Below are 72,089 nucleotides of genomic sequence, written 5' to 3'. Positions count from 1 at the left end.
AGAAGAATAGAAGACAGAGATTTCCTGTCCTCTAGGTCGGAGCTGCAGCGGCCACCTTGCGTGACCCCATTGATCACGCAGCCGGTCGATGGAGTCACAGGAGATCTGATGCTGCGACCTAGTAGGATGCAGCACTGGATCACAAATGTATGCAAGAGGTATCTACTTATATCAGATGCATCCTGCTTCATTACCATAGTACTGCATCTCTATTGCTGCTTCCAAATAAGTATCAGTGATGCAACATCTGTCAACATCTGAATTAGGCTCCATGTGCTCCAGCATTGCACCCAGAACTTAAGTCAGGAAATGCAGTTTACCACAACTAAGCCCCGGACATTTGTCATGTTGCTGAATGAATTCCCCTCTGTGAGGCTAGGTAGCCATTGGTTTAGTGTTTAATGGACTGGAAAATAATGAATTACAATTTTCTACTCTAATTTACTATATAGTAGTTATTGTGAAGTCTTTGCTGCTTTCATTAATTATTCAACGTAACAATGCCCTTGTGCGCTTCCCCACTGAACCACCTCATCATTGTTCCTATTTCCCCAAAACATAGTGACCCCTTTTTAAAAGAGCCCAGATCACTTGCGTCTGTTGGTTTGGGACTCCCCTTTCCCAGCAGCATTCACTTTTTAAAAAAAACAAAAAATATTTTTCTTTATTGAAGCATGACAAATACCGAAACGAACTAAAAAAAGGTGAGTACAGTGCAACACACATCAAGAACAGTTATCCAGCATTCAACAAACTTCAATGAGCAGTATGTTCCAACATGGGGCCGGATGTAATGGCTTACGAGATGGCCGGAGCTCCAAGACGCCGGCTGAACTCGTACGTTTTTTTAAAGCAGCAAACATTTACAAGGCAAAACCTTGTTGGTTTTGGTTTGTAAATGTTTGCTGCTTTAAAAAAAACTCTCGCAAGCCATTACATCCGGACCATGGTGTCAATGAAAATAAATATAACTGAGAAATTGGTGTGTACCCAGATCCATGCATCTACTTTCCCTCCATTTATGTTTAAGAAGAAAGAGTTCACCAAGGTATAGATCACCCATGATGTAATCATTAGTGAGGGAAATCAGGGGAACTTCTTTAAAGCTAAAGTCAGAGTAGACCTCTGACCAGCATCTGACCAACTAACTTGGTGTCATGACAAACATATAGAGCAAAGGACATGTAGAACCCAACATATTATAGTCATCTAAAGGAAGAAACTCTTCTAAAAGGGATTCATGATGCTGAATACCTGGAAGACTTAAGCAAGGAGAAAGGCAATACGGTTTCAACAGTTTTTGCTTCCATGTTGGCAGGGGTTATAGGCATATCCATTAAATACACCAGTGTTATAACAGTAATATCTACAAATTAAATAATTTCTTCCTCTTCTTACAAATGAATTCATCAGTAATTGCTGTGCCCTGTAAGAAGTTCTTATGCCCACATGCTTCTGTAGAGGTTGGATGGAAAACAAATGGAAAGACCAATGTAGGCCAATAAGAATAAATGCAGACTGGCACAGAGACACATATACACCTGTGAAAGCAGTATCATTTCCATGTGGTCAGGTGAATATACACAATGAGGACCATGACAATGTCCAGCACTAGTGTCTCATAGGCTGATGCTGGTAGGTGATTTTTTTTAATTGTTCCTCCATATATTGTTCTTGTGTGCGTGATTTACCAATGTTTTGATATTTTTTATTATGCATGCTGTATTAGAGAGGTTTTATAGTGTTATCAAAGACTACTAGCACATTCTGCTATCAAAACTTACTGTATGGCTATTACAAGGGTGTAAGTTTATGTGACGTATGGCTGACTAAACTGAGCATATATACAATTGATGGCAAATTGCATGTCTTGTAATAGGTGCACCTTTGCACATGCTCACCATTGCAGCTTTTTGATGAAAGCTTTTTAATGATATGGAATGCGATTCTGACCAACGCTGCATCAGCTCCATAGTTTTTAATTCTTGTGAAATACATCTTGCAAACATTTACCCTATATTTTGGAATCTTTCACATGGCTATATGTCACCATTTATCTTTCTCTGATTAGAGTGTAATATTATCTGGAGGGCTCCCTGTGAGAATCTTCCTGCCAGAAAGACGTCAGTGGAGAAAATGTGCCAAATTGTACAATACTTTATTTTTTAGTATGGGTAATTCTACTATTGTATGTTTTGGCTAGCAAGCCTGATTAGTGATCACAGTAAACCAATAAGCCTGGTATTATTTGAGTTTATTGTATTTGAGAACTAATTGCTCCATTGTAGAGAAAGACAAAGAGATTGAAGTAAAGCTATTTAATATTTCGGATTGTTGCTGATCTGGACTTAAAATTGGCCTACGCTCAATGCTGTACAAATAGAAAAATGGAGTAAACAGAAGAGAAACAGTTGATCCCTAATAAATTAAGATGGCTCTGCCAAAAATAAATAAAAAGCATATTGATGTATTTAGAGTAAAACATCAAGCCAGCATTTGCCCAGTTAATAAAGTTGTAGAAATCAAATGTAACATTGATATTGCAGCTTGTGTGGCACCAAAAGAATTATGATATGCAGTCATGATTGAATCAAAATAGATTAATGTCAGACATATCGGTAAAGGCAGTTGGAAAAGAACCATCACTGGCCTATGTGTGCAGTCATCTTCTGGCCTGCTTGTCCAAGCACAGAATGACCAGACTTGACTGTAGATTCAGGGAGTGAACAGTCGAACGTACCGTAGATATTAAGAATAGTCCAAAAACTCTATTTTCACGGTAAAGTATTAAATATTTTATTGAATCCTATGATAACTATTATTACGTGTTCAAATCTACCCCACATTAAACTCACATTTCTTAAGTATTACATGGTGTATTTTCCATTGTGTTGAGATGTAATGCCCTCTTCTACTGTGACCTTCTCATTCCACATGAGCTATATCACCCAACAGGGAGTTTTCTTTCCCCATAGGCAAAGCAGTGTCCATAGATTTGGGCCATAACTAGGCCAAATAGGGGCATTACTGGAAGGATTGTAGTATGGCTTGAGACTCGCACTAGATGACAGGCATGAGACCAGCATGTTATCCCCTGACTCCAGAGCGCACCTGTATATAATGTATACAGACCATTACTCTTTGCCTTCTTTGGTGTTGGAATACGGCCTCCTAATGTTCTACCTATTTTCTGCACCTCTGCAACATGGAATCTGATCATTCACTCAACAAGTAAAAAGAACATCTAGAGCAGGGCTGGCCAAACCGGTCCTCGAGATCTACCAACAGTTCATGTTTTCCAGGCCTCCTGGAGACCTGTAGAATTGTCAGTTAGGAATGAATGCAGCACATCTTAATTAGTAATGACTACACCTGTGCACCAGCTAGGTGATCTGGAAAATGTGTACTGTTGGTAGATCTCGAGGACTGGTTTGGCCAGCCCTGATCTAGAGGCACGGTCCAGTAAAATATTTTATTTTATCATAAAGTATTAAATATCTGGATGCTTATAAAGAGATCACTCTAATATAACATTCAATTCAAGAGGGTCCGCACGTAGATTGGGCCTTATGGCTTGCGTAGAACTCCGTGGTGAGTGATCTGCACATGCGCGGATGACGCACTGCACAAGTGCAGATCCAGGGTGCAGGATCGTGTGCAGCGCCCCCAAGCTGCAGCATAATTGACAATGGGGCATTTCGGGGTGGGATGGGGGCAGCAACGGGGATCATGCCCTCATTATTTAGGTGAGCTGAGGCCGGGGACTGGTTGTAAATTTCCTGTCCCTGGCCGAGGAGTTACGGATGTCATTCTCAGTAAGTTTAGGCTTACTGTCCTCTGTGCTTTTTTGTACACGCTTGGTGGCACTAAGAATGTTGGTGGGGAGGGGGTGGGGACTGGAGTGTTTACTAATTACACTGGCACAGACTTGATGGAGAGACCCAGAGGGGGCCCAAATCCACCAGGGATGTATCTGACCCTACCCTTGTCTGAGCTCCCTTATCCTTCCGCTAGTGTGTTTCTATTGCTGTATCGCTACGACTCTACCTTCCATCAGCACAACTCAGCTGTTTCATATCTTTTATTTCTGCATCCACTAAGGAGGAAAAGGAGGCTGCCATGCTGGAGGGGCCATCATACCAGCTGGGCATGTGCTGCGTGTAGCAGTACACTGCACAGCATCCGCAATAGAAGGGATCAGGTTGGTTACTATAAGTGGGCAGCTGCAGGCTGAGAACAACCTGCTTTTCAGCAGCATGCACCAAAGCCAAACCTCTGCTCCTCCACTGAAAATGTTGTTAAAAATAAAAACAGATTAGTTATAATTAAAAATAACAGATGACCCACGGGCAGTCCCCATATGGCTGCGGCCTAATAGAAAACTTCCCATTAACACATTTGGCAAATCCTCCCTTTTGCGTAGAAGCAATTTGTATGACTTTTTCAGCAGCGGAAGCAGTCGCTCCTCCTGCACCCCATCTGGGCATGCCACTGGGCTAATGCTTATTGCTGTAGTATGTGTGTGGGTGGTAATTATTGGTGTAATGGGGTGCTAATAATGTAATGTTGGTGGTCATTAAAGAAAATAGTCCTAAATGGTAACGGGAATGCTATTGATTTAATGTTGGAGCTGGTTGGTGACCCGAGGGTGCTATTATATACGCAGCATTTTTTAAAGTGAATAATATTGATGCCTTTTCAAACCAGGGCTCAACATTCCAAAATCTTGCCCATCATCAGCAAAGCCTTATACTCCAGCAGGTAGTGAATGCTGCAAGGACAGTTAGGAGAGGTTCAGTCTGTTATGGTGATCTCCTCATGTTGGTCTGGAGCCACATGCCTTGCAGTGTACTGGCTGCCCCGCCACAGTCAATGACATTGATATAAAATGGAATGCAATATTTGGGAGGAGACATCCGCTGAACAAGGATTCTGCTCCTTGTTCCCTAATACACATATTTTCTACCTAACAACTCCATCATTTGTATATAGGCATTGGAAAAAGCACAATGCTGATTGACAAAATCAACTTTTTTTAATAACATTGCCAGTATATCATTTTGACAATTTTATGGTAAGGGCCCCCACAAGATTTGCCAGGGCCCCAATACCTTAGTCTGGCCCTGGCCTCTTCATTATATTTGTTCATCATGGGGTAACATGAACATATTAGATTGTACAGGTCTTCTTGCAGCATTACTAAATACATTCCATAGTATTCTATTTTTCTGACATCATTTTGGGCCTGATTTAAGGAGGGACACAAAAGGCACAGCAGCTGCATCCACAGGAAGCATGTTGTGTTCAAGGACGCCCACTGCATCATGTCAGATCTAGTGCCTGCGTCTGAAGACACAGCATCACCATTGCAACCAGCGGTCACAGCATCGGTTGTCTGAGTAACCATAGTGTTACTCAGAATGGCCGCCACATCTCCACTGCCAAGACCAGTAAATCTACATTAGAAAACACAGTCACTGGCCTCGGCACACCGACAAAACAGAGGCAACACACCTTCGTTTTGTGAAACAGACACTATCTCCTCCCCCATATTGCTGCTGCCTATCAATCAGGATATGGCGCCCAGGATCCTGCGACCGGGCACATAGTGACATCACAGCACGTGCACACTGTGGCCCCAGCGCATGCGCAGTCCCCAAACATCGGCCAATTGGGACTGACTGGGGACTGCATGCAGGGCTGAACTCTTTGTGCCTTTCCGCAAGCTCCAAACATCATCCACACAATGTTTATTCCATGACATAACAATACTTTTAATTTTGTATAGGATAAAATTGGATCCAGAGAGGATCTTTGTAGCGGGAAGCAGTTTGCTTCCAGATGAACGGGATCCCAGCGTCGGTATATCGACCGCCGGAATCCCGAGAGAGGACACAATCCCGGTGTCAATATAAACGGGATGCCGGCATCAAAATATCGACAGCTGCCATTCCGATTGTAGGTTTAGGCAGCGGATGGGGGGTTAAACTTAGGAGCCATGCACGGGCACGTTAGGGTTAGGGACCGGGGAGGGAGGGTTAGGATTAGGCACATGAAAAAATGGAAGGTTAGGGTTAGGCACGTAACAGGGGAGGTTAGGGTTAAGCACATAAAAGGGGAGGTTAGGGTTAGGCACATAAAAGGGGAGGTTAGGGTTAGGCACATAAAAGGGGAGGTTAGGGTTAGGCACATAAAAGGGGAGGTTAGGGTTAAGCACATAAAAGGGGAGGTTAGGGTTAGGCACATAAAAGGGGAGGTTAGGGCTAGGCACATAAAAGGGGAGGTTAGGGTTAGGCACATAAAAGGGGAGGTTAGGGTTAGGCACATAAAAGGGGAGGTTAGGGTTAAGCACATAAAAGGGGAGGTTAGGGTTAGGCACATAAAAGGGGAGGTTAGGGTTAGGCACATAAAAGGGGAGGTTAGGGTTAGGCACATAAAAGGGGAGGTTAGGGTTAGGCAGCTGGGAAGGGAGGGTTTGGCACCTAGTGGGGAGGGTTAGGGTAGGAAAAAGATGGGGGGGGGGGCTACATGTGGGCCTGTTGGGATTCTGATGGACGGGATGCCACTCTCGGTATACTGACAGCTGGCATCTCATTCTTCGGTTTATCATACTGACCCCTTTGTAGCTTATCCAAATGGAATGTATGCAGAAATGTACAGGTACTGCATTCCATGTCTGGTACAGCTTCCCTTTATCATTGCAACAATAGTTTGTAAGTCAAAAACATTTCGCAATAGTGAAATTTCACATTTCAGCATTGGAGAAAGAACCATCAGTGTATTATCTGTTCCTTCATCTATTTTTCACCTTCCTCTATTTTGTTTGAGTTACCGTTAAGACATCTAATTTTAGATGACATAAGATACCGGAACACGTATTCATTTGTTTGTGAGGCGGTGCTTTTCCGGCAGGACAGTTGTTTTCCAACAGGACAGTTGTTTGGAGGTAAGACAGCTACAAAGCAGAAGGATGTGGTTTGGAAATGATGGGAATCCTGTTGTTAAACAAGAGTTTGATATTGTGTAATTTCGGATCCGATCTTCACACTGGTAACAGGAGGAGTCACAGTTCTGAGCCAGATACTGTAAGAGGGGAAAGCAGTTTTACATATTTTATCAGTGATTTCACACATTAAAGAATAAATGATGTGACGAGTAGAACGTATTAAGAGTACAGTATGTACTTTAAGAGAAAGACATGAGGCACACATGCTGTTGTCATTTATTATGTTTGAACACATGTATTGCTTTGTGATTATTTTGTTACATGGTTGTAACTGTAATGTACAAAGGGACTGATTCAGATTTGTATGCAGCTACTGTGTGATATGCATATGTCACAGACTCCCAGGTTTTGTATCGAGACGCCCAGGGGCAACGTCGCGAATCCCAGCAGCTGCATACAGAGTCACCGCATTGGTCACATGTGCTTTAGTAGTTGACCATCTGAGTAGATTATGGTGGTGCAGCTATTGGGTAGCGTGTATATGAGACTATGGGGCAGAATGTATGTGCAAGGCTATGGGGGTAGTGTGTGTGTGAGGCTATGGGGCAGCGCGTGTGTGTGTGTGTGTGTGTGTGTGTGTGTGTGTGTGTGTGTGTGTGTGTAAGGCTACAGTGGCAGCATGTGTGTGTGAGGCTATTGGGAAGTGTGTGTGTGTGTGTGTGTGTGTGTGTGTGTGTGTGTGTGTGTGTTTGTGAGGCTATAGGGGCAGCGTGTGTGTGAGGGTATGGGACAGTGTATTTGTGAGGCTATGAGACAGCAAGTGTCTGTGGCTGTAGGACAGTGTGTGTGTGTGTGTGTGTGTGTGTGTGTGTGTGTGTGTGTGTGTGTGTGTGTGTGTGGCTATGGTGGCAGCATGTGTGTGTGAGGCTATTGGGAAGTGTGTGTGTGTGTGTGTGTGTGTGTGTGTGTGTGTGTGTGTGTGTGTGTGTATGGGACAGGGTGTCCGTGACTATAGGGACAGCATGTGGGTACAGCTATGGGGTAGCATGTGTGTGAGGCTGCGGTGAAGGTTATTGTGTGAGGAGGGGGCAAAGGAAATCGGTCTAGAACCAGACCTGTATATTGGAGCCACCCAGAGCAGCAGAGATGGGGGCAGAACAGTGGAGGCTGGGGAAAGAGCAGGATGAGGGAGGGGGGTCGTGCATGTAATTACACATACACACCAGAGATGTTCGGTGAGGTAAATGGCTCAGTAGGCACTGGATAGTACCAGAGCCAGACTTACCAAAATATATAAGCCCATGGATACATGTGGGCATTATACACAGAAAAGATAACAAGATGAGGCACTGCCTCACCTGCCAAAGACTTTTTACTCCATAGTTTTGACTATGGAGTAAAAAAGCAGTAAGGCACATCTCCATTAGAATGCTATCAGGGAAGGAACTCTACTTTTGAAAACCTATGCCGATTTCCATATTGTAGAACATGTACCTCAAATGCAGAGCATAGTGATAATTGCTGTCACTGATTAGTAGCCTCTCCAGTTCTGTTAAACTCAGCAACAGTGGCGGAACAAGAGGCTTGGAGGCCCCTGGCAATAGTGGGCCTCCTCCACAAATGCTCCAGCTGTGTAGGTACCAAAGAAACCAAACAGAAATCCAGCAGATGAGGAGGAAGCTGTACAGAATGCTGTTCAGAGACACTCCGAGGAGACAGACACACCAATAGGCAACCGCAGGACTACCCGCAGAAACACCAACAGGGGTTCCATAATGTCAGTGGAGCCTGATCAGGTAGGCAGCAGACAGTGGGGGATCAGGTGGGCCCTGCAAGCAGCACTGTCAGCGTGGTCACAGCAGACAATAATCCGGGAGTCCAGAAATCCAGGCTGTGGCATTGGTCTTATCCAGACTTTGGAACTCAGGAGACTCCGCTACAACCACCGGGAGTATTTAGTGACTGCTTTTGGGGTAGGCCCCTGGACATTTGCCAGTTTAGCCACCCTATAGTTACCCCACTGCCCAGCAATATGTATTGTATCAATTTCTGCAGAAGCAGAGAGTATCATATGTAAGTGGCCAGTTTACAGTGTATGTTTCTCTGACGTCCTAGTGGATGCTGGGTACTCCGTAAGGACCATGGGGAATAGACGGGCTCCGCAGGAGACTGGGCACTCTTTAAAGAAAGATTAGGTACTATATCTGGTGTGTACTGGCTCCTCCCTCTATGCCCCTCCTCCAGACCACAGTTAGAATCTGTGCCCGGCCAGAGCTGGATGCACTCTAGGGGCTCTCCTGAGCTTCCTAGAAAGAAAGTATTTGTTAGGTTTTTTATTTTCAGTGAGATCTGCTGGCAACAGACTCGCTGCTACGTGGGACTGAGGGGAGAGAAGCGAACCTACCTGCTTGCAGCTAGCTTGGGCTTCTTAGGCTACTGGACACCATTAGCTCCAGAGGGATCGAACACAGGCCCAGTCCTCGGTCGTCCGGTCCCGGAGCCGCGCCGCCATCCCCCTTGCAGAGCCAGAAGAACCGAAGAGAAGTTGAAAATCGGCGGCTGAAGACTCCGGTCTTCATGAAGGTAGCGCACAGCACTGCAGCTGTGCGCCATTGCTCCCTCTGCACACCACACACTCCGGTCACTGATGGGTGCAGGGCGCTGGGGGGGCGCCCTGGGCAGCAATTAGAGTACCTTCCATGGCTAAATAGCACATAATACAGCTAATAAACTGTATATGTGCATAATCACCCGCCATAAAGCATATAAAAAAGCGGGAGAAGTCCGCCGAGAAAGGGGCGGGGCTATCTTCCTCAGCACACGGGCGCCATTTTCTCTTCACAGCTCCGCTGGAAGGACGCTCCCCAGGCTCTCCCCTGCAGTTTCCAGTCTTCAAGGGTAAAAAAGAGAGGGGGGGCACTAAATTTAGGCGCAAACTGTGTATAATAAGCTGCTATAGGGAAAAATCACTCACTTTAGTGTAAATCCCTGGTTATATAGCGCTGTGGTGTGTGCTGGCATACTCTCTCTCTGTCTCCCATACTCTCTCTCAAAGTCTCAAAGGACTTTGTGGGGTCCTGTCCTCAGTCAGAGCATTCCCTGTGTGTGTGTGCGGTGTGTCGGTACGGCTGTGTCGACATGTTTGATGAGGATGCCTACGTGGAGGCGGAGTAGGAGCCGATAAGTGTGATGTCGCCCCCTGCGGGGCCGACACCAGAGTGGATGGATATGTGGAATGTATTAACCGACAGTGTCAACTCCTTGCATAAAAGGTTTGATGACGTAACAGCTTTGGGACAGCCGGCATCTCAGCCCGCGCCTGCCCAAGCGTCTCAGAGGCCATCAGGGGCTCAAAAACGCCCGCTACCTCAGATGGCAGACACAGATGTCGACACGGAGTCTGACTCCAGTGTCGACGAGGATGAGACAAATGTACAATCCACAAGGGCCATCCGATGCATGATTACATCCCCTAAGGTGGACAAGGCGCTCACACACTTATCAAAAAAGGTGGCACTGCCTTCTCAGGATACGGCCGCCTTAAAGGAGCCTGCAGATAGAAAGCAGGAGGCTATCCTGAAGTCTGTGTATACACACTCAGGTACTATACTGAGACCTGCTATTGCTTCAGCATGGATGTGTAGTGCTGCAGCAGCGTGGTCTGATTCCCTGTCTGATAACATTGATTCCCTGGACAGGGACACTATATTGCTAACCATAGAGCATATTAAAGACGTAGTCTTATATATGAGAGATGCACAGAGGGACATTTGCCGGCTGGCATCTAGAATTAATGCGATGTCCATTTCTGCCCGGAGAGTATTATGGACTCGGCAGTGGACAGGTGATGCTGACTCTAAAAGGCACATGGAAATTTTGCCTTATAAGGGTGAGGAATTGTTTGGGGACGGTCTTTCGGACCTCGTATCCACAGCAACAGCTGGGAAGTCAACTTTTTTACCTCAGGTTCCCTCACAGCCTAAGAAAGCACCGTATTATCAAGTACAGTCCTTTCGGCCTCAGAAAGGCAAGCGGGTTAGAGGCGCGTCCTTTCTGCCCAGAGGCAGGGGTAGAGGGAAAAAGCTGCACCATACAGCCAGTTCCCAAGAACAAAAATCCTCCCCTGCTTCCACTAAGTCCACTGCATGACGCTGGGGCTCCACATGTGGAGCCTGGTGCGGTGGGGGCCCGTCTCCGGAACTTCAGCGACCAGTGGGTTCGCTCACAGGTGGATCTCTGGGTTCTACAAGTGGTATCTCAGGGATACAAGCTGGAGTTCGAGACGTCTCCCCCTCGCCGTTACCTCAAATCAGCCTTGCCAGCTACTCCCCAGGACAGGGAGGTAGTACTGGCGGCAATTCACAAGCTGTACCTCCAGCAGGTGATAATCAAAGTTCCCCTCCTTCAACAGGGACGGGGTTACTATTCCACAATGTTTGTGGTACCGAAACCAGACGGTTCGGTGAGACCCATTCTAAATTTGAAATCCTTGAACACTTATATAAGGAAGTTCAAGTTCAAAATGGAATCGCTCAGGGCGGTTATTGCAAGCCTGGAAGAGGGGGATTACATGGTATCACTGGACATCAAGGATGCTTACCTACATGTCCCCATTTACCCACCTCACCAGGTGTACCTCAGTTTTGTGGTACAGGACTGCCATTACCAATTCCAGACGTTGCCATTTGGTCTGTCCACGGCACCGAGGGTATTTACCAAAGTAATGGCCGAAATGATGATACTCCTTCGAAAGAAGGGAGTTATAATTATCCCATACTTGGACGATCTCCTTATAAAGGCGAGGTCCAGGGAGCAGTTGTTAGTGCTACTCCGACCATCTCAGGAAGTGCTACAACAGCACGGCTGGATTCTGAATATCCCAAAGTCGCAGCTGGTTCCTACGACGCGTCTGCTGTTCCTGGGTATGATTCTGGACACAGAATAGAAGAAGGTTTTTCTCCCGGAGGAGAAGGCCAAGGAGTTGTCATCTCTGGTCAGAGACCTCCTGAAACCAAACCAGGTGTCGGTGCATCACTGCACGCGAATCCTGGGAAAGATGGTAGCTTCTTACGAGGCAATTCCATTCGGCAGGTTCCATGCAAGGATTTTTCAGTGGGATCTGTTAGACAAGAGGTCCGGATCGCATCTTCAGATGCATCGGCTGATCACCCTGTCCCCGAGGACCAGGGTGTCTCTGCTGTGGTGGCTGCAGAGTGCTCATCTTCTCGAGGGCCGCAGATTCGGCATACAGGACTGGGTCCTGGTGACCACGGATGCAAGCCTCCGAGGTTGGGGGGGCAGTCACTCAGGGAAGAAACTTCCAAGGACAATGGTCGAGTCAGGAGGCGTCCCTACACATAAATATTCTGGAACTAAGGGCCATTTACAATGCCCTAAGTCAGGCAAAACCCCTGCTTCAAAACCAGCCGGTGCTGATTCAGTCAGACAACATCACGGCGGTCGCCCATGTAAACCGACAGGGCGGCACAAGAAGCAGGATGGCGATGGCAGAAGCCACAAGGATTCTCCGATGGGCGGAAAATCACGTGATAGCACTGTCAGCAGTGTTCATTCCGGGAGTGGACAACTGGGAAGCAGACTTCCTCAGCGGGCACGACCTCCACCTGGGAGAGTGGAGACTTCATCCAGAAGTCTTCCAGCTGATTGTAAATCGTTGGGAAAGGCCACAGGTGGACATGATGGCGTCCCGCCTCAACAAAAAGCTAAAAAGATATTGCGCCAGGTCAAGGGACCCTCAGGCGATAGCTGTGGACGCTCTAGTGACACCGTGGGTGTACCAGTCGGTTTATGTGTTCCCTCCTCTTCCTCTCATACCAAAGGTACTGAGGATAATAAGAAAGAGAGGAGTAAGAACCATACTCATCGTTCCGGATTGGCCAAGAAGGACTTGGTACCCGGAACTACAAGAAATGATCTCAGCGGACCCTTGGCCTCTGCCTCTCAGAGAGGACCTGCTACAGCAGGGGCCCTGTCTGTTCCAAGACTTACCGCGGCTGCGTTTGACGGCATGGCGGTTGAACGCCGGATCCTGATGGAAAAGGGCATTCCGGTTGAAGTCATTCCTACGCTGATAAAAGCTAGGAAGGATGTGACAGCAAAACATTATCACTGCATATGGCGAAAATATGTTGCTTGGTGTGAGGCTATGAAGGCCCCAACAGAAGAATTTCAGCTGGGTCGATTTCTGCGCTTCCTACAGTCAGGAGTGACTATGGGCCTAAAATTGGGATCCATTAAAGTTCAGATTTCGGCCCTGTCTATTTTCTTTCAAAAAGAACTGGCTTCACTGCCTGAAGTTCAGACGTTTGTTAAGGGAGTGCTGCATATTCAGCCCCCTTTTGTGCCTCCAGTGGCACCTTGGGATCTCAACGTTGTGTTGGATTTCCTAAAATCACATTGGTTTGAGCCACTTCAGACCGTGGAGTTGAAATATCTCACGTGGAAAGTGGTCATGCTTTTGGCCTTGGCTTCGGCTAGGCATGTGTCAGAATTGGCGGCTTTGTCCTGTAAAAGCCCCTATCTGATCTTCCTTATGGACAGGGCAGAATTGAGGACTCGTCCCCAATTTCTCCCTAAGGTGGTATCAGCGTTTCATTTGAACCAAGTATTGTGGTGCCTGCGGCTACGCGGGACTTGGAGGCTTCCAAGTTGCTGGATGTAGTCAGGGCCCTGAAAATCTATGTTTCCAGGACGGCTAGAGTCAGAAAAACTGACTCGCTGTTTATCCTGCATGCACTCAACAAGCTGGGTGCTCCTGCTTCTAAGCAGACTATTGCTCGCTGGATCTGTAGCACGATTCAACTTGCACATTCTGCGGCTGGACTGCCGCATCCTAAATCAGTCAAAGCCCATTCCACGAGGAAGGTGGGCTCTTCTTGGGCGGCTGCCCGAGGGGTCTCGGCTTTACAACTTTGCCGAGCTGCTACCTGGTCGGGATCAAACACGTTTGCAAAATTCTACAAGTTTGATACCCTGGCTGAGGAGGACCTTGAGTTTGCTCATTCGGTGCTGCAGAGTCATCCGCACTCTCCCGCCTGTTTGGGAGCTTTGGTATAATCCCCATGGTCCTTACAGAGTACCCAGCATCCACTAGGACGTCAGAGAAAATAAGATTTTACTCACCGGTAAATCTATTTCTCGTAGTCCGTAGTGGATGCTGGGAGCCCGTCCCAAGTGCGGACTTCTGCAATACTTGTATATAGTTATTGCTTAACTATAGGGTTATTGTTCTGAGCCATCTGTTAATGAGGCTCAGCTGTTGTTCATACTGTTAACTGGGTATAATTATCACAAGTTGTACGGTGTGATTGGTGTGGCTGGTATGAGTCTTACCCTGGATTCCAAATCCTTTCCTAGTAATGTCAGCTCTTCCGGGCACAGTTTCCCTAACTGAGGTCTGGAGGAGGGGCATAGAGGGAGGAGCCAGTACACACCAGATATAGTTCCTAATCTTTCTTTAAAGAGTGCCCAGTCTCCTGCGGAGCCCGTCTATTCCCCATGGTCCTTACGGAGTACCCAGCATCCACTACGGACTACGAGAAATAGATTTACCGGTGAGTAAAATCTTATTTTCCCATATCTCTGATCAGATTAACAGTGACATTCGGTCAGTCAGTGTAGTAAGCACTCTGTCAACAGTGGTCCGTTTGTATCCTACTGCAGCAGTTATTCCCAGGGAGTCTGGGGGAGAATCATTTAGCTGCCACATTCTGTCGGAAACTCTTAATACAACACAGGTTATCCAGGAAGGAAAACCTTGTTCCAATTTTCTTATTCACCAAAGAGGTGCGAGTAAAGAATGAACAAGGTTATTCTACCGTACTAGACCATGTGCACTCCCACATATTGGCAAGCATCTGACAGAACCTGGTACTTGATTGAATCTCACCCTGTGTGTAATGCACTCGAGTGGCAATAGGAAGCTGGTTAGTCTGAACGTACACAGCAAGATTCAATTTTCCACTTAATTGTACCTACAGTTGTGTTACACAATTTCTCCATAGTGATACACAGAATGGCAGTTGCTCAATCAATTTATTGGCCCATCACAGGTGCATGTAAAGGGGGGCTTAATCTTCACAATAAAAAAAAACATTCCCCCAGCACACTGCAACGGACCTGCAAAAGAACCTACATAACAGTAAATTGATTGAGCAACTGCCATTCTGTTTATCACTGTTCTGGAAGGCATGTATGGGATCAGTAGCTGGAGGCTATGCTTATTCTTGTAGTTCTATATTTGGGAATCCTGGGGGACTCCAGGTGATCTACAATATTTCTCAATTTAGAAATACATAAAAGTATGAACCAAGGTGGTACCATTATCATTTAGTGTATGACCACCAAAGCAAAGATGCCTGGCTGTGGCTGATGACTTAGGCTGGGTACACACTAGCCGATGTCAGTAACATTGTGCAAGATCCCCCACAAACAATATCGTTCATACACACTGAACAATATTGTTTGCGTTTTGTCAGTGACTGGATGTGGGTGCATGCCGTCTCACGTACAATATCTTTAGATTTCAAGTTGAAAACTAAAGAGATATTGTACCTCATTAATGACCCGCGGGAGTGTGCATCATTAACAATATAGGGTATACACACTTGCTGATGTATATAATATATCGTCCGATCCGCTGGCTCGGATGATATCTCTGGTGCACATCAGCAAGTGTGTACCCAGCCTTATATACTGTATGTTTGCAAATGTATGTAACTGAGATCTCTGCATTTCTATTATCATGTAGGACATAAGTCTTGTTTGCTTTTCCACTGCAGTGTGTTGTGGGAATTTGTTTTTTTCTCTACTCTAGATTAACCCCTCCCTTACGTGCACCTGTGATGGACAAATACATTGAATGAACAATTTTGCCATATAATTCTTAATGAATACAAATTTATAAGACCAAGCAAAACTAATATTTAGAATTACACATAATAAAATGAAATAATAGTAATAGCCACCCCTCCTACTCCCCAGCACCTGTAGTTCTCAACTGGGTCCTCTTCATCTGTGTGTTCGCCTTAGCCACAATAGATTGTTACATGGTGAAAGTAGAAAAGAACCAAATTAGATACTGTCACTGGTTACAGCTTATCCACATTCAAAAAGCCTGATCCTGACGTGACTCTCCTTTCTCTCTGCGTGTTGCAGCTATCGCCCACCTGGGCATCCCAAACAATTTCTGGAAGATTTTTCTGCCTGGTTCCCTCACTTCTTATCCTCTGACATCTCCACCATCATCATGGGTGATTTCAATATTGCTATTGATTGTCCAAAATCTGCTGCTCACGCCTCCAAACTACTCTCTCTAACCTCCTCTCTCGGCCTCTCCCAATGGACTGACACCTCTACTCATTGGGCTCTCAGATCACAACCTTATCACATGCAGGCTCTCCTCCGTTAATTCAAACTCTGTGTTGCTCAAGTCCTCCAATCCTCCTCAAACCCGCAGAAATATTAACACAATTAATCTTCAAGAACTTTCCACCTCACTCCAAAAACTGCTTTCACCTATTTCTGCATTCACTTCTCCTGAGATGGTTGTATCACACCTGAACGAGACTCTAGAACTAGCCCTTGTTGAAGTGGCTCCAGCTACCCATCACACTCCACGTAGGCCTAGATGTCAATCATTGCGCTCAAAATTAACAAGACAACTACAAAAACTCACATGTAAACTTGAACGTCAGTGGCGTAAATCTCGTATTTCAAGTGACTTCCTCACATATAAGACTGTCTACCATTCTTATAAAAATGCCCTGGACACTGCCAAACAAACATATTTCCAACTCTTATCTCTGCTCAAGCCTCCAACCCCAAACGACTCTTTAATACATTTAAATCACTTCTGAATCCTCCCTCACCTACCCCACCAGCCACTATCAAGGCACAAAATCTTGCTTCCTACTTCAAGGAGAAGATTAATAAGATCTGAGATGAAATGGTATGCTCTACGGCAGCCAGTGACCTGCTCAGTTCTTTACCTGAACCCTCTGGCACTCTCTCTTCATTTGATCCCACAAATGAAGATGAAATATCATCACTCTTCTCATCCTGCTTCTCTACTACCTCTCCTCTTGAGCCCTTACCCTCACAAATAAGTAAAGCTCTGTCTCTGGTGCTCATCCCTACCTTAACTAACATCTGTAATATCTCTCTCTCTCTCTCTCTCTCTCTCTCTCTCTCTACTGGTATTTTTCCTTCACTCTTCAAGCATGCAGTGATTACTCCCATTTTGAAAAAAAAACCTGATCCTATCTCTCTCTCAAACTACTGCATTATCTCTCAGCTCCCTTGTCTCTCTAAGCTACTTGAGAGACTTGCCTACACTCGACTCACACACTTTCTTAACTCACGCAATTTATTGGACCCACTTCAGTCAGGCTTCCGTTCCCAACACTCCACAGAGACAGCACTGTCTAAAGTGGTTAATGATTTGGTCACTACGAAGTCTAAAGGCCATTACTCACTACTTATTCTTCTAAATCTATCTGCTGCCTTTGACACTGTTGACCACTCTCTTCTCATACAAACACTACAATCCCTAGGTCTTAAAGACACAGCTCTTTCTTGGTTCCTCTCCTTATCTAATCGCTCCTCCAGTGTTCGCTTCTCTGAATCTACCTCCTCTTCGCTACCTCTTTCAGTTGGAGTACCGCAAGGCTCAGTCTTGGGTCCTCTGCTTTTCTCTATCTATACCTCATCTCTTGGTAAACTAATCAGCTCTTTTGGATTTCAGTATTATCTGTATGCAGATGATACTCAAATCTACCTATCCTCCCCTGATTTGTCCCTACCTGTACTGGGCCATGTCACTGAATGCCTATCTGCTATTTCATCTTGGATGACATCTCGCCACCTCAAACTTAATATTTCAAAGACAGAGTTAATTATATTTCCACCGGCCAATAGTAGGTACCAACCTGATATCTCTATCACTGCTAAAAACTCGACAATCTACCCTACCCCACAAGCTCGCTGCCTAGGTGTCATCCTTGACTCGGATCTGTCCTTTGTTCTCCACATTCAATCTGTCTCAAAATCATGTTACATGCATCTAAAAAACATATCCAAAATACGACCATACCTTACACAAGACTCTGCTAAAACTCTAATCCATGCTCTCATTATCTACCGCATTGATTATTGCAATAGTCTCTTAACTGGTCTTCCCAAAAAAAGACTATCACCACTACAATCCATTCTGAATGCAGCTGCGAGGCTAATACTCCTTGCTAGACGTTTATCGTCTGCAGATCCACTCTGTCAGTCCCTCCATTGGTTACCTGCATTCTACTGTATTCAATATAAAATACTTTTACTCACACACAAGGCCATTAACCAAACTACACCAACGTACATCACTTTGCTTATGTCAAAATATCTCCCAACCTGACCTCTTCGCTCTTCACAAGATCTGCGTCTCTCATCCACTCTCATTACTCGCTCCCACTCACGATTTCAGGACTTTCATCAGGCTGCACCCACTCTGTGAAATGCCCTACCACGTACAATAAGACTCTCCTCTAGTCTCCAAACCTTCAAGCGTTCCCTGAAAACTCACCTCTTCAGGCAAGTGTATCAAATTCCAGAACCGCCCACGTAACTTTCATAAACCTTCCTATCAAATTGCATCCACTCTGCACAGTCCACACATATCCTCACATGTCTTCTCATCCTTCTTCTCGACACAGGTTCATCATTGCTGTATGACCATATCATACAGCCCACCAAAAACCTTTGCAATCTGGTGGACAACTATGCAATAGATAGCACCTATCCTTGTGTATCCATGCCTATTTCCCTAGAGATTGTAAGCTTGTGAGCAGGGCCATCCTACCTCTATGACTGTTTGTTATTACCCAATTTTGTTATATCATTGTTTTGTTATATCATTGTTATTTCCAAATGTAAAGCGCAATGGAATTTGCTGCGCTATATAAGAAAGAAACTGTTCATAATAAATAAATAATAATGACTCAGAAACTGAGCAATTTTTGACCTGGCAATGTTCTGGCTGGAAGACCAGGTGCTACAGGTTTTTTGCATTTACACATGGCAACCAGCAGGAGGCGCTGTTGTCTATGGCTTGTCAACTTACTACCTTTTCAGCCACTCACATTACTCATTGGCCTGCAGATGGCAGTTGGAGATCCATGCACTGGAGACCTAGAAAATGGGGAACAGCTGTCCTGGCACTATATCCAAACTCACATTGATCAATGTAGAAGGCCAGTTATGACTGGTGCAAGATTTCTATAGTGACTGATTCATGTTTGATGTCTATGCTTTCTGCTTCCTCTCCTGTTCCAACCATATGCCACCATCGGTAGCTGCACGGAAATGCCAATCACCAGCAGCTTCTTCATTATTAGATGCTGATAATGCTGATGCCTAACAATAGACCCTAACAGCTCCTAACATTCCCCACCAGTATATACATTTGCAGGGCCGGCTCCAGGCCTACTAGCACCCTGAGCGAGAAAATGTTAAAGCGCCCCCCAACCCCCATGCGCGCGCCTTCGGCGCGCGTTCCTGGAAAAGTGGGCGTGGCCTCCTGGGAAAGTGGCCGTGGCCTCGTAACTTCATATCATCAAACTATAAATAAATATATTTTCACACCCCCTCTACGCACACAATTAGCAGCCTTACACATAACAGCCACAGTAGTGTTCCTTACACACAATGTCTCCAGTATAGTGCCAGATACACATAATGGGGGTAATTCCAAGTTGATCGCAGCAGGAATTTAGTTAGCAATTGGGCAAAACCATGTGCACTGCAGGGGAGGCAGATTTAACATGTGCAGAGAGAGCTAGATTTGGGTGGGGTGTATTCAATCTGCAATCTAATTTGCAGTGTAAAAATATAGCAGCCAGTATTTACCCTGCACAGAAATAAAATAACCCACCCAAATCTAACTCTCTCTGCACATGTTATATCTGCCTCCCCCGCAGTGCACATGGTTTGCCCAATTGCTAACTAAATTCCTGCTGCGATCAACTTGGAATTACCCCCAATGTGCAGTGCCAGATAGACATGACATGCCCCCCAGCAATGCCAGCTACACATGACATGCCCCGCAGCAGTGCCAGCCACACATGACATGCCCTGCAGCAGTGCCAGCTACACATGACATGCCCCCCAGCAGTGCCAGCTACACATGATAGTGTTCACTTTTTTGGGCAGGGTGCTGATCACAGGGAGTGCACATTTTTAAGTTAGGAGGGCAAAATGATGTACATACTGTAATGCTTGTTGTTCCCATACCTACACGCTAAAGCATGGACAGTGCGCACCGAAGGCTTGCAGCAAAAATTTAAGGGAATTACTTTGTGGGGAAGGTGCGTGGCCACATAATAGTGGCAATTCGCATTACACCACACAGTAGTGCAGCTAATACACATTGCACCAGGTAGAACCTCCTATACACTTTGCGCCAGGCACAGCACGTTAGACACATTGCGCCAGGTAGAGCACAGAGACACATTGCGCCAGGTAGAGCACTGAGACACATTGCGCCAGGTAGAGGACTGAGACACATTGCGCCAGGTAGAGCACTGAGACACATTGCGCCAGGTAGAGCACTGAGACACATTGCGCCAGGTAGAGCACTGAGACACATTGCGCCAGGTAGAGCACTGAGTCACATTGCCTAGCCACAGACGCCTAGCGGGAACACTACATGATATGCTCCACAGCAGTGCCAGCTACACGTGACATGCCCCCCAGCAGTGCCAGCCACATGCGACATGCCCCCAGCAGTGCCAGCCACATGCGACATGCCCCCCAGCAGTGCCAGCCACACGTGACATGCCCCCAGCAGTGCCAGCCACACGCGACATGCCCCCCAGCAGTGCCAGCCGCACGCGACATGCCCCCCAGCAGTGCCAGCCACACGCGACATGCCCCCCAGCCAGCTACACGTGACATGCCCCCCAGCAGTGCCAGCTACATAAATGGCCACACAGTGCCAGATACATAAATGCCCCCACAGTGCAGATATGACCCCACAGTGCCAGATACATAAATGCCCCCACAGTGCCAGATACATAAATGCCCCCACAGTGCCAGATACATAAATGCCCCCACAGTGCCAGATATGCCCCCACAGTGCAGAAATACCCCCACAGTGCAAATACATAAAAGCTCCCACAGTGCAGATACATAAATGCCCCCACAGTGCAGATATGCCCCCACAGTGCCAGATATGTACCCCACAGTGCCAGATACATAAATGCCCCCACAGTGCCAGATACATAAATGCCTCCACAGTGCCAGATACATAAATGCCCCCACAGTGCAGAAATGCCCCCACAGTGCAGATATGCCCCCACAGTGCAGATACATAAATGCCCCCACAGTGCCAGAAATGCCCCCACAGTGCAGATATGACCCCCACAGTGTAGATACATATATGCCCCCACAGTGCAGAAATGCCCCCACAGTGCCCTGCCCAATACCTGCGGTGCTGCTGGGAGGGGGGAGTCCGCTGAGGTAGCATCTAGTTTCTCTGCTGAGGGCGCGGGCGGAGTGACCGTCCATACTCTGTTGTGTGTGCGCTTTGCGATCTGATGTCAGACGCTGGCACCGCACAGCGCGCATAGCGCGCACACAACAGGATCAGGAAGGCTGGGCGGGTAGCGCTGCTGGCTGGCACGGCTCCAGGCACGAATATGGTGGCGCCCATTAATGGTGGCGCCCCGCGTGGCCGCTCTATTCGAACATGCCTGCCCTGTACATTTCCCCACCAGTAAATGCATTTCCCCACCAGTATATACATTTGTTACTCTTTTACCTAATGTATTAAGTGTTCCTCACACCTATTAGATTGTAAGCTCACTGGGGCAAGCACATCTCACCTTCTGTTCCATGTCATTGTGGGGCTAATTCAGATGTGGTTGGAGCTGCATCCTGATGCGCAAAGAACCGGTGTTCAGGCGTGTAGGACTCAGTCCGGCATCAGACTGTCAGTGATTGACAGTCTGATGCCATGGAGGTGGCGGAAACAGCCTTAATTTGTGAAAACGGAGGCATGTCACCACCAATTAGTAGAAGAGAAGAGACCAGATTAGTGTATCAAACCTTGTTCATTATTCTCTAAGATTTGTTTTGTTAGAGAATGTACAGCTTCTTTAATTAGCAGTTTTGATTGTTGCCATGAGACGTTTGTGTAATTGTAATATATACTTTGTGAGATTATAACACTAATGTAACATAAGGTCAAACTTGCCATGTAACATGTAGCAAACATTTATATTTCCTAAAAACATACACATCTATTGAGGAACTACAAGTCCCAGACATGCCAGGCATTGACCATTTGTCAAAATCATTAAACAAAGCACATATAGAGGGGAAATCAATTACCATCGAAAACGTGTTTTTGGGGTAAAAAGAAGCAAAATTACGGCAAATCGCTGTAAATTCGCCAAATGCCTATTCAATTCTCAGAAAAAAAAATGTTGCTGTAATTTTACCACGAATTTCAATTCACCAATTCTGAGCAGGTGATAAACTTGGGGAAAATCCCTATTTTAAGTTAAAAATGTCAGGATTTGGTTTTGAACCGATGTGACAACCCCCTGAATGATTAATTAGGCATTCAGGGGGTTATTATTTTTTATTTGCCAATAGTGAGATGTCATTTTTGGGATGAAAAAGTGCAAAATTATGGAAATTGGGGTACAAGGTCTGGGACAGGTATATTGGGGTGCTTTATGAGTGGAAAACATGTTTTTAGACTTGCACAATTGAGTAATCGATCTGTTTCCACTTTTTTTAAGTCCCCTAAAATGACCCAAATATATACTTATACCCATTTTTTATGTACCCCAAGTTTAATTTTAGCACTTATTTTGCTGAAAAAATAGCTTTCTATCATTTTTTACATTTAAAAACAAATGCATATAACAGCCATTTGACCCAGTTTAAGTACCAGAAGTATCTTTATTATAACCAATAATAAACTTTTATACTGTTATCCAATGTTAGTTTAGCTTTTTTGGGGGGGTACGGACAGATTTACCCATTTTTCACTTTTCACTTTCGGCACCAATTTTCACAGCAATCCTGTTTTTGCTAATTTGCATATGAATAGGGTGAATCGCGGAAGCACGCATACCCGCAAAAACTCAGTTTTCGCAGTGAAAAAGATGCAAAAATGGCAAAAATGGCAACCTCAGTTAATTGCCGAGAATTCACAGCTAATTGAATACCCCCATAGTGCTAATTGTCTCTTGTAAGTCTAACACTCAAATAATCTTTGAGTTACTTAGGGGGACATTTACTAAGCAGTAATAAGAGCAGAGAAGTGAGCCAGTGTAGAAGTTGCCCGTGGCAACCAATCAGCACTGACGTAACATCTATAATTTGCATACTATAAAATGATACAGAGCTGCTGATTGGTTGATGGGGCCACTTCTCCACTGGCTCACTTCTCCGCTCTTATCACTGCTTAGTAAATGTCCCCCTTAAGCTGCTATTTAAAAAGATATTATTGCCTTCCCATAAATTATATCTCAACTTTGGGCTGGGATGTCTATGGGGTTTCCTCTATACAGTGTGGCTGGGATGTGCTGTGTATTGCATGTCTGTCAGTAGGATGCACTGTGTACTACATGGCAAACAGTGGGATGCACTGTGCTGGTAGGAAGGTAAAGAATGCTACCTGGCTACTCTGATTGTGTCTAATTCACAGAGGCAGTATGGGGCTGTGAGTATCAGCATTGATACTCTGCAGCAAAAAAGGCAAACAAGGTACTAGCATGCATAAAGAAGGGTATTGATGCAAGGGATGAGTGTTATACTCCAACTATATAAAGCCCTAGTGAGGCCCCATCTGGAATACTGCGCACAATTTTGGACACCTTACTAACAAAAGGATATCCTGGAACTAGAAAAGGTTCAGAGGCGGGCGACCAAACTAATTAAGCGGATGGAGACGCTGGAATACCAGGAAAGACTTGCAAGGTTTGTCATGTTCACACTGGAAAAGAGGAGATTAAGAGGGGACATGATCAACATTTATAAATATTTAAGGGGACAATACACAGAGCTTGCGGGGGATCTGTTTTTCTTAAGACCAACACAGAAGACACGTGGACACCAACTTAGGTTAGAGAAGAGGAGATTCCGCACACAGAGGCGAAAAGGTTTTTTCACAGTGAGGACAATACGAGTTTGGAATTCCCTGCCTGAGTGAGTAGTAATGGCAGACTCGGTCAATACTTTTAAGAATGTGCTAGATAAATTCCTAATGGATAAAGATATGCAGGGTTATGGTGGATAGATCACGTACCATAGTTATAATAAAATGAGGAAATACAACACAATGGACGACTTTATCAAACAGATAAAATTACTCCTGAAAATAATACAGCGTAGGAGAACACAAATAGGTTGAACTCGACGGACAGATTGTCTTTTTTCAATCTCACAAACTATGTAACTATGTAACTATGTAACTATATTGGCAGGGGTCCTCTATCATTCCGGCACACACAAGGTCAGCCCTGCCTCCCTAAGGCAAGGGGCGGGTCTCTGAAGAGCACAGTGGACCCAGCAGTCTTGTCGGTTTACTGCTCTCTGTCACCTTCAGTAGCTGCTGCATAGGCCGTACAGTAGATGAGAGTGTAGGTGAAGGACATTGCTTAATAAGTCATATAGGGCCCAATAATCCTTATTTAAACCCTTTACAGAGCCTCATACTGACTTTTCTGATCTGTTCCCTGTGGAAAATGGACAAACGTATAATAGCTTTGCCTTAAAAAGAATATAAAGGTATCAGCTATCCCTGCAGCAAATCAGGGCCTGTTGTATTTGGGCCCATGGCAGAAAGGAACAGCTAGTTTGTAGCTTTGGATCTAGTGTACAAGAAGAATATATAATTCATAACTTTGAGAATTTGCCAATGTGCTGCATATTAGTCCGCGTTCTGTTTTATCCCATGCTAGAAGAGCAGGACACGACAAAAGATTGTAAACAGGGTACAGTAATGAGAACAATGTGTCCGCACAAACATCAGCACATAAACAATATTACTCAAGCGAGCGCAGTCCATGTTGCTAATTAGTGTGACATCAGTGTATCCCGTCCTGCTCCTCTGTCGGTACACACCCACAGTCTACATCTGCTTTCTTATGTTGTGAGGATAATGTACTTGCTGTACTGGTTTTATTTCAAATGGTGTCTTATTCCCCAATAGGATTCCTCTAACCACATACTTGTAGGCTCTGACTTTTCATTTTGCCTAAAAATACTCCAAGCCGGAAAAATACTGATAGCGCTGCTGGGAATACAGTGGAATTAAACCAAAATCACTGGCACGTGTGTAAAACTGGTGGCAATGCACTGATTGAAGCGCTGCACATGAATGCAATAATGGTAATCATAGGGAAGGATGGGAGGCCACCTGTTGCACTAGTAATATATAGTAAATATATAGCAAATGCAGTTATTCTGAAAAAAGCTAAGCTATGAATACATAGTAGGGAAGTAATTAGTTACAGTAATATAACAAATATGATTTAAGTTATGGATATGTATGTAAAGTCTCATATAAATGTCATAATGTATATGAGATGGGAATTAATGAGCAAATCATAGATGATAGGGTGGGAGGGGTTGAAGATAGAGAAGAGCCCAGGGGCTGGTTACTAATAATCCACCATCACACAAATGGTCTCTAAGTACCGACAGTGAAGTGCCTTTCAAGAGGCGACTGGTTCAGACAAGATAAGCTCTCCCGACCGGCTGTGTTTTAAAATATTTACATAGTAGTTTGGTCTCCTGAGTGGAAAGACTTCAAGTGGGGTAATGTACTCTCAATTGGGTGAGACTGGATTGGCCTGACATGTTATTACTCCAAGGGCTGGAGAATTTGTGGCCTGCTCAGTAATGAATGCTAAGAATGCGGATATGACACTCATAATACGTTAGAGAGGGTGAAATAGCTGAGCAGCCACCATCTGGGAACAATAATGCAGTGTGCCCAGCAATCTCTATGGGATTTGTCAATTTCACCTAGCTGACCTGTGTTATTGTAATGACTGTCAGTATCTATAGCAGCCAAACCCTGCAGCTGCTCCTTCAAACCATGACTGGATACAGTAAAGCTGGGTACACACTTAACAATGTGTAACAATGTGTACCCAGCATTACATCATGGACAATGGGACTCGGCATGTCATCGCTAGTGATATCCCCCATTGCAGCAGGGCTGATGGAGGATGTTGCTAGCTACCTGCAGGAGTGCGCATATCATGGGAATCCTGATACATTTTACCCTGCTGTGCATTCTCATTGAAGATATTATAGGCAGAGTGTAAAGCATGGACCACAGTAGTGTTAGGTGACTCATTGATATTAATAACTCAGTAGTGTTAGATAAAGTAAAGTCTCTAGTTCCTTCTAGTATAATAGACCTTACAGTCTTCTGCATTCAAGGTACATTTGAGGAATTAATCCCAACAACAAATGTTATGATTAAATTTCAAAGAAATGTTTTACTTTACTGTAACAGAAAGCATTTTTAATAATATAAAAACTATCAGAGAGCACGTCATTGACTGTGCTGTGTATGAGACAGTTGCTGATTGGCTCCACGGAGATAGGTTCATTTTGGGTAGCATTATGTTCAGGAGCCTTATGTCCATTTTATGTGTTTTTCTTCTGTCCCATCTGGATTACCATTTTGTCATTGAACTACTGTACATCAGACCAAAATACAGAGAAGACTTCATATAAGTATACTATTTAAAGGAAATAAATATATTTCTCTATCGTCCTAGTGGATGCTGGGGTTCCTGAAAGGACCATGGGGAATAGCGGCTCCGCAGGAGACAGGGCACAAAAAGTAAAGCTTTTCCGATCAGGTGGTGTGCACTGGCTCCTCCCCCCATGACCCTCCTCCAGACTCCAGTTAGATTTTTGTGCCCGGCCGAGAAGGGTGCAATCTAGGTGGCTCTCCTAAAGAGCTGCTTAGAGAAAGTTTAGCTAGGTTTTTTATGTTACAGTGATTCCTGCTGGCAACAGGATCACTGCAGCGAGGGACTGAGGGGAGAAGGAGTCAACTCACCTGCGTGCAGGATGGATTGGCTTCTTGGCTACTGGACATCAAGCTCCAGAGGGACGATCACAGGTACAGCCTGGATGGTCACCGGAGCCGCGCCGCCGGCCCCCTTGCAGATGCTGAAGACAGAAGAGGTCCAGAATCGGCGGCTGAAGACTCCTGCAGTCTTCTAAAGGTAGCGCACAGCACTGCAGCTGTGCGCCATTTTCCTCTCAGCACACTTCACACGGCAGTCACTGAGGGTGCAGGGCGCTGGGAGGGGGGCGCCCTGGGAGGCAAAATGAGTACCTATAAAGGCTAAAAATACCTCACATATAGCCCTAGAGGCTATATGGAGATATTTAACCCCTGCCTGATTTCTCAAAATAGCGGGAGACGAGCCCGCCGGAAAAGGGGCGGGGCCTATCTCCTCAGCACACGGCGCCATTTCCTCTCACAGCTCCGCTGGTCAGGACGGCTCCCAGGTCTCTCCCCTGCACTGCACTACAGAAACAGGGTAAAACAGAGAGGGGGGGCAAATTTATGGCGATATTTTTATATAACAAAGCAGCTATAGGGGAGCACTTATTATAAGGCTATCCCTGATATATATATAGCGCTTTTGGTGTGTGCTGGCAAACTCTCCCTCTGTCTCCCCAAAGGGCTAGTGGGTCCTGTCTTCATTAGGAGCATTCCCTGTGTGTCTGCTGTGTGTCGGTACGTGTGTGTCGACATGTATGAGGACGATATTGGTGTGGAGGCGGAGCAATTGCCAAATATGGGGATGTCACCTCCTAGGGGGTCGACACCAGAATGGATGCCTTTATTTATGGAACTACGGGATAGTGTCAACACGCTAAAGCAGTCGTTTGACGACATGAGACGGCCGGACAATCAATTAGTGCCTGTCCAGGCGACTCAAACACCGTCAGGGGCTGTGAAACGCCCTTTGCCTCAGTCGGTCGACACAGACCCAGACACAGGCGATGACTCCAGTGGTGACGGTGACGAATCAACCGTATTTTCCAGTAGGGCCACACGTTATATGATTTTGGCAATGAAGGAGGCGTTACATTTAGCTGATACTACAGGTACCACTAAACAGGGTATTATGTGGGGTATGAAAAAACTACCTATAGTTTTTCCTGAATCAGAAGAACTAAATGACGTGTGTAATGAAGCGTGGGTTGCCCCTGATAAAAAGCTGATAATTTCAAAGAAATTATTGGCATTATACCCTTTCCCGCCAGAGGTTAGGGAGCGCTGGGAAACACCTCCTAGGGTGGACAAGGCGCTAACACGCTTATCTAAACAAGTGGCGTTACCCTCTCCTGAGACGGCCGCACTTAAAGATCCATCAGATAGGAGGATGGAAAATATCCAAAAAAGTATATACACACATGCAGGTGTTATACTACGACCAGCTGTAGCAACTGCCTGGATGGGCAGTGCGGGGGTAGTTTGGTCAGAATCCCTGATTGAAAATATTGATACCCTGGACAGGGACAATATTCTACTGTCGTTAGAACAAATAAAGGATGCATTTCTTTATATGCGTGATGCACAGAGGGATATATGCACACTGGCATCACGGGTAAGTGCTATGTCCATTTCGGCCAGAAGAGCTTTATGGACGCGACAGTGGACAGGCGATGCGGATTCAAAACGGCATATGGAAGTTTTGCCGTATAAGGGGGAGGAGTTATTTGGAGTCGGTCTATCAGATTTGGTGGCCACGGCTACAGCCGGGAAATCCACCTTTCTACCTCAAGTCACTCCCCAACAGAAAAAGGCACCGACTTTTCAACCGCAGCCCTTTCGTTCCTTTAAAAATAAGAGAGCAAAGGGCTATTCATATTTGCCACGAGGCAAAGGTCGAGGGAAGAGACAGCAACACGCAGCTCCTTCCCAGGATCAGAAGCCCTCCCCGGCTTCTACAAAAGCCTCAGCATGACGCTGGGGCTTCTCAAGCGGACTCGGGGACGGTGGGCGGTCGTCTCAAAAATTACAGCGCGCAGTGGGCTCACTCGCAAGTAGATCCCTGGATCCTGCAGATAATATCTCAGGGATACAGGTTGGAATTAGAGACAGATCCACCTCGCCGTTTCCTGAGGTCTGCTTTACCAACGTCCCCCTCCGAAAGGGAGACGGTGTTGGAAGCCATTCACAAGCTGTACTCTCAGCAGGTGATAGTCAAGGTACCTCTTCTGCAACAAGGGAAGGGGTATTATTCCACTCTTTTTGTGGTACCGAAGCCGGATGGCTCGGTAAGGCCTATTCTAAATCTGAAGTCCTTGAACCTGTACATAAAGAAGTTCAAGTTCAAAATGGAGTCACTCAGAGCAGTGATAGCGAACCTGGAAGAGGGGAACTTTATGGTATCCTTGGACATCAAGGATGCGTATCTCCACGTTCCAATTTACCCCTCACACCAGGGGTACCTCAGGTTCGTTGTACAAAACTGTCACTATCAGTTTCAGACGCTGCCGTTCGGATTGTCCACGGCACCTCGGATCTTTACAAAGGTAATGGCCGAGATGATGATTCTTCTTCGAAGAAAAGGCGTATTAATTATCCCATACTTGGACGATCTCCTAATAAGGGCGAGGTCCAGAGAACAGCTAGAGATGGGATTAGCACTGTCTCAAGAAGTGCTAAAACAGCACAGGTGGATTCTGAATATTCCAAAATCCCAGTTAATGCCGACAACTCGTCTGCTGTTCCTAGGGATGATTCTGGACACGGTTCAGAAAAAGGTTTTTCTCCCGGAGGAAAAAGCCAAGGAGTTATCCGAGCTTGTCAGGAACCTCCTATAACCAGGAAAGGTGTCTGTACATCAATGCACAAGAGTCCTGGGAAAAATGGTGGCTTCTTACGAAGCGATTCCATTCGGCAGATTCCACGCAAGAATTTTCCAAAGGGATCTGTTGGACAAATGGTCAGGGTCGCATCTTCAGATGCACCTACGGATAACCCTGTCTCCAAGGACAAGGGTGTCTCTTCTGTGGTGGTTGCAGAGTGCTCATCTATTGGAGGGCCGCAGATTCGGCATACAGGATTGGATCCTGGTGACCACGGACGCCAGCCTGAGAGGCTGGGGAGCAGTCACACAAGGAAGAAACTTCCAGGGAGTATGGACGAGCCTGGAAACGTCTCTTCACATAAACATTCTGGAACTAAGAGCAATATACAATGCTCTAAACCAGGCAGAACCTCTGCTTCAGGGAAAACCGGTATTGATCCAGTCGGACAACATCACGGCAGTCGCCCATGTGAACAGACAGGGCGGCACAAGAAGCAGGAGGGCAATGGCAGAAGCTGCAAGGATTCTTCGCTGGGCAGAGAATCATGTGATAGCACTGTCAGCAGTGTTCATCCCGGGAGTGGACAACTGGGAAGCAGACTTCCTCAGCAGACACGATCTTCACCCGGGAGAGTGGGGACTTCATCCAGAAGTCTTCCACATGCTGGTAACCCGTTGGGAAAGACCAATGGTGGACATGATGGCGTCTCGCCTCAACAAAAAACTGGACAGGTATTGCGCCAGGTCAAGAGATCCGCAGGCAATAGCTGTGGACGCGCTGGTAACGCCTTGGGTGTACCAGTCGGTGTATGTGTTTCCTCCTCTGCCTCTCATACCAAAAGTATTGAGAATTATACGGCAAAGAGGCGTAAGAACGATACTAGTGGTTCCGGATTGGCCAAGGAGGACTTGGTACCCGAAACTTCAAGAGATGATCACGGAAGATCCGTGGCCTCTACCTCTAAGGAGGGACTTGCTTCAGCAGGGTCCCTGTCTGTTTCAAGACTTACCGCGGCTGCGTTTGACGGCATGGCGGTTGAACGCCGGATCCTAAAGGAAAGAGGCATGCCGGAAGAAGTCATTCCTACTTTGATTAAAGCAAGGAAGGAAGTAACCGTGCAACATTATCACCGAATTTGGCGAAAATATGTTGCGTGGTGCGAAGATCGGAGTGCTCCGACGGAGGAATTTCAACTGGGTCGATTCCTACATTTCCTGCAATCAGGATTGTCAATGGGTCTCAAATTGGGATCTATTAAGGTTCAAATTTCGGCCCTGTCGATTTTCTTTCAAAAAGAATTGGCTTCAGTCCCTGAAGTCCAGACCTTTGTAAGGGAGTGCTGCATATACAGCCTCCTGTGGTGCCTCCAGTGGCACCGTGGGATCTAAATGTGGTTTTGGACTTCCTAAAATCTCATTGGTTTGAACCACTAAAAAAGGTGGATTTGAAATATCTCACATGGAAAGTGACCATGCTTCTAGCCCTGGCTTCTGCCAGGAGAGTGTCAGAATTGGCAGCTTTATCTTACAAAAGCCCATATCTGATTTTCCATTCGGACAGGGCAGAACTGCGAACTCGTCCGCATTTTCTCCCTAAGGTGGTGTCAGCATTTCATCTGAACCAGCCTATTGTAGTGCCTGCGGCTACAAGTGACTTGGAGGACTCCAAGTTACTGGACGTTGTCAGAGCATTAAAAATATATATTGCAAGGACAGCTGGAGTCAGAAAATCTGACTCGTTGTTTATATTGTATGCACCCAACAAGATGGGTGCTCCTGCGTCTAAGCAGACGATTGCTCGTTGGATCTGTAGCACAATCCAACTTGCACATTCTGTGGCAGGCTTGCCACAGCCTAAATCTGTAAAGGCCCACTCCACAAGGAAGGTGGGCTCATCTTGGGCGGCTGCCCGAGGGGTCTCGGCATTACAACTTTGCCGAGCAGCTACGTGGTCAGGGGAGAACACGTTTGTAAAATTTTACAAATTTGATACTCTGGCTAAGGAGGACCTGGAGTTCTCTCATTCGGTGCTGCAGAGTCATCCGCACTCTCCCGCCCGTTTGGGAGCTTTGGTATAATCCCCATGGTCCTTTCAGGAACCCCAGCATCCACTAGGACGATAGAGAAAATAAGATTTTACTTACCGATAAATCTATTTCTCGGAGTCCGTAGTGGATGCTGGGCGCCCATCCCAAGTGCGGATTATCTGCATAAGTTGTACATAGTTATTGTTAACTAATTCGGGTTATTGTTAAAGGAAGCCATCTTTCAGAGGCTCCGCTGTTATCATACTGTTAACTGGGTTTAGATCACAAGTTGTACGGTGTGATTGGTGTGGCTGGTATGAGTCTTACCCGGGATTCAAAATCCTCCCTTATTGTGTACGCTCGTCCGGGCACAGTACCTAACTGGAGTCTGGAGGAGGGTCATGGGGGGAGGAGCCAGTGCACACCACCTGATCGGAAAAGCTTTACTTTTTGTGCCCTGTCTCCTGCGGAGCCGCTATTCCCCATGGTCCTTTCAGGAACCCCAGCATCCACTACGGACTCCGAGAAATAGATTTATCGGTAAGTAAAATCTTATTATCTTATTACTCTTATGAGGATACTATTCCTTAGTTCTTGGTTCCTCAGTCCCTGGACTTCAGCCACTGTAGGGGACTGTTTGAATCTGCAAATTGAAAACAACCCGGGCCCGGCAGCAAACTTTTGCCCAGATTTATCAAGCTTTGGAGAGTGATAAATAGCACGGTGATAAAAAGTACCAGCCAATCAGCTCCTAACTGTCATTTTTCAAACCCATCCTGTAACATGGCAGTTAGGAGCTGCTTGGCTGGTACTTTATCCCTGTGCTATCTATCACTCTTCAAGGCTTGATAAATTGGCCCCTTAGCTTGCCCCTGATTTCTGGTCTGACTGACTGAGAGTGTCAGTCTGACTGCTGCTGTGACAGACAGCAGTGTGTTGTTGTGTGTGACACACACTCCAGCCACCAGCTAAGACATGGGTGAGAATTCGTATTTCCACAAGTAGGTGGGGTTGGTGAACAACACTATTTATTAACAGTTTCTTATATAGCGCAGCAGATTCCGTTGCGCTTTACAATTGGACACAATGAGTAGACAAAACTGGGTAAAAACAAACAGTCATAGAGGTAGGAGGGCACTATGGGACATTTACAGTTTACCCACACGTGTAGAAATTCTATGCAGATATGATACAACGTGTGGTTGAGGGGGACTACTTCCCGATAGACATTGCGATCTTTGCGTGATAGCCAAGAAAAGTCCTCTTTTTGGGGGTCATTCCGAGTTGTTCGCTCGTTATTTTTTTTCCGCAACGGAGCGATTAGTCGCTAATGCGCATGCGCAATGTCCGCAGTGCGACTGCGCCAAGTAAATTTGCTATGCAGTTAGGTATTTTACTCACGGCATTACAAGGTTTTTTCTTCGTTCTGGTGATCGTAATGTGATTGACAGGAAGTGGGTGTTACTGGGCGGAAACTGGCCGTTTTATGGGAGTGTGTGAAAAAACGCTACCGTTTCTGGGAAAAACGCGGGAGTGGCTGGAGAAACGGAGGAGTGTCTGGGCGAACGCTGGGTGTGTTTGTGACGTCAAACCAGGAACGACAAGCACTGAACTGATCGCAGATGCCGAGTAAGTCTGAAGCTACTCAGAAACTGCTAAGAAGTGTCTATTCGCAATTCTGCTAATCTTTCGTTCGCAATTTTGATGAGCTAAAAGCAGCTTGCGAGCGAACAACTCGGAATGACCCCCTTTGTGTGGGCCCAAACCTCTGATTTCTTTCTTTTCTGTTGTTTTTTATTGCAGTTGCTTGTTCACGTTAGTAGCAATGTTGGTGTCTACAGCTTCCTAATGCCAGTAAATTATCATTGCCTGGGGTCCACAATTTATTAGTTTAATTGTTTATTTGTTATTATATAACAAAGGTGAGTACTCTCTCACCTGCATGTGGTTTGCTCTCTAACACCATGCGGTCATACTATTTATCAAACACCTCTGCCTAGGTGATGCAGTCTGAATTCCCAGTTTTCATATATACACCTCGATGACATAATGTCTACTACTGGCTTATTGACTTACTTTGTTCTTCTTACCTGGGGCTTAAGTTAGTTAATTAGAACCTCATTTACTGTATTTGAAATGCTATTTCTTTAGTTATGTTTTGCTTGTATTCATTTGTTGTCTACTCATAAATAGCAATAAAAATACAAGAAGAAAACAAAATATAACTTTCCTGTTCCAAGATTATCTCTGTCCCCTGATGAAGTCCTAAAGAGACAAAACGCATTGCTGGAACACCTTCTCGTCAGTAGGCCCTAAACTCAGGACCTTATCTCAGATCAGCTGTTTCTATTCTTGTTTGCCTCATTTGATTTATATGTAATAAATTTGTGTGACAATATTACACTGTTGGGTCAATTTATCATTACATACGCTTGAATTTCTGGCATTGCTACTGCAAACTGAGGAAACATTCAGATGCCCTAAAAAGTCACAGATAAGCTTTATTTTATTCATTTCACAAACTATGCCTAAAAGCATACCCAGACAAAAACACGCAGACACTGAACAAAAGGTCCTTAACTTGAAATATTTAATTAATAATTTTTTTTATCTGAATTTGACCCCTATAAGTCTCTTCTTATGTTCCTCTTTCTTTTCTTTCCAGCAGAAGACCTCAATTTCAGTCTATTAAGATTTATCCAGCATGAACTATATCATTCACTGGCATACAGCTCCTTAAGGGCTCTATTTATCACCATCTGCATCTGATGATGCGGATGACAGGTGATTAACTCGATCCAACTCGCACTGCGATAATTGAGTACATCGCATGGATGTATCAAAAACTGCATGCAGGGACAGAGCTTGCGTTCAAGCTCTGTCCCTGCGATGCCTCTCTGCAGCATCATCAGGGTATTTTTTGTAAAAAATACTCTGATGTCCTGCAGCGCATGCACCGGCGCCCACCGCTACCGCCGCTGCCGCCGGTTTTCCCCCCCATCACGACTGCCCCTGCATGCAAAAGAACCCACCCCACCCCGGATGTTATACTTACCAGTCCAGGAGCCGGTGACCGCTGCTTCAGGAGGTTGCCGGGCGCCGGGTCCTTCTTCTGCGCTGTGACCCACGGTGCTGTAAAGTGTGCTGCCGCTTTGCAGCATCACTTTACTGCACTGGGGTCACAGTGCAGCATATGGGGGACCCGGCACCCGGCAGCGCTCACCGGAGCAGCGGACATCGGCTCCTGGACAGGTGAGTATGTGTTTTGTTCTGTTTTTTACTTTTTTTCTTTTTTTTTAACCAGTGATCAGCTTGTGTGTCCATCGGACACACATAGCTGATCACATTGCCAGGTCCCCGCTCAGCTTTCTCTGAGCTGGCGAGATTATCACAGGGCTCACTGTGGTATTTTTTGAAAATTTTTATTTTTTTTGTCAATTTGGTCACATCGCATTTCCCATTATAAGTATGGGGAATGCGATGTGGCTTACTAAAAAAAAAAGACAATTAAAGGGTTTGGAGCAGTTTTTGCCCTTTAATACATTCAGGTGATACTAAAATAAGGTGAAACGGTTGTGAAAACACCCTTTTTCACAGTAATTTAGTAAAAATAATGTTAATAAATGGTCCCCTAAATGACATGGAGTAAAATCCCTCTGTGCCAATTATCCCAATCCATGTGCCTCTAAAAGGGCCATCTTATAGAAAAAGTGATCATCACAAAGTAGGTGTGGTTTAGGGATCAGGGTGGAGTTTAGGTGAATCAGGGGTTGGGCCTACTGTCTTCATTTTGCCTTTGTAAATGCTTAAAGGAATGGAAGCAGGAGGAGTGAAAACTCGCAAAGTACAGAAACATTGGAAACTTCTGTAAAGAAATCCAAGGAAGAATGCCAACATTTTAGAGAGACTTTGTATATTTTGTGGCCATTTAGGAACCGTTAATACTGCATTAGTAATGATATGCAGAATATTTGTGTAAATGTGCTGTGTTTGATGTGAAAATCCTTGAGGGGGCTGTATAAGGATTTCTTATTTGCTTTAAGTGTATACAGTAAAAATATGCCTAGGTTCCACTTACTCAGAAAATTAGCTGACATATGAAACCAAAATTGTTACAGGCCAATGCACGTAAATCCCTGAAATTAGGTTAATCAGTACAGTCTCACTGAGGTCGGATTTTACAAGAGTGCAACTTAATGAAGTCAACATATTCTCTCCAAGGCATAAGAAATAGTGGGATTACAGCTGACCATAGACGCAACTATTTTATTGACTATATGTAGAAGATCAGACATCCCTGAACAAAGTGTACACATTTTGCAATCACATTTTGGTCAAAATAATCAAATAGTATATAGAAAAAAAACTTAAATCAAGACAGGATTTGTGAGATGGCCCACTACTAATGCTCCACTGCTATTAACCTAATATAATGGGAGCTACACTAGCCCAGGGGGTCCAGCCCTAAGGTATCAACAGTGTGAGTGTGCGGGTCAATAGCCCTCACCTTTAACCATTTACTCACACCATTATCAAGGTGAGTGCTTTTAACCCCTTTCACTCAAAAAACTAAGAATGGTTGATCACTTCACACATGATACGTTCATTCAATTTAGATTAAAAAAATGCCACCATTCCAGATTATATTATACACAAGAGGCATTTTCATTTGAGAAGCGTGCCTACTGCACAGCCCCCATACCTAGCTGCTGGTGATGCCACCTTTCCAGAAATGTCTTTGTAAATACTGAATGCCACCAGCACAGGAGATAGCACACTCTGGCAATGAACAATGGGGGTGATTAAGACCTGACCGCTGCTATGCATGCGTCTGAGCCGCAATGCGCACGCACATCGAACAACAACAAATGGCATCGCCCGTCAGCGACGGGATGGTACGAAAAATACGATCGCACGGGCATTTGCAAGGTGATTGACAGGAGGAAGACGTTTGTGGGTGGTAACTGACCCTTTATTTTGAGTGTCTGGAAAAATACAGGCGTTTCCCAGCATTTTCATGGAGGGTGTCTGACGTCAGCTCCAGCCCCGATCAGCCTGTTCTCATCACACTGTAGGAGTAAGTCCTGGGCTATGCAGAGACTGCATATGGTGGATTTTTGCAGCTCAGTGTACACATGGGATCGAATTTACACTCCCCCTGGAGGTGGCGATTATCTGAGCACAGGACAGCAAAGTTAGCAGCCCAGCGATCAGGTCTGAATCACCCCCAATGTTCCCAGTGGTTGAAAATAGTATATGGAATAATGTCCTACCTAGTGGACTATGGGGGTAATTCCAAGTTGATCGCAGCAGGATACAATACAGAGAGAACAACACAGCAGGGGATTAAGTCCAACTGCCCTGGCTCAATTAATCCTATTAAAGGCAAAGATGAGGAGGGCTCCATCTGTATATAGGGGGTAATTCCAAGTTGATCGCAGCAGGATTTTTGATAGCAATTGGGCAAAACCAGGGGGGTCATTCCGAGTTGTTCGCTCGCAAGCTGCTTTTAGCAGCTTTGCACACGCTAAGCCGCCGCCTACTGGGAGTGAATCTTAGCATAGTACTATTGCGAACGAAAGATTCTCAAAATTGCGAATAGACACTTCTTAGCAGTTTCTGAGTAGCTCCAGACTTACTCGGCATCTGCGAATAGTTCAGTGCTTGTCGTTCCTGGTTTGATGTCACAAACACACCCAGCGTTCGCCCAGATACTCCTCCGTTTCTTCAGCCACTCCCGCGTTTTTCCCAGAAACGGTAGCGTTTTTCCGCACACACCCATAAAACGGCCTGTTTCCGCCCAGAAACACCCACTTCCTGTCAATCACATTACGATCACCAGAACGAAGAAAAAACCTTGTAATGCCGTGAGTAAAATACCTAACTGCAGAGCAAATTTACTTGGCGCAGTCGCAGTGCGGACATTGCGCATGCGCACTAAGCGGAAAATCGCTGCGATGCGAAGAAATTTACCGAGCGAACAACTCGGAATGACCCCCCATGTGCACTGCAGGGGAGGCAGATATAACATGTGCAGAAAGAGTTAGATTTGGGTGGGTTATTTTATTTCTGCGCAGGGTAAATACTGGCTGCTTTATTTTTACACTGCAATTTAGATTGCAGATTGAACACACCACACCCAAATCTAACTCTCTCTGCACATGTTATATCTGCCTCCCCTGCAGTGCACATGGTTTTGCCCAATTGCTATCAAAAATCCTGCTGCGATCAACTTGGAATTACCCCCTATATACAGATGGAGCCCTCCTCATCTTTGCCTTTAATAGGATTAATTGAGCCAGGGAAGTTGGACTTAATCCCCTGCTGTATTGTTCTCTCTGTATTGTATTGCAGCTGAGAACAATAGATAAAAGGCGTATGCTAATAAGCCATGGGGCACCTAGACGCAGCAGAGAAGCAAGATGAGCGAGGCTCCATCTGTAGCTTGTAGATGAATATGTAAAGCTTAATAATACCATGGTAGGTAAGAGGAGGGCTGCACTCTTTCAGAGGTGTATAATTGTGAGATTTGTATATTCAGCGTTGATATATACATTTTTCAATCATTCTGGATTCCTTTTGTGCATTTCTGCCAGGATGTTATATCACCAGGTAGAGTTGTTTCATTATCTTTTGTTATGTTACGTGCAGTCATTACATCTGCAGTATATTCAGTAATCAGACAGCAGCTATATGTTGTATCCAAATGTCAGAAACAGGGCCGTAACTAGGTGTATGTGGAGGGGGCACCGCACATAGCGCCGCAGGGTAGGGGGCGCTGTTGGCAGCACTTGTCAATTATGTGTTTTCATTACTTTCACTTGCAGCTTCCTCCCCTTTTTGAAGCCCAGCATCTCCTGACTGCCGTATTCTCCTACCTCCACCCCTTCTGTCGATAATACCTATACAGCATTCATGAACTCAACTTGAGATTTCTTTCTTATTCAGTCACACTGTCCTTTATTACATTTCAAGATGCTGACATACCTGGAATTCGAACCCATTGCCTGTGCATTGCAGTCAGACACTCTATTCGTTGAACTATCTGCCCTTGCTTAGAAAGGTAGAGAATTGTAAGCTAGAGAATTCTAACTATTTGAAACTTACCTTGTACTTTGTGAAAAAATGATCAGCATTGCGACTGAGCAGATCTATGTAGTGTGTGACGGAAGGTATTGGATGTGTGGCTGAAAAACGCTACATAGATCTGCTCAATTGCAATGCTTATTATTTTTTTACAAAGTACCAGTAGCTTCATATAGTGTTCATAGTTTTTATGCAGGATCAAATAGCTCAATGAGTAGGGTGTTTGTTTAATTTAACAGGTTGTAGGTTTGAAGTTCATGAATGTGGTATAATGAGGATTATTGTCCAAATCCATTTTCTTGCAGTGGTTTATAAATGTGTGTGCATTATATAATAAATATATATATATATATATATATATATATATATAGTGGGAAGGGGTATCATAGCATCGGCTTTCTCAGGAATCAGTCTTGTCATAACCCTTCCCCACGAGCAGGGCCGGATTAACAATGGGGCGGATGGAGCTGCAGCTCCAGGCCCCCCATCAAAATAGGCCCACTGCATCTACTGTGCTGCGGCTGTAGACAGGAAACATTTTTCCTGCTACAGCAGCCTGCAATTGCCACCCTCCGACCACCTCCCCTCCTCCTGTGGCACCCACGCACAAAGGCCACCGCAGGCACAAACTTCATGGGCGGCGGAGTGGAAAGGGTCACTAACCCTCCCTGCGCCGCACAGGCAGTGACGTAACACCAGTCAGTGTTTCCGCCTTTCTTCCGGAGTCCCGGTAGCTCCGCCTCCAGCCAGGTCATTAAAAAAAAAAAAAAAACAACATTCATAAAAATGGGCGTGGCCACGGGGGTCCGATGTTAGGCCACGCCCCCGAATTTGCTTGGCTCCTGGCGTCGGCGGTAGTCTGTGTGTGGCCTGCCCCTCACTGCTTCCTCTGTGGGGACTTGGAGGTGACAGGTACAGAATACATGTGTGTGTGTGGGGCGAGGGGACAGGCTGAGTGTATGTGTGGTGACTGGGATAACAGGCTGTATGTGTGGGGGGGTGACTGGGGGTAACAGGATGTGTGTGTGGGGGTGGTGACTGGGGGTAACAGGGTGTGTGTGTGTGTGTGTGGGAGGGGTTGACTGGGGGTAACAGGGTGTGTGTGTGTGTGGGAGGGGGTGACTGGGGGTAACTGGTTGTGTGTGTGTGTGTGTGTGTGTGTGTGTGTGTGGGGGGTGACTGTGGGTAACAGCTGTGTGGGTGTGACTGGGGGGATAACAGGCTGTTTGTGTGTGGGGGAGGGGATGACTGCGAGTAACAGGCTGTGCGTGTGTGTGTGTGTGGGGGGGTGACTGGGGGTAACAGGGTGTGTGTGTGTGTGGGAGGGGGTGACTGGGGGTAACAGGGTGTGTGTGTGTGTGTGTGTGTGTGTGTGGGAGGGGGTGATTGGGGGTAACTGGTTGTGTGTGTGTGCGTGGGGGATGACTGGGGGTAACTGGTTGTGTGTGTGTGCGTGGGGGATGACTGGGGGTAACAGCTGTGTGGGTGTGACTGGGGGGATAACAGGCTGTTTGTGTGTGGGTGAGGGGATGACTGCGAGTAACAGGCTGTGCGTGTGTGGAGGGGTGACTGGGGGTAACAGGCTGTGTGTGTTGGGGGGTAACAGGCTGTGTGTGTTTGGGGGTAACAGGCTGTGTGTGTGGGGGGGTGACTGGGGGTAACAGGCTGTGGGGGTGACTGGGGGTAACAGGCTGCGTGTGTGTGTGGGGGGTGACGGGGTAACAGGCTGTGTGTGTGGGTGACTGGGGGTAACAGGCTGTGTGAGTTTGAGGGGAGGGGGGATGACTTGGCTGGGGGGTGGCTGCGTATGTGTATGTGAGTGTGTGTGACTAGGGGGAACAGGCGGCGTGTGTGTGGGGGTGACTGGGGGTAACAGGCTGTCTGTGTGTGAGGGTGACTGGGGGTAACAGGCTGTCTGTGTGTGAGGGTGACTGGGGGTAACAGGCTGTCTGTGTGTGGGGGTGACTGGGGGTAACAGGCTGTCTGTGTGTGAGGGTGACTGGGGGTAACAGGCCGTGTGAGTTTGAGGGGAGGGGGGATGACTTGGCTGGGGGGTGGCTGTGTGTGTGTGTGTGTGTGTGTGTGTGTGTGTGACTAGGGTGAACAGGCTGTGTGTGTGTGGGGGTGACTGCGGGGTAACAGGCCGTGTGAGGGGAGGGGGGGCATGACTTGGCTGGTGGTGGCTGTGTGTGTGTGTGACTAGGGGGAACAGGCTGTGTATGTGCGGGGAGGGGGTGTGTGGCTGGGGGGGAACAGGCTGTGTGTGTGTGGGGAGGGGTGTGTGGCTGGGGGTAACAGGCTGTGTGTGTGTGAGTAAGGGGGGGTGACTGGGGGGGAACAGGCTGTGTGGGGTGACTGGAGGCACTGTCGGAGCCACCCCATGTTGTTTCTGCCACTTTTTTTTTTTTTTTTTCAAGCAGGGACCTGCGGCAGTGTGGTGCCATGAAGGGGCAAGCAGCAGTACTAGCAGGAGGAGGTGGTCCAGCCAGTCCAGCCGCACTCACCTTTTTTACCACTCTCTGACGCTGTTGCCCGACGTCATGATCCAACAAAAAACAGAAGAAGGGACCCACTGCTGCCGGAGAAGAAAGGGGACCCGCTTTTCCTGTCACTGATGAGAAGGGGGACCCACTACTGCCCGAGGTACACAGTGCCGTTTCACTGAAGGGAGGGACGCACAGTGTCACTTGTACTGGGGGCAGGGGGACAGAGCTAAGTACACAGGGCCATCTGTACCCCCTCTCTCTCAACCCTCCATCCGTCTCACCTCTCTCTTTTTCTCTCTTTCCCCTCGCTCAACCCTGGTCTCTCTCACCTCCACTGTTTCCCTCTTTCTTTTTCTTTCATTCTGTATCCCCCCACCCCCCTCTTTGTCACCCCCTTCTCTCTCTCTCTCTAACTCTCTCTCTCGTTCTCTTTTCTTTCTCTCATTTCTCTGTCTTGCTCTTTCTTTCTCTCTCACTTTCTTTGTCACCTTTCTCTCTATACCCTGCTCCCTCTTCTCTGACCCTCCCTCGTTCACACACCCCTGTCTTACTCAACTTTGTCTCGCATCCTCCCTGTCTCTCTAATTCTCTCTCTCTCTCCCCCCTGCTCTCCACCCATCCCACTCTCTCTCAACCCTCTCTCTTACACTACCTGTCTGTCTCACCTTTTTCTTTCTCATACTTTCTCTCTCTAACCCTCTCTCCCTCGCTTTCTTTTGCTCTCTTTCCCTCTCTCTTACACCCTGCTCCCCCACTCTCACAACCGTCTGTCTCTCTTTCTTTCTCTGTCTTTTTTTCTTTCTCCTCCTCTCGACTCTCTTGCGCTGCTTTCTCTACCCTGCTGTCTGTCTCACCTCTTTCTCTCCCCTTTCTCTCTCCTCTCTCTTCTCTCTCTCTCTCTCTCTCTCTCTCTCTCTCTCTCACACACACTCTGTCACCTCTTTCCTCTCCCCCTTCCTTTCTCTCACCCCCTCCTTTGTCTCACCTCTCTCTACCTCTCTCTCTCATTCTTTTCTCTCCCTCTCATTCTCTCTTCCCTGCCTCCTCTCCCCCGCCCCCTCTCCCTCTTTCAAACCTCTCACCCACTTATCTCAACTTTCTTTCTTTCTCCTTTCTTTCTTTCTTTCTTTCTTTCTTTCTTTCTTTCTTTCTTTCTTTCTTTCTTTCTTTCTTTCCTTCCTTCCTTCCTTCCTTCCTTCCTTCCATTATATCTCATCCTTCCTCTCTGTCTCCCCTCTCTTTCATTCTCTTTATTTCTCTCTCTCCTTTCACCCCTCCCTCTGTCTCACCTCGCTCTCTTTTTCTCTCTCCCTATTTTTCTTTCTCTCTAACCTTCTTTCTACCTATCTCTCTTTCTTTTGTTCTCTTCTCCCTCCCCTCTCTTAAACCCTGCTCCCCCTCTCTCTCAACCCTCTCCCACTCCCCCTCTCACCTCTCTCTCTTCTGTCTCACCCTGCTTTCTCTACCCTGCTATCTGTGTCCCTTTCTCTCTCTTTCTCTCTACTCCCTTTCTCTCTCCTCTCTCTCTCACCCCGTTGTCTCTCTATCCCTCTCGTCCCCTTTATGAGGGATGATGGGTGTTGCTGGCTGCTGCTGTGATCTGTACTGTTGGGTGCGATGCTGGGAGAAGGGTGCTGGTCAGAGGCGGAACTAGCGGGCGATGCTAGGGGCCACCAGCTAGAATCTTGCCTTGGGCATCAAACTGGTTAGGGGCGGGCCGGCTCTGAGTGTGCCGCCTTGCCACCACTACACCAGGAAGCACTGGCAGCATTGACAGCAGGATTCTCCATGAAGGTGGCCCGGGCCTCCTGAGGTGAGGAGTTTTTTTTCGGTATGGCACTCCCAGTAACAGCATAGTGTGTGTGTATATATATATATATATATATACAATGCGGGTGTTCGTGGTGATAAAGGGCTCGAACACTGATTTAGTCGAACACTGATTTAGAACGAAATTGTTGTAATTTAGGTGGAAACAACACATGTGAGTCAGGTCTCTCAGTAGAACCAAAATGTTCACTTAATTTAATTTTACGTTGCAAAGAATATTTTTCAATGTTCCATTGTAAACTGTTAAAGGGAACAGATGGCACAAAAGAGAGGCCTTTGCTCAATAATTTGTACTCTGTGTCAGAAAGTTCATACGATGACAAATTACACACTATTTCTTGGTCTTTGAGCGCGACGGCCTGCCTCCTCGTCCTCTGCCTGTTGCATTGATCAATGCGACAGGCAGAGGACGAGGAGGCATTTTGGTTCTACTGAGAGACCTGACTCACATGTGTTGTTTCCACCTAAATTACAACAATTTCGTTCTAAATCAGTGTTCGATCCCTTGTCTAATAATTCGAGCTTGAAAACGTTCATGAGACTATTACATCATGAAGTTAAAGCTACAGTCTCCTCTAGTGACAAAATACATCCTAATCTTACTAGATTGGAGAGAGATGCCCTTGAAGCACTGTCCAAGAACGACAAGCTCATTATTAGACCAGCGGATAAGGGTGGTTCTATAGTGCTTCAAGATTTCTGTGATTATAACTCTGAAGTGTTACGTCAATTATTATCTGTTGATGTTTATATTAAATTACAGGCTAATCCGACAGAGCGCTGTAAGAAAAAATTACTTGAGGTGTTAGGACAGGCATTAGCTGTTGAGTTAATTACTAAGGAAGTAATGGAGACCCTGGTTCCCTCTTTTCCAATTGTGCCTGTGTTTTATCTATTACCTAAAATCCACAAACAGATATATCCTCCTCCTGGTCGACCGATAGTGTCGGCCAGAGGTTCGTTATTACAACCTTTATCTGTTTTTCTTGATTTTCTGCTGCAACCCTTATTACATGATGAACCTAGCTTTTTGTTGGATACTACATCATTTCTCAACAAATTAGAGTCTGTAGGATTTGTACCTGATGGTTGCTGGCTGACAACCATCGATGTTGTGAGTCTATATACTTCTATTCCTCATGCTATGGGGCTAGCAGCCGTTAAAAGATTTCTTGTTAAAAGGCAGACATTTGATGCAGGCAAGATTGAAATAATCCTGTTACTACTTGAGTTTGTCCTAACAAACAACTTCTTTCTTTATGATAGGCAATTTTTTATGCAAATCCAGGGGTGTGCAATGGGATCTGCTGTATCTCCGACATACGCAAACATTGTGATGTTTGCGATTGAGGAGGATTTATTTTATAATAATGAGATCTTTAAAGCCCAAGCAATCCTATTTTGCCGCTATATAGATGATCTGTTTGTTATCTGGAAAGGAGATCGAAATACTTTAACAGATATTTTAGACCAACAGAATGCAAGTAATAGTACCATCAAATTTACATTTGACATGAATCAAAGTGAGATTAATTTTTTAGATGCTAAGGTCAGTATCCTTGATGGAAAATTAACCACCACGATTTATGTGAAGCCAACTGACCGCAGTCAATTATTACACGCACATAGCTGTCATCCATCATCTCTCAAAAAAGGGCTTCCTTATTCTCAGATGATTCGGGTTATGAGATTAAACAGTGATGTAGAATTGGCGACACAACAAATTGACACTCTTGTTACTAAATTACTGAGCAGAGGTTACTCACATGAGTCGCTGTTGGCAGCCAAAACTAAAGTTTTGGCAATTGATAGATCTACATTATTAAAGAAGAAAATAACTAATGGACCACAGAGAGCGAGGTTCCCCTGGGTTAATAAATTTACCAATAAATCTGAAGCAATTGCCAAAGTTTCAAAGAAAAACTGGCCAATTATAGAAACTGATGAACAGTTACATCTTACTAATACTAACCTAATGCCATGTTATTCTAGGGGTAAAAATCTCAGAGACTACCTTGTTAAAACAGATGTCTCCAAAATGAATTCTAGTATTTCACAATCTGCTACACATTTTTTGTCAATACCGAATGCTAAACTAGGATGTATAAGATGTACGTGTGTAACGTGCCAATTTTTATTGGCTGGTGATTCCTTTAATCACCCCCATACCGGTAAAAAAATCATGATTAAACACCGGCTTACATGTAACTCTACCCACACAGTTTATCAAATTATATGCCCTTGTGGGCTCAGTTATATCGGCAAAACTGATAGGAAGTTCAAGGAGAGAATGACATGCCATCGCTCAGCTATCAGAAATGCCTTGCAAACAGGGAGTAGTGAACAACCCGTGGCAAGACACTTTTTAGCTTGTAAGCATCCTATCAGTAGTCTCCGTTATAGGATGATTGACCATGTTCCTAATGATATAAGAGGAGGTGACCGTAGTTCTAAACTATTACGGCTAGAAGCAAGGTGGATATTTAAGCTCGATGTATTACATCCAAAAGGTCTTAATGAGCATATATCATATGCCTGCTTCCTATAGTATTATATATAATGGAATTCTCCAGCATCATTCATCTTGTTTTACATATTTGGCATATTTGTGCGAGTGGGCTTTCCATGTTAACCTATAGGTTCTCCATTACGTCTTTCTATGTATCTGTATATTTGAGTTAGCTCGGTATTGGCAAGTAAAACAGATTAGATTGATACTTTTGTCACAATTATTATGCGGTTTATCTAACTAAGCTCTGCAGTAGCTGCTTGTGTGTTTCTAAAGTGATACTTTAGTTGCAGTGTTAATATTACATTTTGTTTCTTTTTGATTATATTTGCTTATACACTGTATCTATGGTTCACTGATACATCTTATATTTTCTCTATAGCGCTACATGCGCCTCTATCTGGTTTCCATGGTGATGGTTTCATGCACGTAATATGCTAATGGCACTATGACATCATTCCCGCAGCCCCCGCCCGGATGTTCGGGCGTGGATCAGCTGAGGGATTTCACGCGGGTGGTTTAAAAAGGTATGTTTTATGTGTTTTATTCAATAAAGTCTGACGACAGTGGCAAGTCCACTGAAACGTTACAAAATACATCGGAGTATGTGATTTTGTTATGCACGAGTGCCACGTCCTTGCTTGGATATATATATATATATATATACATACATACATACATACATACATACATACATACATACATACACACTTACATATCTATTTTGATTAGACATATTGTGTCCTTTGACATAGGGGATCATTCCGAGTTGATCGCTCACTAGCTACTTTTTGCAGCGCTGCGATCAGATAGTCGGCGCCTATAGGGGAGTGTATTTTCGCTTTGCAAGTGTGTGATCGCCTGTGCAGCCGAGCTGCACAAAAAAGTTTTTAGCAGTTTCTGAGTAGCCCAGATCACTTCAGCCTGTCTGGTCCCAAAATTGACATCAGACACCCGCCCTGCAAACGCTTGGACACGCCTGCATTTTTCCTACCACTCCCTGAAAACGGTCAGTTGCCACCCACAAACGCCTTCTTCCTGTCAATCTCCTTGTGATCGGCTGGGCGAATGGATTCTTCATACAATCCATCACTCGGCAACAATCCGCTTTGTAACCGTATGACGCGCAGTTCTGACCTGATCGCAGCGCAGCAAAAAATCCTTGCTTGTGATCAGGTCTGAATGACCCCCTTAGCGAGTTGAATCCAGTTGTTTCTTGCATGCCCATAATTAATGGCAGCTCGACAGAGCTATTCAATTGTAATGCAAATGAAAGTGAAGGCTATGGCCACCTATTGCTTATCACTTAGAAGCACTTGGTAAAACTGCATAATGTGGCTAAACCAGTCTAAACTATTGGTCATGCTGCCAAAATAGCAGTTTGGGCGATCCAACAGCCAATTGTTCACAGATTTCTGCTCACCACCTCAAGAGACTGCGAGCAGAAATCATGCAGTCATGGCAATACAATTGAATAGTTCCATTGGGCGCCCATTACTTATGGTCACCCAAAAAATAAATTCCCCCCAGTGACTCTCTCTAGAGAGATAGATATAGAGAGAGATAAAGATATATAGATAGATTTTTTATTTTATTTTCAAACACGCATACACACACGCATATATACATATATTTAAATACAGCACTAGTCACGCACCCATATCCGTAGCCCCCATCACAGCCCTGAGGAAGCACACAACAGGCCCTTCAAAAATTTCAGCTCCAGGCCCATTAAGACCTTAATCTGGCACTGCCCACGAGGCATGCGCTTTCTGTCCCTACTGAAAAAAAATAGGGGGCGCCAATTCTCTCTTTGGCACAGGGCGCCAAAAAGTCTAGTTACAGCACTGGTCAGAAAGATTAATCAATGTGTTTAGTTGAAGCTGCACAGGGATATATACAATAAATAAAAGTAATACCTACTTTTTGTTTTTAGCAGACACCATAGAATTGCATTAGAAACACAGAAGATGGACTATAGTTGGGTGGTAGTAAGCATATTAAGGAATCTAACAATAATATCTATTACAACAGAATAATAATACATATTCTAAATCTTTCCATAAACAATGCAAACAGAACCAGAAACATATAACACTCATTTTTACATGACAGGTCAAAAATTTAATCTTCAATGATTAATTTTACATAACGTCACTTTCATCATAACTGGTTATGGTCAGTCTCAGCTTAATAAACCATACAGTAGGCCTAATATTTCAATACAGCACCGCAACAATACTCCGGAACGCCCTGTGCTGCTCACCTTCCCCCAGCGTATGACATCATGACAGCGTGCAAAGGGGGCTGGGCCACTGTCACCAGGGAAGTGCAGCACCACTCGAAGGACGCTTCAAGCAGCTGCACAGATGGCACTGTGAGTGCCTGGAGCGTCCACAGGAGGCACCGGAGGGCACTTCTGCAACGATTATGGCAACAGAGCCCTACAGCACACCTCTAGTTACACCACTGTATCACTGTGACCAGACCGATTGAAGGATCTGCCCAATACCCCAAAATAATTTGCTTAGATTGCAAAGCAATGTTACAGAATGCAAAGTATAATCACGTTGCAAAACAAACCATTTCATAACTTATCATTTTACATTTATTGAATAATGCACCATTATTTATATATTGCACCATTATAATATATATTATATATTGTAAGTATATGGTGGTTCCTACAATAAGCTGTTCACACCTGTTGCTAGAGCTGAATGATATGGAGACTATAGAAAGAAGATAGGCCCTGTCTTGCCTGGAGTAGTTGCTGTATGGGGGTAACTGGTAGGTCATGTATGAAGTGAACATCTTCTGTTATTATCCATTCCAAAAAAGGAAGGAGATGGCCTCCATAGGTAGTAGCCTGGTTGCCTTGGATAAATATCAATTTTAAATCAAGGTGACACTTCTCCTATTAAATACCAGAAGAGAATATCTCACTTGTAGTGAGGTGTCATACAACTGAACAACATAAACTGAATTTCCTGGTAGACAGTGAACCTCTTTTATAAGGTCACTGTAGCAACATTTTTGACAAAAGGATGAATGAATAATATTTCCGCTGTAAAATGTCAAAAAGAGATTTTCTTATAGTAAATCAGTTTTACAGAGATGTAGCTGTAAAAAGTCACCGTTAATACTGTTTTCCACTGGATGTTAATAATGACAGAGACAAAAAAATATTTTATAAAGTCTGCTGTCTTCATTTTTTAATGTCAATGGGGATGTGACAATGTGTCAATGTGGATGTGTCAATGGGCAAGTTATTACCATTGTGGGCATTTGTGTAAATTTTGCGGCATTACCCCTGATTTTTATATCTGAATGCATGGTCTGGGTTGGCAAGCATATAAATGTCCCTAACCATAGTCTGCATGCAACACCTTTCTAAACCCTCAAACATATCTATGCTCAATGTTTCTTCTTGAGCAATATCTGTATAATCTCCAAGACCAAGTTAAAAGGAATAAAGCCTGATCCAAGATAAAATTAATTAATTTATTTCCTCAAAACATGGATTGTATAATTGAAATACTGTACTCTTCATATCAACATAGGTCTAGTCTTAAAATAAGCCTGTGATTAATTGTTCCGTGCCTTAGCTTTTATTTTCCTATATTTCTATTCCAACAATAGCAAATAAAAAAAATCTACTATAATATTAAATAAATAAAAAAACATAATACAAGAAGCCAATTGTTTTTCAGTCTCAGTCAGATCCAAAATCATAAAACGGCTGTATCAGATTGTTATACCAGCAATTTTGTGTTAGTGTAATTTATTTGTATTCCATTTTACTTGTGAGGTAAATATGTTTCAATTTTATTTCTAGAATTGTATAATGAGATCTGGATGCTTTTTTGTGTGTTATTGTGAAATACTAAGAATGTTTTGTATTATGTGTTTTATATATATATATATATATATATATATATATATATATATTGTATATATATAAAAATTTATAAATATATATATAAATAAAAATATATATACAGTATATGTATACATATATATCTAAAAATTATATATATAAAACTTACATTTTATATATATATATATATATATATATATACATCTATGCAGTAGAAGGATCTGATGAAGGGATGATTGATTGATTACAGACAGCTTTCTTCAACATTAATCAGACTTGGAGTGTTGCCTTCTTCTGCATATTGTACATGGGGTGGGGTGTAGTACGGGTGAAGGACACTTTTAATGGGGGCAGTCACAATAGGAACGCAGACCTGCGGCTGCGACCAGAGTGGAGGGGAATCCCCTGACAATGAGTAGAACCCCTGACAATGAGTAGGATATTTTTTAATGAGGGCAGGCGTGATGGGACTGCAGACCTGTGGTAGTCAGGGGGGGGGGGATTACCTTACAGTGAGCAGAACCCCTGACAACGAGCAGGTACCATGGGGGGACACCTGAAACTATTTGAATGGGGGGCGCCTAATTGATAGTTACGCCACTGCCTAGGAGGGCACCTAAGCAAGGTACACGGAGCAAATGGCAGAGTGCCGCAGTGTCAGCTATATTATATATACATAAACTGAATGTTTTGTGTGTATGTGTGTATATATATATATTAAAGATGAGTGGGTTTGGTTCGTCGAGATCTGAACCCCCCCCCCGCCCCGCCCCCCCCGAACTTCACGTGTTTTTCACGGGTCCGAGGCAGCCTCGGATCTTCCCACCTTGCCCAGTTAACCCGAACGAGGTCGAACGTCATCATCCCGCTGTCGGATTCTCGCGAGATTTGTATTCCATATAAAGAGCCGTGCGTCGCCGCCATTTTCACTCATGCATTGGAGATTGAGCGCAGAGGACGTGGCTACGTTCTCTGCCTGAAAAGCTCAATATCTGTGCTCTGTGTGCTGCAAATCTCTGTGCTCAGTGTGCTGCATTGTGGTGACCACCAGTATATTATAGTAGTACAGTACAGTAGGCCATTGCTGTATCTTGCAGCTCCGTGTCAGACTCAGTTCTAGACAGTATCCTGATGATCAGTGCTCAATATCTGCTGCATTGTTGTGTGACCAGTATATACTATATAGTAGTACAGTGCAGCATTTTGGTGACCACCAGTATATAGTAGTACAGTACAGTAGGCCATTGCTGTATCTTACAGCTCCGTGTCACTTCAAGTATCCATATCTGTGCTGCATTGTTGTGAGCAGTATAGTAGTACAGTCAGGGCCGGTGCTAGGGTGTTCGGCGCCCCCCTGCAAACTATAAATTTGCGCCCTCCCATATTCGTGCCGGGAAAAGGGGTGTTGGCTCACAAGTAAGGGGCATGGCCACACAATAGTACCCCCATTTAAAATTACGCCACAATGTAGCACAATCTTATTCCTCTTATACATAATGCCCCACCCGTAGTAGTAGCGTCATATGTAATGCACCCCAGTAGTAGTAGCATCCTTATACATAATGCCCCCCAGTAGTAGTAGTATCCTTATACATAATGCCCCCCCCAGTAGTAGTAGCATCCTTATATGTAGTGCGCCCCCAGTAGTAGACGCGTCCTTATACGTAGTGCACCCCCAGTAGTAGAAGCGTCCTTATACGTAATTCCCCCCTAGTAGTAGTATCGTCCTTATACGTAATGCCCCACCCCAGTAGTAGTAGCGTCATTACGCGTAATGCCCCCTGTAGTAGTAGCGTCCTTATACGTAGTGCACCCCCAGTAGTAGAAGCGTCCTTATACGTAATTCCCCCCTAGTAGTAGTATCGTCCTTATACGTAATGGCCCCCCCAGTAGTAGCGTTGTTTCACAAAATGCCCCCCCAGTAGTAGTAGCGTCCTTACATGTAAGGCCCCCCCCAGTAATAGCGTCATTATACGTAATGCCCCCCCAGTACTACCATCCATAAAGTGCGCGTACACAGACATACCTCACACACACACACAATTCACACATATATACACTAGAGATGAGCGGGTTCGGTTCCTCGGAATCCGAACCCGCCCGAACTTCAGCTTTTTTTACACGGATCCGAGCGACTCGGATCTTCCCGCCTTGCTCGGTTAACCCGAGCGCGCCCGAACGTCATCATGACGCTGTCGGATTCTCGCGAGGCTCGGATTCTATCGCGAGACTCGCATTCTATATAAGGAGCCGCGCGTAGCCGCCATTTTACACGTGCATTGAGATTGATAGTGAGAGGACGTGGCTGGCGTCCTCTCCGTTTAGAGAAGAAATAGATAGGAGAGTGAGAGTGAGACAGTGACACTTCATTTACTGGAGCTTAGGAGGAGTACTCAGACAGAGAGTGCAGAATTTTGCTGATAGTATTAGTTAGTTATACTAGTGACAGAGTGAGACAGTGACACTTCATTTACTGGAGCTTAGGAGGAGTACTCAGACAGAGAGTGCAGAATTTTGCTGATAGTATTAGTTAGTTATACTAGTGACTGACCAGTGACCACCAGTGCAGTTTTATATTATTTAATATAATCCGTTCTCTGCCTGAAAAAACGATACACAGTGACTCAGTCACATACCATATCTGTGCTCAGCCCAGTGTGCTGCTGCATCATCTATGTATAATATCTGACTGTGCTCACACAGCTTAATTGTGGGGGAGACTGGGGAGCAGTTAGGTTATAGCAGGAGCCAGGAGTACATATTAAAAAATTAAACAGTGCACACTTTTTTTCTGCAGGAGTGCCACTGCCAGTGTGACTGACCAGTGACCTGACCACCAGTATGACCACCAGTGCAGTTTTATATTATTTAATATAATCCGTTCTCTGCCTGAAAAAACGATACACAGTGACTCAGTCACATACCATATCTGTGCTCAGCCCAGTGTGCTGCTGCATCATCTATGTATATCTGACTGTGCTCACACAGCTTAATTGTGGGGGAGACTGGGGAGCAGTTAGGTTATAGCAGGAGCTAGGAGTACATATTAAAAAATTAAACAGTGCACACTTTTTTTCTGCAGGAGTGCCACTGCCAGTGTGACTGACCAGTGACCTGACCACCAGTATATAGTATACTATATTGTATTGTGAATGTCTGCCTGTAAAAGTTAAACACACGTCGTGTGACTTGTGTGGTGTTTTTTTATTCTATAAAATAAAAAACTCATTCTGCTGACAGACAGTGTCCAGCAGGTCCGTCATTATATAATATATACCTGTCCGGCTGCAGTAGTGATATATATATATTTTTTATATCATTATTTATCATCCAGTCGCAGCAGACACAGTACGGTAGTTCACGGCTGTAGCTACCTCTGTGTCGGCACTCGGCAGTCCATCCATAATTGTATACCACCTACCCGTGGTTTTTTTTTTCTTTCTTCTTTATACATACTACATCTCATTATCATCCAGTCTATATTAGCAGCAGACACAGTACAGTACGGTAGTCCACGGCTGTAGCTACCTCTGTGTCGGCACTCGGCAGTCCGTCCATAATTGTATACCACCTACCCGTGGTTTTTTTTTTCTTTCTTCTTTATACATACTACATCTCATTATCAACCAGTCTATATTAGCAGCAGACACAGTACGGTAGTCCACGGCTGTAGCTACCTCTGTGTCGGCACTCGGCAGTCCGTCCATAATTGTATACCACCTACCCGTGGTTTTTTTTTTCTTTCTTCTTTATACATACTACATCTCATTATCATCCAGTCTATATTAGCAGCAGACACAGTACAGTACGGTAGTCCACGGCTGTAGCTACCTCTGTGTCGGCACTCGGCAGTCCGTCCATAATTGTATACCACCTACCCGTGGTTTTTTTTTTCTTTCTTCTTTATACATACTACATCTCATTATCAACCAGTCTATATTAGCAGCAGACACAGTACGGTAGTCCACGGCTGTAGCTACCTCTGTGTCGGCACTCGGCAGTCCATCCATAATTGTATACCACCTACCCGTGGTTTTTTTTCTTTCTTCTTTATACATACTACATCTCATTATCATCCAGTCTATATTAGCAGCAGACACAGTATAGTACGGTAGTCCACGGCTGTAGCTACCTCTGTGTCGGCACTCGGCAGTCCGTCCATAATTGTATACCACCTACCCGTGGTTTTTTTTTTCTTTCTTCTTTATACATACTACATCTCATTATCATCCAGTCTATATTAGCAGCAGACACAGTACAGTACGGTAGTCCACGGCTGTAGCTACCTCTGTGTCGGCACTCGGCAGTCCATCCATAATTGTATACCACCTACCCGTGTTTTTTTTTTTCTTTCTTCTTTATACATACTACATCTCATTATCATCCAGTCTATATTAGCAGCAGACACAGTACAGTACGGTAGTCCACGGCTGTAGCTACCTCTGTGTCAGCACTCGGCAGTCCGTCCATAATTGTATACCACCTACCCGTGGTTTTTTTTTTCTTTCTTCTTTATACATACTACATCTCATTATCATCCAGTCTATATTAGCAGCAGACACAGTACAGTACGGTAGTCCACGGCTGTAGCTACCTCTGTGTCGGCACTCGGCAGTCCGTCCATAATTGTATACCACCTACCCGTGGTTTTTTTTTTCTTTCTTCTTTATACATACTACATCTCATTATCATCCAGTCTATATTAGCAGCAGACACAGTACAGTACGGTAGTCCACGGCTGTAGCTACCTCTGTGTCGGCACTCGGCAGTCCGTCCATAATTGTATACCACCTACCCGTGGTTTTTTTTTTCTTTCTTCTTTATACATACTACATCTCATTATCATCCAGTCTATATTAGCAGCAGACACAGTACAGTACGGTAGTCCACGGCTGTAGCTACCTCTGTGTCGGCACTCGGCAGTCCATCCATAATTGTATACCACCTACCCGTGGTTTTTTTTTCTTTCTTCTTTATACATACTACATCTCATTATCATCCAGTCTATATTAGCAGCAGACACAGTACAGTACAATAGTCCACGGCTGTAGCTACCTCTGTGTCGGCACTCGGCAGTCCATCCATAATTGTATACTAGTATCCATCCATCTCCATTGTTTACCTGAGGTGCCTTTTAGTTGTGCCTATTAAAATATGGAGAACAAAAATGTTGAGGTTCCAAAATTAGGGAAAGATCAAGATCCACTTCCACCTTGTGCTGAAGCTGCTGCCACTAGTCATGGCCGAGACGATGAAATGCCAGCAACGTCGTCTGCCAAGGCCGATGCCCAATGTCATAGTACAGAGCATGTCAAATCCAAAACACCAAATATCAGTAAAAAAAGGACTCCAAAACCTAAAATAAAATTGTCGGAGGAGAAGCGTAAACTTGCCAATATGCCATTTACCACACGGAGTGGCAAGGAACGGCTGAGGCCCTGGCCTATGTTCATGGCTAGTGGTTCAGCTTCACATGAGGATGGAAGCACTCAGCCTCTCGCTAGAAAACTGAAAAGACTCAAGCTGGCAAAAGCACCGCAAAGAACTGTGCGTTCTTCGAAATCCCAAATCCACAAGGAGAGTCCAATTGTGTCGGTTGCGATGCCTGACCTTCCCAACACTGGACGTGAAGAGCCTGCGCCTTCCACCATTTGCACGCCCCCTGCAAGTGCTGGAAGGAGCACCCGCAGTCCAGTTCCTGATAGTCAGATTGAAGATGAAGATGTTGAAGTACACCAGGATGAGGAGGATATGGGTGTTGCTGGCGCTGGGGAGGAAATTGATTAGGAGGATTCTGATGGTGAGGTGGTTTGTTTAAGTCAGGCACCCGGGGAGACACCTGTTGTCCGTGGGAGGAATATGGCCGTTGACATGCCTGGTGAAAATACCAAAAAAATCAGCTCTTCAGTGTGGAGGTATTTCAACAGAAAAGCGGACAACAGGTGTCAAGCCGTGTGTTGCCTTTGTCAAGCTGTAATAAGTAGGGGTAAGGACGTTAACCACCTCGGAACATCCTCCCTTATACGTCACCTGCAGCGCATTCATAATAAGTCAGTGACAAGTTCAAAAACTTTGGGCGACAGCGGAAGCAGTCCACTGACCAGTAAATCCCTTCCTCTTGTAACCAAGCTCACGCAAACCACCCCACCAACTCCCTCAGTGTCAATTTCCTCCTTCCCCAGGAATGCCAATAGTCCTGCAGGCCATGTCACTGGCAATTCTGACGAGTCCTCTCCTGCCTGGGATTCCTCCGATGCATCCTTGCGTGTAACGCCTACTGCTGCTGGCGCTGCTGTTGTTGCTGCTGGGAGTCGATGGTCATCCCAGAGGGGAAGTCGTAAGCCCACTTGTACTACTTCCAGTAAGCAATTGACTGTCCAACAGTCCTTTGCGAGGAAGATGAAATATCACAGCAGTCATCCTGCTGCAAAGCGGATAACTGAGGCCTTGACAACTATGTTGGTGTTAGACGTGCGTCCGGTATCCGCCGTTAGTTCACAGGGAACTAGACAATTTATTGAGGCAGTGTGCCCCCGTTACCAAATACCATCTAGGTTCCACTTCTCTAGGCAGGCGATACCGAGAATGTACACGGACGTCAGAAAAAGACTCACCAGTGTCCTAAAAAATGCAGTTGTACCCAATGTCCACTTAACCACGGACATGTGGACAAGTGGAGCAGGGCAGGGTCAGGACTATATGACTGTGACAGCCACTGGGTAGATGTATGGACTCCCGCCGCAAGAACAGCAGCGGCGGCACCAGTAGCAGCATCTCGCAAACGCCAACTCTTTCCTAGGCAGGCTACGCTTTGTATCACCGCTTTCCAGAATACGCACACAGCTGAAAACCTCTTACGGCAACTGAGGAAGATCATCGCGGAATGGCTTACCCCAATTGGACTCTCCTGTGGATTTGTGGCATCGGACAACGCCAGCAATATTGTGTGTGCATTAAATATGGGCAAATTCCAGCACGTCCCATGTTTTGCACATACCTTGAATTTGGTGGTGCAGAATTTTTTAAAAAACGACAGGGGCGTGCAAGAGATGCTGTCGGTGGCCAGAAGAATTGCGGGACACTTTCGGCGTACAGGCACCACGTACAGAAGACTGGAGCACCACCAAAAACTACTGAACCTGCCCTGCCATCATCTGAAGCAAGAAGTGGTAACGAGGTGGAATTCAACCCTCTATATGCTTCAGAGGTTGGAGGAGCAGCAAAAGGCCATTCAAGCCTATACAATTGAGCACTATATAGGAGGTGGAATGCACCTGTCTCAAGCGCAGTGGAGAATGATTTCAACGTTGTGCAAGGTTCTGATGCCCTTTGAACTTGCCACACGTGAAGTCAGTTCAGACACTGCCAGCCTGAGTCAGGTCATTCCCCTCATCAGGCTTTTGCAGAAGAAGCTGGAGACATTGAAGGAGGAGCTAACACGGAGCGATTCCGCTAGGCATGTGGGACTTGTGGATGGAGCCCTTAATTCGCTTAACAAGGATTCACGGGTGGTCAATCTGTTGAAATCAGAGCACTACATTTTGGCCACCGTGCTCGATCCTAGATTTAAAGCCTACCTTGGATCTCTCTTTCCGGCAGACACAAGTCTGCTGGGGTTGAAAGACCTGCTGGTGAGAAAATTGTCAAGTCAAGCGGAACGCGACCTGTCAACATCTCCTCCTTCACATTCTCCCGCAACTGGGGGTGCGAGGAAAAGGCTCAGAATTCCGAGCCCACCCGCTGGCGGTGATGCAGGGCAGTCTGGAGCGACTGCTGATGCTGACATCTGGTCCGGACTGAAGGACCTGACAACGATTACGGACATGTCGTCTACTGTCACTGCATATGATTCTCTCACCATTGAAAGAATGGTGGAGGATTATATGAGTGACCGCATCCAAGTAGGCACGTCACACAGTCCGTACTTATACTGGCAGGAAAAAGAGGCAATTTGGAGGCCCTTGCACAAACTGGCTTTATTCTACCTAAGTTGCCCTCCCACAAGTGTGTACTCCGAAAGAGTGTTTAGTGCCGCCGCTCACCTTGTCAGCAATCGGCGTACGAGGTTACATCCAGAAAATGTGGAGAAGATGATGTTCATTAAAATGAATTATAATCAATTCCTCCGCGGAGACATTGACCAGCAGCAATTGCCTCCACAAAGTACACAGGGAGCTGAGATGGTGGATTCCAGTGGGGACGAATTGATAATCTGTGAGGAGGGGGATGTACACGGTGATATATCGGAGGATGATGATGAGGTGGACATCTTGCCTCTGTAGAGCCAGTTTGTGCAAGGAGAGATTAATTGCTTCTTTTTTGGTGGGGGTCCAAACCAACCCGTCATTTCAGTCACAGTCGTGTGGCAGACCCTGTCACTGAAATGATGGGTTGGTTAAAGTGTGCATGTCCTGTTTATACAACATAAGGGTGGGTGGGAGGGCCCAAGGACAATTCCATCTTGCACCTCTTTTTTCTTTAATTTTTCTTTGCGTCATGTGCTGTTTGGGGAGGGTTTTTTGGAAGGGCCATCCTGCGTGACACTGCAGTGCCACTCCTAGATGGGCCCGGTGTTTGTGTCGGCCACTAGGGTCGCTTATCTTACTCACACAGTCAGCTACCTCATTGCGCCTCTTTTTTTCTTTGCGTCATGTGCTGTTTGGGGAGGGTTTTTTGGAAGGGCCATCCTGCGTGACACTGCAGTGCCACTCCTAGATGGGCCCGGTGTTTGTGTCGGCCACTAGGGTCGCTTATCTTACTCACACAGTCAGCTACCTCATTGCGCCTCTTTTTTTCTTTGCGTCATGTGCTGTTTGGGGAGGGTTTTTTGGAAGGGCCATCCTGCGTGACACTGCAGTGCCACTCCTAGATGGGCCCGGTGTTTGTGTCGGCCACTAGTGTCGCTTATCTTACTCACACAGTCAGCTACCTCATTGCGCCTCTTTTTTTCTTTGCGTCATGTGCTGTTTGGGGAGGGTTTTTTGGAAGGGCCATCCTGCGTGACACTGCAGTGCCACTCCTAGATGGGCCCGGTGTTTGTGTCGGCCACTAGGGTCGCTTATCTTACTCACACAGTCAGCTACCTCATTGCGCCTCTTTTTTTCTTTGCGTCATGTGCTGTTTGGGGAGGGTTTTTTGGAAGGGCCATCCTGCGTGACACTGCAGTGCCACTCCTAGATGGGCCCGGTGTTTGTGTCGGCCACTAGGGTCGCTTATCTTACTCACACAGTCAGCTACCTCATTGCGCCTCTTTTTTTCTTTGCGTCATGTGCTGTTTGGGGAGGGTTTTTTGGAAGGGCCATCCTGCGTGACACTGCAGTGCCACTCCTAGATGGGCCCGGTGTTTGTGTCGGCCACTAGGGTCGCTTATCTTACTCACACAGTCAGCTACCTCATTGCGCCTCTTTTTTTCTTTGCGTCATGTGCTGTTTGGGGAGGGTTTTTTGGAAGGGCCATCCTGCGTGACACTGCAGTGCCACTCCTAGATGGGCCCGGTGTTTGTGTCGGCCACTAGGGTCGCTTATCTTACTCACACAGTCAGCTACCTCATTGCGCCTCTTTTTTTCTTTGCGTCATGTGCTGTTTGGGGAGGGTTTTTTGGAAGGGCCATCCTGCGTGACACTGCAGTGCCACTCCTAGATGGGCCCGGTGTTTGTGTCGGCCACTAGGGTCGCTTATCTTACTCACACAGTCAGCTACCTCATTGCGCCTCTTTTTTTCTTTGCGTCATGTGCTGTTTGGGGAGGGTTTTTTGGAAGGGCCATCCTGCGTGACACTGCAGTGCCACTCCTAGATGGGCCCGGTGTTTGTGTCGGCCACTAGGGTCGCTTATCTTACTCACACAGTCAGCTACCTCATTGCGCCTCTTTTTTTCTTTGCGTCATGTGCTGTTTGGGGAGGGTTTTTTGGAAGGGCCATCCTGCGTGACACTGCAGTGCCACTCCTAGATGGGCCCGGTGTTTGTGTCGGCCACTAGGGTCGCTTATCTTACTCACACAGTCAGCTACCTCATTGCGCCTCTTTTTTTCTTTGCGTCATGTGCTGTTTGGGGAGGGTTTTTTGGAAGGGCCATCCTGCGTGACACTGCAGTGCCACTCCTAGATGGGCCCGGTGTTTGTGTCGGCCACTAGGGTCGCTTATCTTACTCACACAGCGACCTCGGTGCAAATTTTAGGACTAAAAATAATATTGTGAGGTGTGAGGTATTCAGAATAGACTGAAAATGAGTGTAAATTATGGTTTTTGAGGTTAATAATACTTTGGGATCAAAATGACCCCCAAATTCTATGATTTAAGCTGTTTTTTAGGGTTTTTTGAAAAAAACACCCGAATCCAAAACACACCCGAATCCGACAAAAAAAATTCGGTGAGGTTTTGCCAAAACGCGGTCGAACCCAAAACACGGCCGCGGAACCGAACCCAAAACTAAAACACAAAACCCGAAAAATTTCCGGCGCTCATCTCTAATATACACACACATACACACCCACCATACACACACACACACACACACACACACACACACACCGTATGCACACACACACACACACACACACACACACCCCCCCACCATATACACACACACACACACACCATATATACAAACACACACTTCTCTCTCACCCTCTACTTACCTAAGCCAGTCTCCCTCGGTACAGCAGCCTGGTCCGTGTAGCCCCGCCCCCTTCTGGGCCATTTAGCTCCGCCCCTTCCATCCCGTTTAGCTCCGCCCCCTTCCGTCCCGTACAGCCGCTGTCACACAGGTGAGGGGAGGGAGGAGGCTTTTCACGCTGCAGGCTCCGCTGCCAGTGACTGTCACAGTCATACAGTGACAGACACAGCAGCAGCAGCAGCAGGGGGGCCAGGACGGCGCAGCAGGGAAGGAATGCAGAGCAGGGGGAGCGCCTCTCCGTCCCAGCGCCTCCCTGCACTGCATCCCTTCGCTGAGCGGGTAGCGCCGGGCCTGAGTACAGTGCAGCATTTTGGTGACCACCAGTATATATAGTAGTACAGTACAGTAGGCCATTGCTGTATCTTGCAGCCCCGTGTCACTTCAAGTATCCATATCTGTGCTGCATTGTTGTGAGCAGTATAGTAGTACAGTGCAGCATTTTGGTGACCACCAGTATATATATATAGTAGTACAGTACAGTAGGCCATTGCTGTACCTCGCAGCTCTATGTCACTTCAAGTATCCATATATGTGCTGCATTGTTGTGAGCAGTATAGTAGTACAGTGCAGCATTTTGGTGACCACCAGTATATATAGTAGTACAGTACAGTAGGCCATTGGTGTACCTTGCAGCTTTGTGTCACTTCTAGTATCCTGATCAGTGCTTAATATCTGTGCTCAGTGTCAGTGCTGCATTGTGGTGACCAGTATACTACAGTACAACAGTCCAGTGCTGTTCTCGCTGCTCAGTGTCAGTTCTCCGTAGTATCATCAGTGATCAGTATAATCAGAGCTGGATTAAGGGGGGAGCCCAGGGGACACTTTACCCTGGGCCCCCCAAATCTAAGGGCCCCCCGTGCCTGCGTCAAGCACTGGCAGTTTTGCATGTTTTTTTTTTATTTTTATGAAGTTCAGCAAACTTCCCCTTCCCCCGCAGACAAACTGTTTCAGAGACGGAGACAGCCTGGTCTCCATCTCTGCACCCGGCGGGGCCACCCACAGGCACTAACGAGCAGCTATGAATGCTCCTCACACAGAGCTCTGATCAGCAGAGCTCTCTGTACTGGAGACATAACTCACCATGGAAGGAGCTGCTGAGCATGTGCAGCAGCAGCAGATCCTGTGCTCAACTCACATGGACTCCGGCAGAATCTCCTCCTCTTCTCTTAAATTGGTTAGTGATGTGTGTGTGTGTGTGTGTGTGTGTGTGTGTGTGTGTGTGATTGTAGGTATGCTGTTTGTTTGTAGGTGTGCAGTGTGTGTGATGTATGCATGCTATGTATGTGTGTGTGTGTGTGTGTGTGTGTGTGTGTGTGTGTGTGTGTGTGTGTGTGTGTGTGTGCTAGCTATCATACCTTCCAACTGTACCTGCCAAAAAGGCTTTGTACCAGTTTTTGACTCTACTTTACGATGAAAGTAGTGGAAACTGTTCGTGACCACGCCCCCTTTACTCGTGACCATGCCCACTTTTCTGATTCGTACCGGGTTTTGTGTGTAAAATGTTGGAGGGTATATGTATGTATGTGTGTGTGTATGTATGTATGTATGTGTGTGTATGTATGCTGTGTGGATGTAGGTATGCTGTACAGGGGCAAAGGCATGTTTTGTAAAGGGGGGGGGAGTTCCAAAGAGGGGGTGGAGGCAAGCATAAGGGAGCAGATATATATATATATATATATATATATATATATAACAAGAAGCAGGGTAGCAGGCACTCTCAGTATGAGCAAGCTTCGGGGTGCCTTCCTAATAGGGAATAGATATGCTGTAGTCCCCTGGTTCAGACTTGGCTAGTCTCCTCCTCATTACAGGGACCAGGCGGCACTCACCGGATTTATTTCAAAGCAGCTTTATAGAAATTTAAAGGTTCAATATAACATGTGCAAAAATATAGTGCAAAACATTCCGACGTTTCAACGCCACACAGGCGTTTTTATCAAGGTGCACAGTGCTAGAAACTACATTACCTGGCGGATGATCTGTGCACTACCGCTGCAGCTACCCCCCTAGCCCCAGCCAGCAGCCAGCACTCCTCGCTGGAAGGGGGGCGATCGCATTGGATTCTAGCATATAATAAATGCCTACACTCTTATTCACCTGAATACCTACCCATGGCCTGAGACAGTTACCTGATTGTATTTATTCTTTATTGTACAACTTTGAAGAAGCTGTTAATAATAATAATAATAATAATAATAATAATAATAAAATTATTATTATTATTATTATAAAGGGGCAAACATAATTAAATACAAGCGCTCCTGTTATTATAATCCTGCCAACACAGTGCAGTAGGGATGTATGTAATTTTTGCATCTATAGATAACCAGACACATCCAATATATGTAGAGCCTACACATCTGCTGACTGCTGTAGGCAATGGGCTGCTGCTGACTGTGAAACTACAAGTGTCAGAATGCGGAGACTTGCAGTTCCACTCTGTTTGCCAGGTACCGGCACCAAGGGGTAAGACTTACCGATGTGGTGCCCTCCTCCCGGGCCATATGCATCCTCTACATCGTCCTGATCAGCAGCTTCTGCTTCCTCCCTCCCACCCGCTGCCACGAAGCTCTCAAGCAGCTCAAGAACCCGCGCCACTTGTGGGACCACCCTGGACACTGACTCCGGGCCGCACTACTTGGTCAGGTCCTGTAGCTCAGAGCCCGGGCTCTTCGCTATGCTGAACACATCGTCCAGGGACAGGAAGGCTGGGATCAGCAGCCACACCATCTCCTGCTGCTCCTCCATCACCGAGACAGTGTGTCTCATCACACTGAAAAGCAGCAGTGTGCTAGGGTAGGCGAGCGCTCCGATCGTTCCTCTCTTAAATCTGTGCCTGTCACCTACGGCAACGTATCGGCAGCAGGGGGGGTTTCTACAGTGTGATATTGTTTTTCTGCTTATACTTTTATCTATCTTAGTTAGATAGATAGATAGATAGATAGATAGATAGATAGATAGATAGATAGATAGATAGATAGATAGATAGATAGATAGACAGACACATGTAAGGAACCTCCCCTTCCTATACACACTATATTTAGTCCTCCGGGGGCCCCCCTTGTCTAAAGTACCCCGGGCCCCCAGGAGCCTTAATCCGGCCCTGAGTATAATCAGTGCTCAGTAAAATCAGTGCTCAGTAAAATCAGTGCTCAGTAAAATCAGTGATCAGTATAATCAGTGATCAGTATAATCAGTTCTCAGTATAATCAGTTCTCAGTATAATCAGTGCGCTGTTAGACGTGCTCCCGTTTTCCGCCATTAGTGCATTGGGATTTAGACAATTGATGAAGTTATTGTGTCCCTGGTACAAAATCCCATCTAGATTCCACTTCACTAGGCAGGCGATAGCGAGATTTTACCAATTAATATCAGTGATTTATAATTAATTATTAATTACAGTGATCTTGCCAAATGATTCCAGTGATTTTGTCATTTTCTTCCAGTGATTTGGACCAATACTACCATTGGTTAGAACAAATAATTCCTGTGATTTTGTAATTTTCTTCCTGTGATTTGGACCAATAATACCATTGATTAGAATAATTCCTGTGATATTGAGGTGTTTGTGTCGCTTAGCTTAACCATCCAGCGACCACAGTGCAACTCTTTTTCTCTTTTCTTTGCATCATGTGCTGTTTGGGGACTATTTTTTTTAAGTGCCATCCTGTCTGACACTTCCGTATATGTCCAGTGGTACTGCCATTTGATATAATTCCCAACATTACTGCCATTTAATTCCAGTGATTTTGTCATTTTCTTCCAGTGATTTGGACCAATAATACCACTGATTAGAACAAATAATTCCTGTGATTTTGTCATTTTCTTCCAGTGATTTGGACCAATAATACCATTGATTAGAACGAATAATTCCCGTGATTTTGTCATTTTCTTCCAGTGATTTGGACCAATAATACCACTGATTAGAACGAATAATTCCCGTGATTTTGTCATTTTCTTCCAGTGATTTGGACAAATAATACCATTGATTAGAACGAATAATTCCTGTGATTTTGTTATTTTCTTCCAGTGATTTGGACCAATAATACCATTGATTAGAACAAATAATTCCTGCGATATTGAGGTGTTTGTGTCGCTTAGCTTAGCCGTCCAGCGACCACAATGCACCTCTTTTTCTCTTTTCTTTGCATCATGTGCTGTTTGGGGCCAATTTTTTTAAGTGCCATCCTGTCTGCCACTGCAGTGCCACTCATAGATGGGCCAGGTGTTTGTGCCGCCCTCTTGGGTCGCTTAGCTTAGTCATCCAGCGACCTCGGTGCAAATTTTAGGACTAAAAATAATATTGTGAGGTGTTCAGAATAGACTGGAAATGAGTGGAAATTATGGTTATTGAGGTTAATAATACTATAGGATCAAAATGACCCCCAAATTCTATGATTTAAGCTGTTTTGTTTTTTTTTTTTTTTGTTTTTAAACACCCAAATCCAAAACACACCCGAATCCGACAAAAAAATTTCAGAGAGGTTTTGCCAAAACACGTCTGAATCCAAAACACGGCCGCGGAACCAAATCCAAAACCAAAACCCGAAAAATTTCCGGTGCACATCTCTAATATATATATGTATATATATATATATATATATGGGTTCACTACGGCTGGCCGGCGGTCGGGCTCCCGGCGACCAGCATCCCGGCGCCGGGAGCCCGACCGCCGGCTTACCGACAGCTTGGCGAGCGCAAATGAGCCCCTTGCGGGCTCGCTGCGCTCGCCACGCTACGGGCACGGTGGCGCGCTACGCGCGCCACACTATTTTATTCTCCCTCTATGGGGGTCGTGGACCCCCACGAGGGAAAATAAGTGTCGGTATGCCGGCTGTCGGGCTCCCGGCGCCGGTATACTGAGCGCCGGGAGCCCGACCACCGGCAAACAGAAGACCACCCAAATATATATATATATATATATATATATATATATATACATACACACACTGGATAAAGGCATTCTATACTGATGTATTCTATACCTGTCCATTAATAAAAGGATACTACATTATATGTGAGTAAACAGGTTCGGAATGAGTGACTGGTAAACGGGATGCCACTATACCGAAAATCCTGACAGGGACGAGGTAGGTATGCTAGCCCCTCTCCCATACCCCCTAACCCTAAACCACCCTTCCCACAGCCTAACCCTAGCCTCCCCCCTGTGATGCCTTATTCCCCCTCTCCATGGCCTAATCCTAAACACACACACACACACACCCCCGGGGTCGCATATAAACCTGCCCCCCCCCCCCCACACACACACACCCGGCCCTAACCCTAAGCCGCACACTATACATACGGTTCCGGATGCCCGCTGTCGGGATACCAGCATCTGTCTTTTGACCCTGTCAGGATTATGGCATCGGCATTCTCACAACTGTTGGGATTCCAGCATTGGTATTTCGACTGCTGGGATCCCGAATAAAGAGCTATGCCCTAGTATTCAGCCTAATTAGCTCAGTGACCTTTTATTCCAAAGTGCACAACATTACTCCCTAGAAATAATGTCAGTCAGTATTATACTATCTAGCAATGGCTTCTATTACTTCGGACCCCACATATAGCATTTGTAGACTGTCAAAGTCAGAAAAATATCTCTATGCACACTACCATATTTGCACCTCACACAGGTCCGTGCTGCGCATGCGTACGCTCTCCCGTACGTGCGCATACTCACAGTCGCGGGCACCCGCAGGCGCATGGTATGCGTATTTACGGTAGAGTTTATGCGATCATAGCGTGCGACTCAATCATTACATATTTTCACTAATAATGTATTTTGTAGATCATGGTCCCTTTGATAGATTCTGAAAGTTTGGTTAATATAGAATGTTTATGAACAGAGGGATCCCTCTTTGTTTGATACGAAGGGTCAGATAGGAGTAATACAGTGGTGTTTAGTATCCATCGGAAGAATATTTAATTAGAAATATTCCGGTGTTGGTTTGAAGCAGATCAATCGCTCGTGCGAATAGTTATGGACATAAGAAGTTTATGAACATTTACTTTATTTGCACTTTATTACCCATGCGGCGGGAAACCCAGTTTCCCTCCCACCTGAGCAGTTGGAAATAGTCACAGCCCACCTGTATGAATCAACCTATGACCTTTTGTTATAATGCGAAGCCGAATTCCTGTGTCCAATGAACAATGAGATTGTAGGGACCATTGAATTGTATTGTGTGTGGGGCATAAATAGCAGGCCGACCATATCCAACTTCACTCTCTTCAACGGTTCTCATTGCTGATAATCGGGAGCTGGATATCGAGGCGCATGCGATCGTTCCCCTTGTGCGTAAGTTTTCTCCGTAATCATATTGTCTTACTGTGAGCCATCTCTCTCTCTCTCTCTCTCTCTACTCTTTCTCTCGTATTTTCCTTTAATTGTATTGTATTGTATTTCCTGTGTAGTTTATCTGGTTAGTTGGTTTATGTTATATTGTAGTGTATCATTTGTACTGTGATTCCTTTTGCAAGTATAATAGTTATAATACATATAATAGGTTTCGGACCCTAAGCCCAGGTATCTGTGTATTCTTTATAAGGGTTAAGTATTCTCTGAGCGTCGGTGACGCTCAAGCAGCTTTGTAGTTAATTAGGTTACACAAGGTTGCACTTACACTTTGTCTCTACACTAAGGTTTGCTGTGTATTTCATTGCCAAAGGTATAGATATAAAGGTTTAACGTTGTGAGCGTCTGCATCGCTGGTGATCTCCTCGTGGTCCCGAGCGCTGCTACGCTATAGCGAATCATTACGATAAGTCCACAGCCGATAGTCTGCCTGCCTGCGATCACTTGGCCGTGAGTGAACGTGACGCCTGAGCGTCTCGATCACGGCTAAGCGATCGATACGCAACTTGCGTACCCTTACGGTACTTCTTACGTAGATAGCGTACATTGTTCTTAGACCTCATAAAGGGTTATATACACGATAAATATTTAGCTTTATCAATTGGCGGCTCGTCCTGTCCTTCACATATCTGCACTAGGTAGATCTGCAGACATTATCCCTCAGCAAAGGGCGGGAGGTTGTCTCGTAGTGCTGACGGGATAAGCGTCTGCTTCACTTAGATAAAAGAGTGCTGAAGGAATCCGGGAACCGGAGGTAAGAACAAAACGCTAGTGTCTTTTAAAACTTTATTTTTCTGTCTTGCGTACACACGCACGCACACATATATATCTGCATTTCTTTTTCTTTTTCATTTTCGTATATCACTCTCCTGTCTGCCAGTTTTATAGTCGATAGAAGTGCTAAAAAAAGATTTGCCGTTATTTTATAGTTTGAGTAAAGGTAATATAGTTAAAGTGTAGACAAACACACAGTTTTGCCTGGGAGATAAGGCGAAGTCAGTGTGTTGTGTGGTAGATGACCAGGGATCATCTACATTGATAAAAATATAAATTGTGTTACGGTGGATCTTTGCTTTGCGTACACGTGTCCCTAACAAAAGACTTGTGTACGCAATCCAAAGGCGGACGCACGCAGCGTACATTACGCAACGGAGCGTCCGGTTACGCCCACGTAGCTCAAGTCACGATAAGTTGATTTTTAACGCAACGCGATAAGTAACGCAAAGCGGTAAATAGCGCCACAGGCGATAAATAACGCAAGTCTATTTTTGGAAATCCAAAATTTAAATTAACAGATCCTGCTCCTAATTGGTAACACAGCTGGGCTAAAGAAAAATTTCTGCGCAGAAATAGAAATAGAAGCAAAAGTGTACATGTGATGAGTGAGTGTTTTTGTATTACATAAGTTTATATAACTTAAAGGTTGAACCACAAGAAAAGTCGAGTACTCGTGAGGTACACGCGTGTAAGTGACGTGCACGGTGGCTAGGGAGGCATCCTTGGTTAAACATAATATTTGAGCATTAGAGTATAGCGGACCAGTGTAGAACAAGACCAGGAGGTCAGACCAGGAGGTCGTACAGAACAAGACCAGGAGGTCATAGTAGACCAGCAGGTCCAGGTACAGTAAACAGGGAAGTCCGCTATACAGTTCACAGGCACAACACCGAGAAGGGTTGGTGCAAGACCCATATAGGCCGTACAAGCTCTGGCTGAAGGAATTCGCAGTCGTAAGTTTCGATTCCATTGGTCTTTCCGTACACAAGCTTAGTTGTTTGTGTACTGAACGACTGGACCGCACGTAATTGTGTACAGTAGTTAGTAATCTGACCTAGTACCATTAGAGTAAAGGGGTCACAAACGCTATTTGTACATTCTGACGTGATTTGTGTAATTTTTTATTTTTCAAGAAGGGAAGTTTGCTGGTCACTCAGGAACTATCTGACAAACCTCACCTTTACTGGAAAGAGTAAGTGTTCTGCGGATAACCCTCACATGTTCCAGTAAACAACGGTTTTTATAGGTGCCCTGGGTCGAGTACGCCAGCACCATATCGGTGTGATCAGGTCGTATTGGTCGGCGTGGGCGAGTGAGTGGGGTACTCGGTAAACCGCCACCGTCGGCCTATTGTGAACAATCTGGTTTTCTGTAAGGGTTCGCTGAAGACCTTGATATAGAGATCAGAGGTAGAGCAAGCAACGCCTGCAGAGTTATGGGGGCCAGTTGTTCAGGTAGGGGGCGATCAACCTCGGTTCGGGTTGATTCAGTGGTCCGACCAATTGGGTCGGCCAGGTATATCATGTGTGAGAAATATGGAAGTCACACTGAGGTTTTATGTGATGAATGGGAGAGAATGACGGTACAAGACCGGGAGAAATTCCCAAGAATAGGTAGCTTCAGCCCAGAGGTGTTACAAAATTTAAGGAGGAGGATATGTCTCATAAAATCAACAAAGAGACGAGTTCAACATTATGATTATTTACAGTTGTGGCAACAGGAAGGTGAGATACAGAGAGGTTTGGCTCAGGCGGCGGGATCTGGCTCTAACAGAAAACTGATTGCCACGGCCCCGCCGCCACCATATATATCAGGAGAGAAGTTGATTACGGAGAAAGACGCACTAAGGTGTAACACAAAATCACTTAGTAACTGTGTAAATGTTAATGATAATGTTAACCCATTAACCCATGCAAGTATTAATCCGTGCAAGTTGTACCATGTTTTGAACTTTCCTCAGGAGTGTGATCAAGAGGACGAAGCGACAACGATTTCAGCGCTCTCTCTAGCAGCCACCATAGCAGAGACCACAGTAGGCACAGCAACACCCACGAGATTAGTAAAGGCCCCTAGCGGAGGGATAGGTGAGGTCGTATCAACTGGTAAGTACGGCACCATGCATTATGCTGAGACTATTTCACCACAAGCTGTAGAATCTACACACAATGAGGTTGTTAGAATAACTCCTGTTAGGGTAATAGCAGTTCCCAATGGGAAAACAGATGTATCAGGAGCCACTCCCATAAGGAACATTGCCATGTACAGCCCATTTTCCCGAATGGAATTAAGGACCATAGTGTCTGAATTCCCTGACCCTAGAAAAGATTTAGTTGCCAGCCAAAAATACATCACAGACTTAGGAAACACTTTAGAGCCCAATAATAAAGATTGGCAGATATTGCTAAAAGCTTGTTTACCCTCCAATGTCGACTCAGCTCAATTTTTAGCTGATTGTGGACTAGATCTGGATGTACCTCTTACAGATGTGTACAACAAAGATAACGTAAGAAGGATAAACTTACAGTTAAAGGAGCATTTCCCAGCAGTTGTTAAATGGAACAAAATATTTTCCATTAAACAAAAAGAGTCAGAAACAGCTGCAGAATATTTTCACCGGGCACTATTAGAAATGGCAAAGTACACTGGTATAGAGGACATTAGGACAAATCCAAACCATCGAGAAGTAGCAGTATCTGTACTAATGGATGGTTTGAAGGAAACATTAAAGGCAAGGGTACAGACCACGCAACCATGTTGGCGAGGTCTGTCAGTGTCCACTTTGAGAGAGGCTGCTATTGATCACGACCGAAACATCACCAGACACAGGGAGTCGCAGAGTGATAAGCTAATGTCAGTAAGTATACAGGCTCTGACCACAAAGCAGCCTGCGTATGTACCATCCAACCCTGTGGGTAAGTCAACTATGATAACATGTTATTCTTGTCAAAGACAGGGACACTATGCACGAGACTGTAGAGCGAAAAATTCGCAAAGATCATACCAACCCCCTAGACAACGACACGACACACGACATTGGGAGCAAGGTCCGCAGAAACGGAGTTATGAGCCACATACAGGGGAAACAAAAAGATATCCCCCAAACAGAGACTGGCATGCCTCTGGTAGTTCCCAACTATCTCCCTCACAAATAGTTGCTGCCAGCGGGATTCAGGGAGGTCACCATACCCAATAGGGGTGTGGCCATACCTGTAATCTGCAGCCAGTAAAATTGATTGCCAACCTTGAAAGTGAACCCGAGGTCGCAATTAATGTAGCTGGTAAAACTTTAAACTTTCTTGTAGACACAGGGGCGGCCAAGTCAGTGATAAATTCGACAGTGGGCATGAGGACCACTGGTAGGACAATTCCAGCCATGGGAGTAACAGGAGTAGTCCAGCACTACCCTGTTAGCAAACCAGCCGAGATTACAATAGGGCCTTTGCATACCAAGCATTCCTTTTTGCTGGCTGCATCGGCACCAACCAATCTCCTGGGAAGAGACTTACTGTGTAAAATGGGGTGCGTCATTTATTGTACTCCTGAAGGTGTATTCTTGGACATACCTGAGAAACACGCTCAGGAAGTGTGAGACATGTTAGACTCCCCATCAAAATTAATGTCACATACCATTATGACAAATAGGAATCCATCCCAAGTAGAAGAGATGACATCTCAGATACCAGAGTCACTTTGGACAAAAGACGGACAGGACACTGGATTAATGGCAAACGTAGCTCCAGTAGTTGTACAAGTAAAAGATGGTAGGATAGCTCCAAAAATCCCACAGTATCCTCTGAAGCCAGAGGTGGAGTTAGGAGTTTACCCAGTAATAGAGCGCTTGCTACAACAGGGCATTCTGGTAAGAACGTCCAGCACTGCCAATAGTCCCATCTTCCCTGTGAAAAAGAGTGGGGGGAGGGGTTACAGACTAGTGCAGGATCTAAGGGGGATTAACAAAATAGTTGAGAGTCAGTTCCCCGTAGTGCCAAATCCAGCTGTCATCCTAATGCAAATCCCTCCCACTGCCAAATTTTTCACTGTTATTGACCTCTGCTCCGCTTTCTTTTCGGTACCTCTGCACCCTGACAGCCAATATTTGTTTGCATTCACATACAGAGGAGTCCAATACACGTGGACTCGATTGCCCCAAGGTTTCATAGATAGTCCAAGTATATTTTCTCAGGCTTTGCATGATTGTTTACAGTCTTTCCAACCAGACAGTGGATCAGTATTGATACAGTATGTGGACGATTTATTACTGTGTTCAGATTCACTGGAAGCATCTCTGAAGGATACGAAACAGCTCCTGTTTCATCTTTCAGACACCGGACACAAGGTGTCCAAAGACAAGTTGCAATTATGCCAAACTAAGGTAAAATATTTGGGACACTGTCTAACACAAGGACTGAGACACCTGACCGCTGATAGAATCCAAGCAATTAGAGACATGACTCTGCCACAAACCCAGCAACAGATCAGAACGTTTTTAGGAATGTGTGGGTATTGCCGTAATTGGATCCCAGGGTTTTCCATTTTAGCGTTACCTTTGCAGGAAATGGTCTCCTCGAACAAACCTGATAGGATTTCGCATACAGACGAGTCCGAAACAGCATTTGAGAGACTCAAACAGTGCCTAAC

The 72,089-nt window shown here is 45.5% G+C and overlaps 1 long non-coding RNA gene across 1 annotated transcript; it reads left to right on the top strand.

Moving 5' to 3' along the window:
• Window positions 1-39,724: 39,724 nt before the first annotated feature.
• LOC134989385 (uncharacterized) lies at window positions 39,725-46,360 on the top strand. The gene is made up of 3 exons (XR_010194654.1): window positions 39,725-39,851; window positions 41,360-41,582; window positions 46,147-46,360. It is a non-coding gene; the product is annotated as an uncharacterized LOC134989385 (long non-coding RNA).
• The last annotated feature ends 25,729 nt before the right edge of the window (window positions 46,361-72,089 follow it).

Source organism: Pseudophryne corroboree, chromosome 1 (assembly GCF_028390025.1).
Source record: "Pseudophryne corroboree isolate aPseCor3 chromosome 1, aPseCor3.hap2, whole genome shotgun sequence".
NCBI lineage: Eukaryota > Metazoa > Chordata > Amphibia > Anura > Myobatrachidae > Pseudophryne > Pseudophryne corroboree.
The sequence above is the reverse complement of the archived record's forward strand: the minus strand, read 5'-3'. Positions and strand labels throughout refer to the sequence as shown.